The sequence below is a fragment of the Callorhinus ursinus genome, unplaced genomic scaffold (genome assembly GCF_003265705.2).
Source record: "Callorhinus ursinus isolate GAN/ISIS: 27379988/994484 unplaced genomic scaffold, GSC_fseal_2.0 scaffold19, whole genome shotgun sequence".
NCBI lineage: Eukaryota > Metazoa > Chordata > Mammalia > Carnivora > Otariidae > Callorhinus > Callorhinus ursinus.
Window position 1 is genome coordinate 13286870 of NW_027397081.1, and position 71598 is coordinate 13358467.

General features: G+C 50.6%; 1 long non-coding RNA gene across 2 annotated transcripts; it reads right to left on the reverse strand.

Moving 5' to 3' along the window:
• Positions 1–1278: 1278 nt before the first annotated feature.
• Positions 1279–52867, reverse strand: LOC141374537 (uncharacterized). 2 transcript variants are annotated; one of them, XR_012381516.1, is made up of 4 exons: positions 52760–52867; positions 42198–42329; positions 17241–17402; positions 1279–1627 (listed from the first exon to the last, which is right to left on the reverse strand). It is a non-coding gene; the product is annotated as an uncharacterized lncRNA (long non-coding RNA). The 2 variants fall into 2 exon arrangements; XR_012381517.1 differs by lacking the exons at positions 42198–42329; positions 52760–52867 and adding an exon at positions 25975–26120.
• Positions 52868–71598: the final 18731 nt, after the last annotated feature.

Sequence of the window (71598 nt, forward strand, 5' to 3'; positions counted from 1 at the left end):
TCCCTGGGCTCTGGGCCACTGGCCTCCGGCCACGGGCCAGGCACCCAGCCATGCCAGGGAGCCAAGCAGTGCTGGCACGGGGAGCTCCATAACATTCTCCTAGACCTTGGAAGGCTGACATGAAACCAGGACACTGTAGAAATTATGTCTCCATCTTAAAGTGGAGAAGGCATCCCAACGTTTCCCTGGTGCTGAGGACTTCCTTCCTTCCAAACCACACCCCACCCCGTCCCCACGTGGCAAGGAAATGGAAAGGGTACCTTTCCATTCTGTAGCCTCCTGCCCTGCCACCCCCATCACACACCATTTTGCTCCCCAGCTTAACTATGCCCTTTTACACCTCTCCGAGCTCTGCCTCTTGAGCTCCATCTCCAGCCTCACAAACTCCTCTTCAGCCTTCAAAACCTCAACGATCACCTCCTCTGGGAAGCCTTTCTGACTACCCCCCATCACCACCAAACCGGAGTTCACCTCCCCTTCTCCAGGCTCCCTTCTCACACACTGTAGGGCACGTCGTCTGCCCCTCGCGCTGCTCCTCCTCGGGGCTCTGAGCACCCTCCAGGGAGAGGTGGCTTCCGCCCTTACTGTGTCCTTGTGGCTGCGCGCAGTAGGGCACCACGCACCATGGATAGACCCACATTTGAGCCCTGTTCTAGGGTACCCAGCTCATTTCTGGTTCGTCCGGACTTCCCTACTTTCAGCACTGGAAGTCCTGCATCCCGGAGGACCCCACAGTTGCTGGCGGGGGCGCCGGCTGGGGGGCCTCACTCTGTGCCTCCTCCCTGGGAGCTGAGAGTTGCGGTCCGCCAACACTGTGACACCCGTTCTCAAGGCTGGGCTCTCCAAGTCCATGATGTCTGCAGGGAAGGGTCACACGCAGCTTGACCACGCGGCCTCCGGGCATGGTCCCGACATGCAGATCTAAGCATTCGGAGAGTTCCAGGATGGATTCATAGGATTTGGACTTTTTTTGAGCTGGATCACCTCAGAGATCACCTGGGATGGGGAACCAAGGCCTGGAGAACTGCAATGGCCTGCCCGAGATGGCCCCGGGGAGTTGAGAGTCACCGCGGGGGGACAGAAGTGACACCAGCCTGGGCATCCTAGACCCTTCTAGTCCTGGCTCCAGCGGCACACGGACTGCCCCACTGAGCCTACACCTTTGCCCTGAGATGTAGGACGTGCCAGGCAGCCAGTTCCCACCAGCCTCCCAGCCTGGCAGGGGAGGCAGGCTAGCACCTACTGAGTCCTGGGCTCTGCGGCACAAGCTTTGCATTCACCATTTGATTTAATCATCCCAACAAGCCTCTGCCAGTTTACAGATGAGAAAACTGAAGGCTGGAGAAGTCCAAGAATTTTCCTGAGCTCACCCAGGGGATGGCCGTGCTCAGTTTCAAACCAGCTTTCTCTGTGCCGGACCCCAACCCCCTTCGACTCACTGACTAGGCCCCTGATTCCTGTGGTCCAGCCTCCTCCAGATCTTGCTTTCTTCGGATCTCAGGGTAGCAGCGGTCAGGTGTGGCCCCACTGTTGGATCAGGTGCTCAGCGCCAGGGAGATGAGGACATCCACCGCAGGCGAGAGACGGGGCTCTGCAGAGTGCGAAGGCGCAATGCTCCTCTGAAGCCCTGATCTCAGGGGCAGAACAAAGGGAGGTAGCTGTTTAACATTTAAAGCTGTCTTTGTTCAAAATGACAAGGCACAAAATATCGCTAGGGAGAAAAACACGAGAACGAGGCAGAGGGGGAATGGAAAGGAGCCTTCGAGGAGGACCGGATGGCAGGCAAGGAGGGGGCACGAAGGTGAGGGTGTCCAGGAGGCGAGCCTCCTCCTGCCTGCTGACCTCCTCCATCCAACAGCCCTCCCACAGCTACCAGGGCTGCCCCGGGCTGTGTGGATTAGCCCCAGGCGGCTCCCAAGGATGCCCCACCCACTCAGGAGGAGCAGGGACCTGCCCTCTCTCCCTGGCCTCTTCTTGTCTTTCTACGGCCAACTCTGCAAGCAGCAAGGGACGAACATTTGCTTCATTCGGGCTGGGCCCTCAGGATGGCCTCTCTGCAGCTCCTCTCCTAGTCCCAGCAGAGGGTCAGAGGCCTCCTGGGCCAGGGGAAGATCGCCGACCGGACCCCGCGCCAACCCCTACCTGCAGCAGTCTGGCGGGCCCACGGCTTGACTTTACCTGCTTCAGCGACTACAGGGTGGGGGCCCCAAGGAGAGGGGAGCCTACTGAGGGTCGGGGGCCCGCGGGGCTCCTCTCTCATTGTGAGCCAGCTTCAAAGGTGACAGATGAGCTCCTTCACCCCAGGAACCACCAGCCCACCCCCCTCCCCTGTCTTGCCCATCCCCCACTCCTCCCAACCTAGCTTTCTGGCCCAGACCCCACATCTTCCTTGCAGCCTCAAATCGCTCCGTTTCTGAAATGTAAAGTGCAGTTTCTCTTCTAATTACAAAAATAACAGCTGACAAACACGTGCCAAAGGCCCCCTCTTTTCCTCCTGAGCTAACAGCCCCATTAGGACAGACCCTGTTATCTTCTGTGGCCTCTCCATATATTTTATGGCACAGCCTCAAAAATGCTCATTCTCCCCACCCCCCTTCTCAAGGCGACGGCTTGTGAAAGCTGAGGGGAGAAATAAAGCCTTTTACTAAAATGTCACTCTGGGGAAAGGGGGGGAAATTTCCTAATAGGCCATCGAAGGTTTGCCTTTTTTTTTTAAGTGTGATAAATTTGGCCTGTCTTAAAAAGACAGCTCAGTGTTGCTTATCAACCGTGATTTGACCAGATAGCCGTTTCAAAAAAAAAAAAAAAAAAAAGACACTGGTCTTTTTATAATAAATGAAAGCAATAAAGCCAAGAGCTATGCCAGAACTGTAATTAAGAATCAGGAACTGAAAGCAGTGGGTGTGTTCATGGAGGGCAGAGTCCAGTCTTTGGGCAGGAGGCGTGGGCCAGACCTGCGGGGAGCACACCCCACATGGGGTGACCGACTCCTCTTGCTCTGGGTCAGGACAGTGCCCCGATGTCCCCACCTTCCCCTTCTTTTCCTCTCACATTTTGGGAGAGTTCCTTCCCTGGACAGATGGGCCTGAATGTAGGGAGGAGGGGACCAGGGAGGGGCTCATCACCCACCCCCAAAGCCAAATCAAATGCCTATTTGAAATTCAGCCAGAAATCCCCCTCCTTGCTCTGTCTGTGCACAATAAACATCCCAGCCTCGGCTACTCCTAAAGAGCTGTCTGTTTAACACAATCTCCATCTCAAGCGGCTGTTTTGCATTTCCTTTTGGCTTTATTAAAACTGATTTTCTATTTGCACTATAAAAACTGATCTGATTAAATTTCCATTTTTCCCCAAAGAAAAGACTCTCTTCTCTCTCCCTCTCCCTCTCCCTCTGCTTTTTCTCTCCCCTCTGTCTCTACTTGCCTTCCTGTCTTTTCTGCCTCCCACTCTCCCTCTCCGCTCCTTTTTTTCTTTTCCCAAACAAGCAATTCTTGATTATTCTCCTTCATCCCTCTCTTATCCCCCCAACTGGGTCCCCATCGCAGTTGCCATGGGGATAGCCATGGATGGCGCTCCCTGGGAAGGGAGCAGGAGGGAGCTCCACCCTGGGACTCTGGAGAGAGGAGACTGGGGAGGCCTTCTTGGAGGCGGGGGTGGGGGGGGGGAGGTTATCTGTGAAACTTCAGCCACCTCCCACATACCCCTTATGAGGACCCTCATACTCAGGGTGGCCCACGAGGTTAGATGGTATCAGGGCTGCCCACCAGCTCTCTGTGCCATGATTCTAATAAAGCCAAGGTTGTGGGTTCGATCCTCCCATTGGCCACTTAGCTCCTTCACTGCGCTGGGGTGGGGGGGCAGTGTGAACTTACCACCCTGACTAAGCTGTGTGTGACTAAGGCCACTGGGGGATGGGCCAAGAAGAGGAGAGGAGAGAGTATGCAAACCCACCTGCCCTGTATGAATAAAAGACAGCACTTTTCCTTTTGCATTTTTACTTCTCTCTCCTGCTTGACAATAGAGAATCCATGTCTGTTGCCCCTCTGTGTAATGACAATGACAGCTATCACTCATTAAAGACTCACTTTGGTATGCACTGGGTCCTGGCAGGTCACACACAATCGTTGTCATTCCTACACCCACCCCCTGAGGGAGATGCCATCTCAGAGAGCTTCAGTAATTGGCTAATAGGTAGAGGCAAACCCAGGCTGTGTTTTCACCACTCCCCAACACCGCCTCATGAAAAGAAAGGAGCCCTGTGAAAGACAAACCCAAAGGGCCCAGGGGTTTGGCAGAGATCTCGGGAAGCAGCATCTCTGACAAGAGGATGGGCAAACAAAGTAGTTGCCCTCTGCCCTTGTAAGGGCCACCCCTGTGACAGTCCCCTGGCGCACTGGGATTCCCCTGCCTCCATGCGCTTAAAACTCCAGCCCAACCTGGATGTGCCACATCCCCCCCCCCCCCCCCCCCCCCCCCCCCCCCCCCCCCCCGGCGCGCCACCCCCCCCCCCCCCCCCCCCGCCTGCCATGGCACAGCTGAGGCAGGCTGGCATTTAAATAAAGACTTTTCTAAATATTCAGGGGAAAAAATTAAATAATGACAGCAAATATAAATGACCAGTACCACCTGATTTCCTACTGCACCTCAGCACCTGTGCATGCACTATCTTAGTCAATTGTTGGATGAATGAATGAGTGAGTGAGTGAGTGAGTGAGTGAAGAGCTTGCTTGCTCATTAGACAAAATCAAAAGAGGCACAGACTAAGTTTCCTGCACAGCTGGGGCCATCCACTCGGGGCTGGATTCCAAAGAGGCTATCACCGGGCCCACCGGGGCAGGTAGAAAGGCGAGCCTTGACCAGCACACAAGGAAAGCCCTCGCCTAGCAGATAAGGCCCCGTTTCCCCACTCTCCAAGGTGGCTTTCCTCATGACAGGTGCCCAGTGTAGTATCTTCCCCACACATTAACCATACCGTGCAGATAAGAGGAGTTCAGACCCATCTGTAACAATTAATGCATGGTTACTTCCCTCTCTGGATCGGAGCCAAGAGATGTGGACACCCCCCAAGGCCCCTCATGGCAGGCTCAGCTCCCATATCCACACCTTGGCTCACTGTGGCCTCCAGCATCTCGGGTTCTCTCTGGCAACCACCACTGGCAAAGCACTGGGAGGACTGGCAGAAGCCCCACCCTGCCACCCAGCAGAAGAGGTGAGGCGTGCTCGAAGAAGCAGGATACAGGTAGTCTGCACGAGCTGAGCCACAGAGAAGAGCCACAGCTGCCAGAGAGAAGTGCTGGGCACACTCAGCAGAAGAGACACTGTCCGTTGGGAGGGAGGGGTAAGGCTTCATGGAAGAGGAGGACTGTGAATCCCTGATCTTGAAGGATGGTTATGATCTTGGCATTTAGAGCCGCAGAGAAGGCTCCTGCCAGGGGAGGGACTGCCTGAGGGATGCTGCCGGAAGGCGCCAGCGTTGCAGGCCATCCTGCGGGCCCAGGGCAGAGTATGCTATGCATGGGGGGCTCTGGGAGAGAAAGCTAAAGGTGGGCTGGGGCCAGAACATGGAGGGCTTGGCTACCACAAGGCAAGGGGGGACCCCGAAAGCTCAGAGCCTTTCTCTTTCATCGCCACCTGTCCGAATTTCCTTGCCCTTCAGCCTGGAGCTGCAGGCCCACTGCCTCAGGGAATGCTTTGCTGATCTCCGAGGAGAGCCCTCTCTTCAGCTGAGGTCATCTGCCCTTACAGGGACTCCCACTCACTTGACATTGAAGCCTTCCTACGTACCAGCCTTGCAGAACTGCTCGGACGCCAGAGTGCAACGCACATGTGCTGTTCTCTCTGAACTGCCCTCTCTGCCCCACTGACCACCCAGCTTCCGCTTGCTGATGAACGCCTGCTCGTCCTGAGGCCAGCTCAGCCATTCCCTTCCCCAGAAGGCCTTCCCTACCCTTGGCCCCGCAGCTCTGTCCCCACAGCTTCTCACACTTTGTGCATCCATTGGCCCTCTTTGCACTGATCCCTGTTTATGCATCCTTCTCCTCCACCAGAGCATGTGCTCCTTGAGGGCAGGGACTATTTCTTTTCTCTCCTCATTCACTGCAACCAGCACCGTGTCTGGCACATTTGGGGTCTTCAATTATCTGTTAATTGAACGAACGCCTGAATGAACAGAGGACTGCCTTGTGAATATCCTGCATATTATTTTGGTTTGCTACTCAACTCCCTGTGGATACATTGTTCATGCAGTTTGCAAGTTCCCTAAGGGCTGGGACTCCATCCTCAAACTCTCAGCGTTTAGTACAGTGCCATGCTTAGACAAAGTGCTTCCCACATTTTTAGCCAAAAAAAAAAAATTCTGGATCCTGTGCTTTGAACCAAAATCTGTGCTTGAAGTCTCTGGAAGCTTCCCAAGACAAGCAAAGCATGGCTTCTGTGTCCATGAACAAGGCAGCCCACTCAGAGGCCTGGGGCAAAGAGAAACCACAGGAACCTAAGCCCCTTGAAGGCAGGGAGCTGTGTCTGCTCTGTTCACTCCTTTGTCCTGCCCATGGCAGATAATAGCTGCTCAATGCACACTTGCTGTAAGAAATACGACCATACACAGAAAGGAGACTTAAAAACTGTAAACACCATACAAAAGTTTCTTTAGATAACTGCCTGTATATAAGAAACTGAAGTGAGAAGAATGCAGTAAAAAAAAAAAGAAGAAGAAGAAGAAGAAGAAGGTAGGGGTCACAGGGGGAAGCAGTGGTTTGTGAGAGAAGACGCGGTATGTGGTTTTAGACATTTCATGGTGACAACAAGACATTTAAGGAGAGATGTCCTACAGGCTGCTGGATTTATGAGACCAGAGTTCTGGTAAGAGGTCAAGGCTGGAAATGAAAATCTGAGCATCTTGGAAAAAGAGAGTATAGCTGCAAAACGAGCTCATGCAGGAAGTAAATCTAGCAGCAGGAAAAGGCAGCATCAGGGGGGCCTCGGGGGACAGCCCCAAGGATGGGGAGGAAGTGACAGCATGGAGACAGAGAAGGCACAAGCAGGGAGATGCGAAGCAACCAGAGGACAGTGATGGGTAGAAGGACAGAAGGATGAGTACTATCTGACTCGCCTTTGGAGATTTGGGCCTCTTTTCTGATAGTTTTCATCTCTGCCTTTTCTCAGGGGCAATACAATCAAGTCCTGCCCCAAATTCTGGCTTGGTCCTGGCCTCCTATTCTGCAGGCTGCTTCTCCCACCACACACCCACTCACCTTCCCCTCTTTCCCTCTCTACAACCGGACCATCAGTGGGACCACATAGTATCACGGGCCCCAACCAAATCATAGGAAAAAAAAGGCTTCACGAAGCACCACACCCCTTGCTCTCACACCACAGATGAGGCCCAGACAAGGAATGCAACCTGCTTGAAGTCACACAGCTAGGAAGTGGAAAGCAGGACTAGATCAGGCTAGCGCTCCTGGATTTCTAGCACAGTGCATGCTACAGAGGAAGCAGAAACCCTGGGGGAGGACCTAACCTGCCCAAGATTCACAGCTGGGCCAGGCTGGGACCAGAGTCCGGAGACTGAATTTCTTGTCCACACTCTTCACACTCCACTGGCTGGACAAGAACAAGCTGCCTGCTGGCCTCCCAGATCTTCAGGCCAGCCTCGGTGCCCAAAGTGCTCCCTACAGCAAGCAGACACAACCTTGCAAGTTGAGACTGCAGGGCAAAGATCAGGGGCTTGAGCCCTCACTGCTCCCTGCCTTCGTATAACCCCTCTGCTCAGAAAAAATTCCTGAAGATGGGTTGCCTTTAAGGGCAAGGCACTTTTGCTCCCTGAGCAGCAATTGTTAACCTCCCTTCATCCACACCTAAAATCTGGGCCATTCCAAAGACGCAATTACACAGCCTTTACCATCCCGGCACCCAGAGCTGCTGGCTGCTAAGAAACCCCTGGCCCTCCTTGTCCTGAAGCTGCCAATTTCCTCATCAGTATTTTATTTGTCTGTTTTGCTCATTTTTAAGCTGGTGGCAATTGCTATTTAAATTGTTTTGTAAAGTGTCTTTGCATTTACAATGCCGGCTGTCAGCAGCCCCACAATAGGAAATGAAATTTGGCATCAAAGGCAAAGACGCTACTAAAATACATTTTAATAAATATGTAAATCAATTAATCAATCACCCAACCAGGGAAGGAGCTTCAGGAACACAGGCTGGCTGAAAGAGTGGAGTTCGGGAGAATGTGGGGTCCAAGGTGATAGAGGATGTTCGGTGGTCAAAGAACCCAGAAGTTATGGGCACATCGGGTCCTTGGGCCCTGGTCTGGCCTCCCACCCTCCCAACTCTGCCTAAACGGGCCCCCGCAGGGTCTTGCACAGTAGCCCCACCGGAGAAAGGGGACAGAGCCCCATCAAGGTAAAAAATCAGTTCCAGCGCTGAGAAACCAACCCTCTGGCTGAAACTCCCACCACCCCCAACATCTTCCCCATTGATGCTGTTTCCTAGAGAAGTCAAAGATTAGAAAGTTCCTGCAAGGTTTATGTCTGTAAATTGGACCAGCCTGGAGGATTAGCACCAAGAAACAAGAGGAAGAAATGACCAGCTGTTCTCTCTTTTCCTGAGACAGCACCAAAAGGAGAGGAGCGTAAGCTGTAACAGGAGGCATGAGTCGTTGGGGAGAGAGAGGGCTGCTGTCTGCTAGGAGAGGGTCCTGGCTAGGGGAAGGAAATAGGACTCAAGGGACAGTATTGAGGGGACAGAGAAGAGGCCTACCAGTGAAGAGCTTTTAAAACAGGAACCCAAATACACACTGTGGCTGATGAGCGAGGTGGGGGTGTCTGGCGGCAAGGGGCTGGCCACATAGTCATAGATCCTCAGCTTGTACAAAAGCGTGTTATTTGGGGTATCATTCTGGCCAATAAAATCTGAGCTGGCACACATCTCCAAGCCTCGGCTGCGCGGACCTTATAGAGTCTCTTCCAGCCCATGGTGTATGGTTTGCTAAAGAGGGACCTCAGAGTTATGGTGAGCTGCATCCTCACACAGCTTCAGTGTAACCTTGGGCAAGTCACTTGTCCCCTCTGGGCTTGTGCCTACTCATCTAGACAATGCAAGAGTTGAGCAAAATGAACTCTAAACTCAAAACCTCTCTGACCCGATTTCCCCATCATTGTGGAGGTAGAACCAGTACCTCCCATTACAGCTGCCAGACCTTTGTGGCCATCTGTAAAGACTGGCTTGACCCTGCCAGGGAAGAGACAGACGATTTGGAGTCTGAAGACCAGGGTGGACCTGTCTGAAGGGCCGAAACATGCCCCCCTCCCCCACTCAAGTAACCAGGATGTGGGAAGAGTGATGAATACCCCCAGAGGAAACCAAAGAACCACGTTCAGCTCCTCTCTCGCCCCTTCCTCAGCACTCGCTCCCCACCCCACCCCCACTGCCTCCCCTGGAAGAGGTAAGCCCTCTGATTGAAGACCTGTCTGGCTCCCAAATTACCTCGTTTTTTAAACTGATGCCACCTGGACCAGAGGGCAAACATTCCCATTAGGGCTGAACGTGTGCACACATACCCACCCCGTGTGCCTGGGCATGTATACAAATGGCACACACGTGGCTGGTGTTTCAGTGAGCACACATAAACGCGTGACTTCAGGCATATCTGCATATATGGCTGTGTGCCTATAAGTGTGCCGATCTCTGTTGCTCGGCGTGTTCACATCCAGGCAGGTATGTGTTTATTATGTGTGCATGTGTGTTTCAACAGGTCTGTGTGTGTGAATGGTGCCCCAGTAAGCATGCCTTCAAACACACCTGTGGCCAGGAGAGGCTGCATGCTAGGCAGGGACTGGTGGACATTTCCGTGGCCAGAGATCTTGCTTGTCTTGCTCTCTTCTCTGGGAGAGTCTGTTTCAAAGTGTTGCCCAAACTGCTGCCAGGCAGGCTGCCACCACCCCATGCCTGCTTCTTCCCAACCCCACTGAAGCCGAGGCTGGGATAAGGCAGTGTTGAGCACAGAGCTGTGGGGATCATTTGGCCATGAGCCAGAGTCTCTGCTCAATTGCCCTGACCTACTACATGTGACCAAGCACAAGAGTGGGGAGAGCAGTTGTCCAAGGAGTCCCTCTAGCCTTTCTAGAAAGATCCAGGAATCACTCTACAAGCTGCCAGACAGGGTGTCTCTGAGTCCTCAGTGCTACATCTGGCTCCCCCCCTCTACAACTGTTAGAATAAACTCTCTCAAAAGCAACCTTGACATCTTCTGTGTTACTCCTTTGGTGGCTTCCCACTCCCCATCTCCAGATGGCTTTGCATGACCCCAACGCCCTGACGGGATGTCTCCCTCTCCAAACTCTTCCCTCTTGCCTTCTGCTTCATCCTCCATACTCCAGTGGCCCCCACAACATGCCACAATGCTTCATGCCTCCATGACATTGCTCATGAGCCCCTCTGCCTGAGCGGGACCCCTCCAGTTTCAACTGGTTCGACGTCTACTCAGCCTTAAGGACCAAGCTTCCAGGAACCCCTCTCTCACCCATCCGGGCTCTTCTTCAGTGCTCCCATAAACCCAGCATGGCTAGGCCATGACACTGCATTGTACTTCCTTATTATCCACTTGCCCCTCTTTCTTCCCTGCTGGACTATAAAGCCCCCGCGGCCAGGCACCACATCCTCGTCATCGTGGAGGTGCAGATAGGAATGCCCACTGAATGACCCAATGGTTCTCTCTAGATTGCCTTGCAATGAGCTGTTTGAGGTTGGGGGCTCCTCATGGTTTCCAAAAGCTATAATGGTAGGCAGTTGGCATGACCAGCTCTGGTATGCATTCCCTCAAGTGGCCATGCTGAGATTGTTTTTTAAAGTTGCTCTCAAGTTCTCCCTATAAAACAGTAGAATAATATCAGTGCATGGCATACTTCTTCTGGAGCCCAACCCATGAGGCATCCAGCATGCCCAGCCCAAGCTTGTAGTGAGCATATTTTGTTACTCTGATGCTTTGACATCCAATTATTATTGCCTTGCTAACGCTGGAGGGAGTGCCCCTCCCAGCACTAGCTAATTCCTAGAAATAGCAAACACCTTAGAACCCACCTGTCATATGCAAACAAACCAATCCAGAGCCCATACCCCAACTGGCTCCTTAATGGCACCCTCACAGGGCTCTTCCACTCTAGGCCACTAGCACTCTGCCCTAATCACCACAAGGCCAGGTGCCAGACAACCGGGAACAGCCCCTATGCCCCAGAGCCCACTGAAATTATTCAAACTAGCCAATGCCAAGCCTGCTCATGCCACCTTGTCCATTCCTTCCCTCGAAAACCACTCTGAGGGCCAAAGTGGTCACATCTGATGACTGCCTGACTGTCCAGCTAACTGGTCACCCCACAGCCCCAAATATGCTGTCTCCCTGGCTCCCCATGGCTCCATCATTCCCACCCGGAAGGTGACACCATTTCTGGGGAGACTTCCGAAGTGCCAACTTTATTAAGATTGATTTGGCCTGCCCGCCATTCTGACAGGTCCAAAAGAAAACATGGCAGGGCCATGGGGGAGATTTGGTCATAATTACCATCTTTAATTACTGCTAAAACATCAATTGCTCTTGTTCAATTAGCAGTGCGGTTTCAGGCATGGCAAACTTTGCAACACAAAATAAGCTGAAAATTGATTTCTGAACACTTAATGCAGATCTGAAATTGCTAACCTGATAAGGTTGTCATAGAAGAGCCAACGTGGCCAAGGAGGAACTTTGCTGGGCTGTAATTGCCCTGGTAGGAAGATTAATAACTTGTATACTTACATCTTGTTCATCAAGTAGGAGGCACTCATTGGGGGAGCCAGAGTGGTGGGTGGGTGTGAGGCATGAAGGCAGAGGGAGGGTGTTAACAAGGACAATGGCAATTAGGCAGGAGAGAGCAGCAGCCTGCACCCAGTGGTCCGTGAACAAGAACATGGCCCTCTGGGATGGCACACAGGAGGGGCTGGCTGCCTGGGATGGCTGCCAGGGAGAGCCGACCTCGGCAAAGCAGGCAGGTACTGGGGCAGGCTGGTGGGGAGAGGGTGCCCAGGGTCCCAGCCACCTCCACCTGCTCTCCAAGCCCTGGAAAAGACCCTCAAGGTCAAACACCCTTAAAAACTCAATTGGCTGATGAAAGAGCTTTCTCCGTTCAGTCCTCCTGGCAAGGAAAAGAGTCCAACGTGATGGACAAGAGGAACCGCAGCTGGGCTGGGGATGTGAAACCCTTGCCCCGATTGCTCTCATCATCTCTCCTTTGGATGCCAGGGTCTTCCTATCATGGGACTGAGGGCATTTCTTGGGGCATATCACATAACATTGAACAGGGAACATTCTATGAACTACCAGGTGCCCCACAGACTGTGCAATTGCTATTATTGTTGTTATTATTATTATTATTATTCCCCTGGGACTGTGGCTGATGTAAGGGTACAGGTCAAAAACCTGAACAATCTTGAGAAAGCCCCCCCCCACCTGCCAAACCCTGTCACTGAAGCTGAGGAAAATGAAGAAAATATTCCCTCTTCTGCTTATGAAACTAACATCTACTGAGCACTGGTATGTGCCAGGAATTGGACAAAGCACTAAATAGATTGATGGGTCAATGGATCCATAGATGGGTGGATGAATGGATGGATGGGTTGATGGATGTAGGTAAAGAGAGCAGGCTGGCAGGCAGGTAACTGTTAAAGAGAGGTTATTGCATTTAATCCTCTCAATACCACTAGCGGGTAGGTGTTACTATCCCTATTTGATGGATGAGAAAAATAGGACTTAGCAAGATTGAGTAATTTACCCCGGAGCACATACCTACTAAGTGGTGGGGTTGAGATTCAAACCCATACCTCTCTGAGGTAAGAGACAATACTCTCAATCTCTCCTCTCTGCCCCGGAAGTGTCCTTTAAACCTGTTTGGTGCTTTCACTAAATTGTGGTAGGCCCCATGACAGACATGACTAGGAACCAGAAACATCCTTGCCCTCATCACTCTACCTATAGAAATGGAGACAGACATTCATCCAACCAGCTGTGCTGTGCATGCAGCCAGCAAACACCCCTGCTCCATGGCCTGAGCAGCAAACTGGACACTCTCAGGACACACACCTGCTAATGCCAGCCTTGGGCTGGAGCCAGACTGTAACCAGGCCCCTCTCTTTTATTTTCTTAGAGCATAGGCCCATGACCCCTGTAGATATAAAATTCAACTCAATTCAACAAATGTTTATTGAAGACCTCCTGCTCCGCGTAAGCCCAGAGATAGAGAGAAGAGTAAGACTTTCCAAACACACACTCCCTGAAAGAGGGAAAGGAAAAGAGGGACAATTGTATGGGTGGGAGCCGTGCAGAACAGAGGAATGAGGTGCTGAGGGCAGAGGAGAGAGAAGCAGCTGGAAAAGGCTGCTCAGGGGAGGTAATATCTGAGGTGGCTGCGCAGCTGGCTGGGAGTTAGCCAGGCAGACACAAGAGCTACAAGGCCCTCCAAGCAGAAACAGAGCGGTGTGAGGGCCATGGTCTGTTGGAGAAACTAGAATCTGTCTAATGTCTCTGGCCTTGATGCTTGAGGCTAGGTTTGGAGTATGAGGGAGAGATGAGGCTAGAGAGGAGGGACCAGATGATGAAAGGACTGCAGGCCACACGTGACTTTATCTTGTAGGTGCAAGGGGTCAGCACTGCACATCCCAGAAAGCTCCCTCTGGCCGGAGAAGAAAGAGGGTGTATGAGTTTGCCAGGGCTTCCGTAACAAAGAACCACAGCCTCGGTGGCTTAAACAAAAAGGCTTATGTCCTAGAGGCTAGAAGGCCAAGATCAAGGTGCAGGCAGGGTTGGTTTCTTCTGAGGCCTCTCCCTCCTTGGTTTGTCTCTCTGTGTCCTTCATGTGGTCTTCCCTCTGTGTTGTCTGTGTCCTAATCTCCTCTTCTCTTAAGGACACCAGTCATATTGGATTAGGGTCCACCCGTAAGACCTGATTTTAACTTCATCCATGTCTCTTTAAAGACCTTATCTCCAAATAAGGTCACATTCTGAAGCACTGGAAGTTAAGACCTCAACGTATGAATTTGGTCCATAACAGAGAGACTACAGGCAACCAGATCAGAGAAAAGAAACCCACGGGAGCCTGTTACTGCAATCAGGGCAAGAAGGGGTGAGGCCTGAATCACCACCACCCCCCACCCCCCGCCAAAGCAAGCGGCTGCTTGGAGGGCTGTGGTGTAGAGAGAAAATAAACAGGCTGTGTGGGTCTCTGGATGGAAGGATTCCCTTACAGTTGTAGATGCTCACAGGGTCAGAGGCTGGGTGACTTGCTCCAGAGAAGTCTCTCTAAAATGTTCATTTTCAGGGCACCTGGGTGGCACATCCAACTCTTGATTTCAGCTCAGGTCATAATCTCAGGGTCAAGAGGTCAAGCCCTGCACTGGGCTCCACGCTCAGCGCAGAGTCTGCTTAAGGTTCTTTCTCTCTCCCTCTCCTTCTGTCCCTCCCTCCATCTCAAAAAAATTAAAAAATAAAATATTCATCTTCAGGACTTTATGGTATGCAAATCTACAGTGAACACACACACCGTGCAAATCAGTGATACTGACAAAATATCACATACTGGTTAGAAAGGTGGTCTACCGTGGTGGACAGGACCCCAGACCAAAAGTCAGGAGGCCTGGGGTCTGGGACCCATTCTCTTTAAGAAAGTCACTTCTTTTGGGGCCTCAGTTTTCTCCTCTGTAAAAGGAGAGGGTTGAACTAGATTGCCTATAAGTTACCCTTCCTTCCCTAACACCCTATAAGCTTATTGTTGCATAAGGAGCAGAATGGGAACAAGAGCAGGCGGAGGAAAGGGAGGCCAGAAGGAGACTGAGGTGAAGCGGGAGAGAAGGAGCAAGTCCCCCATTCATCACACTAACCATACTCCAGGGACAGTCTTAATAGGCTCAGATCCAAAGGCCAAGCCAGATCAGGGCCACCTTGGCCTGGCATGAGTTTCTAATAGTCACTTAAGAGAAAAGATTAATTATAATAAGTAAACACTGGTACAACAAACCAATTTGCCTTACCTGAACTCCTCCAGTGCTGATGACCCTAAAAGTACTCCCTGACTCTACCCCCTGACCCCAGGTTCATACCCTCCTCCTGCTCCAGGTCTCCCTCCCCCTTCCTGGTTTCAGTCAGTGGTACCATCTTTGACTCTATCTTGCCCACATTACCAATTATCACCTGAGTTCTGTGGCTCTGTTTAAGCAGAGGATCTTGCCTCCATCCCTCTTCTTTCTTCCCTTCCAATACTACCCCAATCTTGGAATTTTCCAGCTTCATGACTGTTGCAGTTTGTTCTTTGCAGTTCCTGGGACTTGCACCCTCATGTTGACAGGCAATAGCCTCCCAACTGGGTTCTTCCTCCAGCCTTCCTTTGGTGCTTCTTGCACATCCTCAGTCCCAAGCCCCAGCCCTCTTAGGCCCTGCCCAGGTGCTGAGTCAATGGAATGCCACCCAGGTCCTGAGCCATGAAAGTTGCTGCTCTCTGGGGAGTTCCCAGGACAGGGAGGGAAAGGGAGGGAGAAGATTGGAGGACTAAGTGCAACTGCCACCTTCCCTGCATATTCAGTCTCATCTTGTACTATTCCTCAGCATGTTCCATTCCATCCAGACTTGGTTTGGGAACTTCAACTCAAACCCTACAAATTCAGTCCTAATCTCAAGTCATTGCCTGGGTTACACCTGCCCATACAAACCCTTGTGCCCATATGCCCCTAGTAAGGAGACAGTCCAAGATTGTATATACTCTGCTGTGTTATTGAAGAGCATCAACCACAGCTACCTGACCAGTGAAAGGAACTGATTCAAGTGTTTTATTAAGAGGGCAAAAAGTTCTATCCAAATAAGGACAACGGTTATTCACTGGACCAATCAAATTGTCCCAGAAGTTTGAATAGGAAACTATGGGGAGAGCATCAGTCAGTTGGTAGCAAAAGTAAAAACTGAAAAGACACATAGAAATAGGTATTGAGGTAATAGGGTTATTAGTGTGTCTTGAATAAGTAGAAACTATGAGTAAATAGAAGCTATAAGCTAACTAGGCCACCAAAATAAAGAATGTTCGGAACTTCTGGTTGCTGTTTCTCCCTCTAAAAGGAAAATACTTCTTTTGAAAATCACCTAAAAGCAACAAGGAGAATAAGAAACTAACTCTATCTTTGACAAAGCTAGCAAAGACCTATAAACTCAGACACAACACATAACTGGGATACAGAAAGATGCTGATAGAAAACAGTTGTGGCACAAAGTTCAGGTAAAGCTGACCAAACACACCTTCCAGGGTAAGTGTCACTCTCCAGGGGGAAAAAAAAAAAAAATCACACTCTCTTGTTAAGAATAATAAGGACAGGTATGTGGGCTGGGCATTGGGAACTTTCTTGAACCTATTTTGACATGAAGCAGAAAAAGCAAAGTTGGGACCAATGATTAATCATGCAGAGAAGTCATATTTGCAGAAAGCAGTCTCTTAGTAATGGAGGAGAGATGAGTGAGGCTCCACATTATAAGCATATCAGCAGTAGTCCTTGCCAGTTGACTAGACAAAAGTAAAGCTTGCAAGATCCTACACTCATGTCCCCGTAGGAAAGTGCTGGTAGCCTAGAACATGACCATGCTCTCCCTCCTCCACTCTAGAATCTCATGCAAATAACTGGTCCAGGAAAAAGTCACCTCATTAAAAGATGAATTAATAACCAAAAAGAAACTACCATAGAATTTATATAATAAAGATATTAGAACAAAAAAGGAGAGAACAGAGGAAAAAATAAGTAGTAGACAAAAAACCCTCACCAGAAAAATGAACAAACATATTACCATAGAAATCTTTAAAACTCAAGGAAGCAACCACTCCTACAAACCAAGAGCACAAAGAAGAGATACAAATGTTCAGGGAAAAAATATGGCAAGGCAAGCAAAGGATATAAGTCATAAGATGGCAGAGCTCAGAAAATAAGTAGGAAAAAAAATGTAAAACCAACCATAGGCCCTGCTGAAAGCATAGGAAGTGATATGGAGGACAAAAGTGAAGAAAGTGAGAAAAATCAGTAGAAATTAGTAAAAGGTTAAAAAACCAAGATCATAGAGAAATGGCTGGTCTGAAAAGTAGACAAAATATATGTAATTCATATCCCTATGAAGAGAACAGATATTTAAAGATATTTTATAAGAATTTTCCAAAAAATATAAGAGCAAATATAACAATCAGAAAGGAAAATACCGGGCGCCTGGGTGGTTCAGTCATTAAGCATCTGCCTTCGGCTCAGGTCATGGTCCCAGGGTCCTGGGATCGAGTCCCGCATCGGGCTTCCTGTTCCACGGGAAGCCTGCTTCTCCCTCTCCCATTGCTCCTGCTGTGCTCCCTCTCTCGCTGTGCCTCTCTCTGTCAAATAAATAAAATCTTTATTAAAAAAAATTCTTAAAAAAAAGGAGAATACCAACAAAAAATGATCAAATCTAATATATATTCTGGACTTCAAAGACAAATACTCCTTTGGAACATTCAGCCCTAATGATCAAGTTGCTTTTAAGGAGGAGGGAAAACAATCAGGGTAACCTCAGACATCTCCACAATTTTATCCAAACAAAGAAATAATGGTGTAACTGAAGATGCCATATCCAAGCAAGCTATCAATCAAGTGTAAAGGCGACATTTACGAACATGCGAGAACATGAGAACATCAATCTCATGAGCTTGAGGAATCTACAAGAAGATAATCCCAAGGCAATCAAAAGATGAGTGGAAAGAAGCACAGCATTAGAACTAAAGTGACACAAGATCCATGTAACTGAGACTAAGACAACACTAAAGCAACATGGTAATTACAGTTCTAGAACCAAAGAGGCAAAGGTTTTAAACCTTGATAACATAAAAAGCTTATAACCAACAAAACATGGCTTAGGGAAGGAAGAGAAGGTAGAAAACAGTGTACGTATGCTAATAACATTTTGTTTCTAACTGGCTGTCAAAGATATCATTTAAGGCTAATAAAGTAAGTAATAGTCATGCATAAATATTTAAAGGTATAAAAGGCAAACATTCAGAAAAACAGTAATAATATGATCGACTAAAGTGGTGGGGGGAGGTAGCATTTAGTAGAAATACAGCAATTTTGTCATTTGTAGAGAAAGCAGTCAATAGATACTAGGGAAAACACACACACACACATATACAAAAGGTAACCACTTGGGGGAAAATAAAAGCCTTTCAAATTATTAGAAGAAATACATAAAAAAAAAACCAAGCAAATAAAACACAATATGGAGTAAAGGATTGAAAAAATAAATGCAGCAGCAATAAAACCAGAAAATATAACATAAAACGTGATTTAAAAGGGGAAAAAAAAAAAACAGGAGCAAACATGTCATATTAATTCATGCGAATGGGATCACTTTACCTACTAAAATATTTTTACTCTCAGACTGGATCAAAAAATAAGGTCCAAATTTCTTATTTCTCTTAAAACAATTACCTAGAGAGGTTGGAAACAAAAGAATGGGTAAAGATAGAACATGTGAGCACAAAGAGGAAGGAAGGAGCACAATTTTAGGGGTTGATAAGCTTTAAGTTGGGGGCAGTGAGTAGGACACAGAGGGATATTAAACTAGAACGAAGAAAACGTTCTAATGATAGAGATCACCATTGCCAATGATCAAACAGTTGCAAATATTTATATTTCAAACACCATCACATCAACATTCCTTAAGTAAAACTACAGGATACACAAGAAGAACTAGAAGCATTTTAGTAGTCAGAGATGACACTTGGCCACCCAGTCCATGCCAGAGGAAGTAAACACAAAATAATTCAGGATACAGAGGAGCAAATCATCAAATTAAGAAAGTGATCCTGATACCCTGAAAATAATTCCTTTAAAACGCTGAAAACAGAAAATTTTAAAAATTGAACACCTTAGTCTACAAACACCACCGCAATATGCTCTCCAAAATAGAAACCATCCATACCATATGCTGAGATTATAATGAAATAAAATCAGAATTTTTAAATAAAATTCTTACCACTCTGAAGTTTGTATTCCTTCTCTTAAAGAGCATTTGGGACAAAGAGGAAGTCAAAGCTGAAATTGGAAAATACCTTTAAATAATCCTAATGAAAGTGTTATGTCAGAATTGTGCTAGAAGGATGTTCACAGGTAAAAATGAAGATAAGTTAATTAAGCATGCAACTCAAGAAGTTAGAAAACAGACAACAAAGTCGAGCTGCAGAAAGCAGAAAAAAGACATTTGTTATGTGAAAGCAGAATACAATGAATGAAATTAAAGAACTATAGAATTAATATATATATCTCCGAGAGGCAATTCTATTAAAAAAAAAAAGCTCATAAAAGAGATAAACCATTAGCTAACATTATCAAGCCAAAGGGAGAAAACAGAAATACCCAAAATAAATAATTATAATAGGAAAATAACCATAGAAACTGATAAAATTTAAAACATAACATGACACTATTTTGCTCATCATTATGCAAAATAATTTGAGAATGTGGAAATAAGGATAAGTATACAGGAAAATATAAATTGTTAAAACTAACCGCACTAAAGTGAGACACTCTAACGGATTAATTGCTATGCGAAACTACAGACAATTGTCGAAGCTGCCCCCACCCCCCCACCCAAAGAGCACCAAGCCCAGAGACTGTCACAGAAGAATTGTAACCAACTTTAAGAAATGGATCATTCTGATGCTCTGTAAACTCCTTTGGCACATACAACAAGTGCATACAATTTTTTTTGAAACTAGTATAACATGACATCAAAATCTGACAAAAAGCACAAAAGGAAACTATAGCCCACTGTCACTTAAGAATATCGTAACAACAAAGAAATTACATAAAATATCAAGAAACAAAATATATATACGAACAACCACCAGTTAGAAAATATAGTGGAAGGGACGCCTGGGTGGCTCAGTCGGTTGGGCGGCTGCCTTCGGCTCGGGTCATGATCCCGGGATCCTGGGATCGAGTCCCATGTCGGGCTCTCTGCTCACCAGGAAGCCTGCTTCTCCCTCTTCCTCTCCCCCTGCCTGTACTCACTCTCTCTCTCTCTCTGACAAATAAATAAATAAAATCTTTAAAAAAAAAAAAAAAGAAAATATAGTGGAAGGAAAAAGTTCATCTATAACAGCAACAGAAGATCAGATACACAAAATTAAACCAGGAAATGTAGAAGATCAAGAAGAAAAAAAACAACAAAACAGAAAACACCATAAGGCTCCAATGGAAGATGTGCAGATGAAGATTTAACATTGAAAATATGAAAACTCTCTTTACGTTAATACACAGATTCAGTATGATCCTGCCCCCCTCCCCCATAATCAACAGAGTTGGGTCTTTTTTTTTCAATTTTGTTTCTTTGTTTTTATTTGCTTGGGCTTTGCGGGGCAGAACTAAAAAGACAATTCTGAAATAAATAATGATTTTGAGAAATAAATTATCTAGAATTGCTAGCAAAAATATTTTTTGAGGAGTAATAGGTGCTAGAAGCAGAATTAGCCTTACCAGATATTAAAACAAATTATAAAGCAATGAGGCCATAATAAAACACCACAGTTAATTAAAACACCATAGTACGTGGCACGAACAGATGGACAGATTAATGAAACAGAAGAAACTCAAAGGCATCCTTTCAAAAGGGAGGAAGATAGAATTTTTTAAAAGATAAATGGCATTTAGCCAACTGGGTAGCCATTGAAGAGAAAATAAAAAAGAAAAATTGTATTCCTTTTTTTTTTAATTTTTAAGTAATCTCTACACTCAATGTGGGGCTCAAACTCACAACCCTGAGATCAAGAGTCGTGCGCTCCACAGACTGAGCCAGCCAGGTGCCCCTAAAGTTGGATTCTTACCTCACATCTTACACCAAAATCGACTCAAGAAGAATCACATATTTGCATTTTTACAAAATAAAACCATAAAATTCTAGGGGGAAAAAATGGGAGACTCTTACAAATATAATCTTAGAGTAGGGTAGATTTTTTAAAATATGACCCAAAATCCAGAGCCCATTTCACTAAGTTGATTCATTTGACCACACAGAAATCAAATTCACTGAGTTTGGGGCTGGTGAGGTGGGAAACAGCAAAACAAAGCCAAGAAACAAATGATAAATTGGAAAACAAATTGCGAAAATCATATTACGAACAGTTAATTTGCTGAAAGGAGAAAGAACGTCTTATAAATCAATGAGAAATTGGGCAAATGGTATAAACAGACATTCGTCTAAAAGGGGATGGCTCCCAAACACAAGAAAGGATGCTTGCCCTCATCTGTAACAGGAGAAATGTTAACATGGTGACACCATTTTTACCCAAAAGATGGTCAAAGGTTAAAAAGTTCAATACTCCTTTGTAAGAAAGGGTATAAAGACACCAAAAGTTGGCTTTTTGTGTTTTTGGTTTTTGCTGGTAGAAGTGTAATTTGATATCCCCTGGATGAGGTTGTTCCTAGCTGGGTCTTTGACCCTAGGCAAATCTCATAACCTGAGTCTCAACAGCACTCTCTTAGAATTACTTCTGGAATGAAAAGGAATGGCGTATGCAAACTGGCACAGTGCTCACTACAGTAATACTGACACACCTCACATCTAGGTCATGTGCCACCCTCTGCCCTGGCGGACTCAAAGTGAATATTCTATCCACAGCTAAGCTTATTCAGAGGCTCTGCTCTTTGGGGAAGGGTCCTCCTCCCAGAGCTAGAGGAGGGAACTGGTATATCCCAGACGCCCAACCATGCCTGAGAAGGGCAGAGACCCAGCCCCCAACCCTGGGAGCCCAGGATTTGCCTCCAGAGCAAGCCTCAGCCCAATCTGGCCAGCTGGTGGGGTAGGAAAGAACAGCTCAGACTCGGGCCTGAGAGCCACAAGCAATGGACATGCACACAGAACCAGGGGCAGCAGAGCCCTCGGACTGTATTTTGAGGTTGCAGACGCCCTTTAACTGGCCCAGATCCCCAACTGCTCAGTTCCAACCCCACCACCAGCCCCATGTACCAGGGGTTGACTGAATTCTCTGGCTTCCTCCCAAGTGGGGGAATGCAGGGAAGCTTGGCTAGAGGCCAGCCTCGCCCCCCATGGACCTCCGGACCCTTCAGCACACACTCAGTTCTTCTTGGAGGTAGGAAAGCTGGTGTCTACTTGAATTAAGAGTCTGCTGGTACCAGAAAAAGGAGGTGTGTACTTGGAATCCCTTTCAGCCTGGGCTGGAAACACAGCATCTCTGTGAGCAAGTTGCTTCCCGTCTCTGGGCCCCAGTTACCTTCCCATAAAATGAAGACGTAGGACGAGCAACGTCTGTGGCACCTTCCAGCTCTGACACGGTGTGGCTCTAGGATCTCTCCCAAGAGCCAGGCTGGAGACCAACAAGACTGCCCTATCCGGTAAGTTCCTCAGGGAGAGGGAAGGGTCGGGGGGCTGCATTCTGACGCTGCAGGCCTGGTTAGGGGGATGGGCCTCTTCCTCTGCAAGCATCTCCGTCTAGGAGGGGGGCTTCATCCATTCTTAACAGGGTATTACATGGAAATTTTGGCGCCATGACACAACAGATGCCAGTCTATCAGTGGACATAGCAAAGTAGACGTTCAAAAACCAGTTAGAAGGCACTACAATCCACAGAGAGGACACAAAAGATAGAGAAAGTGGGAATGGAGAGATGAATCTGAAAAGTAGTTTTATTTGGGGAGAACTGCTGTAAGTGGCCCCCATCCTACCCCCAGCCCGGAGCAATGAAGAGAGGCGTGCCCAATCAGGGGGACTTCCAAAGATCTCTCCAAGAGCTTGATAAGGGTCTGCTGCATCTTGAGGAACCCCAGGGTCTAACGTCTAGCTTTTGCCAGGATGTTCAAAGAGCAAGAGAACAAGGCCCATGAATTGCTTCCATGGCAGGGGAAGAACTGCTTCTGGGGTGGGAAGCCCTGCACCCCCAGAATTTGTCAGGGACAGAAGATGCTTCTGCATTTCCCTAGACCAGAAGTGGGAAGGAGAGACCCCTCTGCAAGCCACTTTGTATCCCACACAAGAGGGTACCTGGGAGGGCAAGGGGACTCCAGCAAGGAGTGAACACCCACAGGATGCAAAGGGGGAGTTCTGGGGCTGGGGTGGCAGCTGGAGGAGGGCCCACGGAAGCGAGCTGCCATCAGACAGGAGCCTCTGAGGAACCCACGAGAGAAGAGTGGGCTTCAAACATCTGCTAGATCCAGAGGGCACGGAGCCATTGTGTCTGCAGGGTTTCATCCGGAAAGCGGAACTGCTATGACACGAAACCGGGACTTATTACAGGAATTAGCTTTCCACGGTTGCGTTAGCTGGGGGAGGGGTCTATGGAAGGCGGCTGCCTCTGTCTGATGGTGGGCCTGACGTCACCAGAGGTCATGAAGTGAGGGAGAGCAAGGGCAGACTGGAGTCTGCACCTGCCTCTCCGTGCCTCCAACCTCGACTAAAGGCAGAAAGAGCAGGGGCCTCCGGCTACAGAGCGGCATGCACGCCTGGCCCAAGACTCAGAGCGGCTGAATTAGGAGATCCAGCGGGAGCAGCAGCTTGGCCCCAGCAAGGTGAGCTGGAAGACTGCTGGCCCTATGTCTGAGCTACAGCGGCCCCTGGTTCCCTGCACTGGCCTTTGTAGCCTAACGGCTGCTGCTTGCCTTCTGCCTTCCAAATCTCGCCCAGATTTCTCTTATGCTCCGTCCTAATCCAGAATCATGCAGAGAAGGGAATTCTGGGACATTTCATTCTAGCTGATCTATGTTGACAAAGCCCAAAAGCACCACAGCTACCTTCTGACAGCATCATTCAAGTGAGAACTTTCTCCCTTCCTCCCCCCTCCCTGAGGGGTCAGGAAGGGCAGCCGGCAACCAGCAACCAAACCAGGGCAAAGCAAACTGGTAAGGCAAAGAAGCTGAGTGCATCTTCAACTTCGGCTCCAGGGCAGGCAGCTGGACCCACCTCCCTCAATATTCAACTAGAAATCAGGTGCTGTCACAGCATCAACCAAAAATATAAAGTGTTTTGGAAATTAATCTACCTGAAAATTTGAAGGGCCTTTACAAAGGCAAGTTACAAACTATTAAAGGATAAAACAGGAGATCTGAATAAGTAGGAAAAATTATCCCCAAATTAATTCATAAACTCAATACAATTCTGAACCAAATTCTGGCAGGCTTACTAAAAATTAGTTTTTAGTTCATTATGAATGAATCTGAATATCTTTTCCATATATCACTTATTTGCTTACTTCATTTCCTCTTTAGGGAATTGTCTGTTTCTATGATCGCCTTCCTTCTTAGGGGTGTTCCTGGGTTTTCTCGATTGGATGAACACTTTACTAAAATGACAAATATTTTCCTGTCATGCTCATACAAAATGCCTCCAAGTTTGGTGATTGCCCTTAAATTCTGCTCACACTGTTTGGACATCAGGAGTTTTACATTTTTATGTAGTTAAGTCTGTCAGTGTGTATATGATTTCTTCCTTTAGCTTTAAGGTTAGAAACAGAAATCAGATATTTATTCTAGCTCTCTGTGATTTCACCTTTACAGTTAGCTTCTTATTTTTTAAATTGAGATATAATTGACATACAACATTATGTTAGTTCCAGGTGAACAATATAATGGCTTCATATGCCTACATATTACAAAAGGATCACCTGTTAACATCCATCACCATATGCAGTGACAAAATTTTTTTTCTTGTGATGAGAACTTTTAAGATATACTCTCTTAGCAACTTTCAAATGTGCACTACAGTAGTTTAACTATACTTGCCATGCTGTACATTACATCCCCATGACTGACTCATTTCACAACTGAAAGTTGATACCTTTTGACCCTCTTCACCGCTTTGTCCCTCACCCCCCACAGCTAACTTCTTTATCTATACAAAATGTATCTTCTGATGATATAAACTATGTATCTGAATGTCTGTCTTCTTTTTCCCACCCTTACCCACTGTCTAATTTTTTCCAGCATCTTTTGTTTGTAACAAAGTGGTTAATTTTGTATTATCTTGACACCTGGCATCAGAATTCCTCTTGGGGGACAATAGTCACTGTTTAGAAGGTCCTCTTGATAAATGTGGGATAAAAGGTGAGCCCTCTGAAAGCCCAAGTGAGTGGCACCAAAACTTTGGATAAGGGGGGGAAAACAGGGCTCCTGGGTGGCTCAGTTGGTTAAGTGACTGCCATCGGCTCAGGTCATGATCGCAGGGTCCTGGGATCGAGCCCCACATCAGGCTCCTTGCTCAACGAGGAGCCTGCTTCTCCCTCTCCTTCTGCCTGCCACTCCCCCTGCTTGTTCTCGCTCTCTCTCTCTCTCTCTCTGTCAAATAAATAAATAAAATCTTCAAAAAAAATTTTTTAAAGGGGGGAAGCCACTCTGAATGAGATTCAGAAGGAATCTGTGGTGATCCACATACAAGGGAAGTGAGAGAAAATGAAAAACAAGAAGAGAAGATGATGAAAGATGAGCCAGAAACATGGCACAAGGATGGAATGAGCCAGGTCAGTGAAGCATGTGGAAGATGAGGTAGGAATATTTGTACTTTAGAAGCTGTTGCTTGGGGAAACTGAATCTCCTTGCATTTCAGCAATTGAAACCTTCCCTCTTTTGTCACCGTCCTGCTTAAAATTCCTTGAATGGGTGAATTTTTCCGGCTGGAATTCCCTAGAAGATTGACAAATTCTAAAATGGAAGAACAAAGACCTACGTAGTTTTTTTTTTTTTTTAAAGAAAGAACAAAGAAGAGGGACATGCCTTATCAGCTACTGGAAACAGTCCACCCATGGTAATCGTTTTAGTCAGGATGGGCAAGATTTTGCTGCAGAAACAATAAGCTCCCAGTGCAATCATTTAAAACAGCCAAGGTCTGTTCCTCACTCACATTACATGTCCATCGAAGGTTGCCTGGAAGATTTGCTCAGTGTCATCCAGGCTGACAGCGCCTACCTGACTGGAGCATCGCAGGTTGTCACGGCAGGGGGAAGGGAACGTGGGGAATTACACACTGGCTCTGAAAGCTTCCTTCCAGAAGTGACATGTGTCAATTCTGCTCATATTCCATTGTCCAAATCAAGTCATAGAGCCACAGCAAACTCCAAGTGGACAGGGAAATGCAATCCTACCATTTTCCTGAAAGAGAGGAGAACTACATGATTTTCGAACAGTGCTAATGATGACAACAATCATTTTTTAAAAAGAAAACCGGAGGGATGATTAACACAAGGACTAACAAATAAATGAATAAAACAAGAGAGAACACACAACAAAACATGTGTGTGTGTGTGTATACATACATATATGTCATGTGTTTGTATGTCCATTCGATCAGACATATGAGACAGGTGAAATCATAAAGACTGGGGGGAAAGGCGATTTGTTTAGTGGGTGGTGTTGGGAAGAGTGGCTTACCATACAGGTGAAAAACAAGTTTAAATCTCTCCTTCTGCTATTTAAAAACTTGAACTCCCAAAGATTAGGGCCCTAAATGTGACCTGCAAAACTATTGGAGAGTACATGAAAAAATATCTTTGTGACCTTGGTGTGGGAAGATTTCTTTAATAAGACCCCAAAAGGGGGCGCCTGGGTGGCTCAGTTGGTTAAGCGACTGCCTTCGGCTCAGGTCATGATCCTGGAGTCCCGGGATCGAGTCCCACGTCAGGCTCCCTGCTCTGCGGGGAGTCTGCTTCTCCCTCTGACCCTCTTCCCTCTCGTGCTCTCTATCTCTCATTCTCTCTCTCAAATAAAGAAATAAAATCTTTAAAAAAAATAATAATAAGACCCCAAAAGGCTCAAACCATCAGGCAAAAAAAGAAATGATGCATTTGACTAAACTAAAATTGAGGCTTTCTGTTCACCAAGAGAACAGAATGCCAGAGTTACCAGGCAGGCTGGTGACCAGCCAGGAGAAGACATTGCAACAACTGAAATAGAGAGCGTGCCTATGTCCAGCAAATATCATAGATTTGAACTCCTTCAAATCAACAACAAAACAACAACAAAAACAGAAACAACTGAAAAAGGGAAAGAAATATGACCAGGCAATTCACATAAGGTGAAATCTGCAAAGTCCCTCGCTGTAACAGGTACACCATGAGATGCACAACTGCGAGGTAATCGTAAAAACGCCAAGAACCCGTGGAGACCCCCATAAGGCCCGTCAGCCTGGCGACAGTTAGAAAGCCAGATGACACCAAGTGCTTGGAAAAGATGTGGGAAAACCACCAGCCATTGGCACTGCCAGTGGTGGGGTCTGCGGAGAGAGCCAATCTCAGGAGCCACATGCCAGTTCTGAGCGGTTGTGAACGTAGTCAGCAAGCCCTCTCCCGGGTGTGTGCTGCACACAAACTCCCACAGAGACCCACAAGAGGACGTGCTTGAAACTGTCCATCACAGCAAGGAACTGAGGCAGCCTGGTGTCTGTCACTAGGACATGAGAGCAACCTTTGATGGGTGCATAGGTGAAATACTCTGCACCGTCAAGAAGCAGTGAAACAGACGGAGATACAACAGCACGAACAAATATGAAAAACAGAGCTGAGTGAAAGAAGTAAGGAACAACCAAACTCTATCCAGGTATGAGATACGGTAGAGACAGGGAAGTAGGCATGAGGGTGAGATGGAAAGACATAAGAAAGCAAAACAAAATAGGGGCCTTTCGCAGATGAACAGTACGTGTACTGCGGAACATGATTAACTCAGTCCTATGCTTCTCTCACCCAATAAACGGAAGGAAAGAGAAAGCAACCAATCAGAATCACTGCACGGCCGGGCAGTGGCACTTGCACTCCCATTCCGTGGGTTAGAACGCCTTCTCACGCTTTCACCTGCAGATTCCTGGGCTCAGCTCCCAGAGATTAGGATGCAGTAGGACTGACGAGGGGCCCCGAGGATTTGCATTCTTTGCCAGCTCCCAGGTGATGTTGCTGCTGTCCAAGGAACCATACGTTGAGGAGCAAGGAGCTAGACCACAGTCAGGAAACCATACCTCCTGCCAGGGAAAGGCTAGTCTAACTCTGCCCCAGGAAGGAGAGGAAAGAGGTCTAGTACACAGCTGGCCAGTGTCCGCCCCAGGGTCACATCCTCATTTCCAGCACCTGCACATCTCGATCACTGGCTCCTTCCACAGGCCCACATTGGGCTTCCCTGCTACACTGTAAACTCCATGAAGGCAGGGCTCATGCCTCGATGTGCTCCCTTCCCCCATCCCCCGCCCCCCATGCCTAGTTCAATGTCTGGCCCAGAGCAGAGACTCAAGAAATGCTTGCTGATACTAGGCCGGACATTTAAAGTTTTTGAGCACAGAAATGGCTGGTAGGAGTCAGGATAGGGATCTCACCAGCAACTGGGAAAGAGTGGCTCAGAGTGGGAGTAAAGTAAGCTTCAGGGGAGGCAGGTATAGACTAGCGAGGCTGGAATGGAAAGGAAGTGTCCTGTGGGTCTCAGCCCACTGCCAAGGGCCTGATCAACTGAGTTTCTTTCATCTGCTCCTCTCCCTTGCCTCCCTCCTCCCTTCCCCCACACCCTCTCCTCCAGCGACAGTCAGAGAGGACAGCAGGGGCAAGAGCGACTTGGACCCCATGGACTAGCCCAAAACTGCTGGGAGCTCGGAGTGGGGGCAGGAATCCAGTCCCGCAAGTCCAGAGTGGATTAGCCAGATTTGGATGAACGGCAGGTCGGCTGGATGCAAGGCCACATGCTGCCTGGAACCCAAAGGGTCAGGGCAAGACCATCTCTGGGGATGGAGGAGTGTCTCCACTTGTCCCAGTGGCTCTTTCTGCCCTTGTGCCCCCCCACATCTTTCTGAGCCTTGCGCTCCGTGCTTCGGCTTGGAGAACAGCACTGAAGCCGGAGCCTGTTCTGTGGCCAAGTCAACACATCCGCTTAGATCTCAGTCCCCATGTGTACAGTGAGATACATGAACCCTTCTAAGATACAATTAAGTGCTGAGATTCTAGGAGGTTATTTATACCTTCATATGATTTATTTTGTTCCCCTTCTCTAGTGTTTTCTCCCCTAAGGGGACCGGGGTAAATAAGTGATTTTAATGGTGATATGTCACACTGTCATATGCATCTGCAGGGAAGATTACAAGACAGTCTTCCTAGGTGACCTGGTCAGCTGGCCGTGGGAGGGCAGCTCTCCCATCTATCCAATTCAATGTGATTTCCCCCCACCTGTGTGAAACCCAAACTCTCCCAGACACTTGAGAGCTAGGCACAGAGGAGATGCCACATCTAGAACATTGCTCAAATTTTCCAGTTGTTACCTGGGATCCAGGCAACAGGGGAAAGACATCCTTTATGATGCCTGAGGCGCTGGGGAAGGAGCGTCTGGACCTGGAGTGGGGGTGGGTCTGTGGCCCACCGGCCAGTCCATCCCTGAGGCTGCAGGCTCGCACAGCCCCAGGCTGAGATTTCTGTGAGCGCACAGCCAGGGAGCCCCGCTCCCAGCCCCAGGCTGACCTCTCCTGGCCAGACCCTGCAGAGCAGTTTGCAAAGAGAAGGTGAGGAGTCATCCGTGTGCTCGGCGTTCTCTTGCCACCTTCCCCCCAGAGAGAGGAAAGAGAGGGGACAAAGAGGGAATCGGGAGGAGTAAGTTGGCCCTCCCACCCTCAAGCTTCTCCCTCTCCCCCAGACTCCAGCTGTCGGCCTAAAATCACAAAGCCTTTTCGCGTAAAACCTCGAGGAAAAAAAAAAGAGAGGAAAACGAAGAGAAGAAGCCAGCAGTGAATTTCAAAAGGAGGGCTAATTTGTGCAGCGCCGGACAGCTGCATTTGCATAATGAAATGTGCAGAGGATGTTTGGCTCATGTATTTTTTAGAAGGTTTAACTTTAATTTTATTTAGCCTAAGAAGGGCATGTCACTCAAACTCCGCTGGTCATTTATAAAAATATTTCAATTGTGTTTCCAAGGAGCTGTCTTTCTGGCCTAAGTGGCTGGTGCCGGAGGTTGTGAATGCTAATGCAGAGTTCGGAAGATCAATGGGGAGGGAGAGCAGGAGAGAAAAAACTGGGAGGGGCCGAGACACCGAGAAAGAGACGCTGAAGACGCAGAGAAGCGAGGACAGGCAGGAAGACAAAGGGAGAAAGAGACAGAGTGTGGAGTGGACTCAGAAGAAGCAGGTCAGGTAAACATCCACAGCGGGTGTGGGGATGGGTGTTCCCAGGGGACCACACCTCACTCATGCAGGTTGGCCCAGCTCTCCCAGCCCTCGGTGTTCAGGTTTGCTTTGAGTATTGCTACTCTAATCTCCAAAAAAAAAAAAAAAAAAAAAAAAAAAAATACCACTTCCAAGAAGGGCACTCTAGGATCAAGCTGTCTGCCTTCTACCCCTGGGTCCTGCACTGGAGGCATTTTGTCCCATCTGTAATTCTGAACTGTAATGAAGGAGCTCGATTGTGGGCTGTTTGCATCAGCGATGGGCAAGGGAGGGCTGAGCTGAGCGAAGCTGTGTACACTTCTTTCCTCTTGCCATTATGGCAACAATTACCCTTCAACTCCCCTCGCTCGTTTCCACATAAACACCCCAACCTCCTAAATAAAGCGCTTTCAGACTTTCCCAGCACAGGCTAGGACCACAACGGCAGGCAGCGCACAGAGGAGATGAGGAGCGGGGAGGAAGAGGCTGTATCTGCGGAATATCTTCCTCCCTCCCCCGCAGGCCTCAGAGACCTTCAGAGAGACCCTAGACTCTCAGACCCAAGCCAATCTCTGATTCACTGATGTGGAAACGAAGAGCCAGGGAACGGAGGAAATCCATCAGGAGGCAGCCAGCCCTCGTGTTAGAGTTCTCGAGGCCACACCTCACCGCTTCCCACCTTCCCCTGCCAACCTGCTGCCCAGAGCCTGGGCTCCCTCTGCCTCCTCTCTGGTCTCGAGGACCAGAAAGGAGATCCCCAGTAACCTGCTCAGGAAACATCCACCTCCCAGCTCCTTGCAGGCTCTCTATGCCAGGTCGTCTAATCTGAGCGTTCGGCTCTCCACTGGATCTGGGCACACAGCCGTGGGAGCAGACATTCTGGTCTGAGGACACCTCCAGTGGTCCCCGTCTGGGAGTTCACAGTGGCTAATCCAGAATGTGGGGCTGGGGGGCACACTAGAACCCTCCCCACAGGAAGTACCCCAGTCCCTATTGCAGACAAATGACAATTATACACACAGCCAAGGTGGTCTAGGGCTGGAGCCAACTCCCAAAGCTCATGGACTTGGCAGAGGGTGTAGGGTTGGGAGGATGGTCCATATGGTGACATGGGACAGTGACCTGAGGGACAGGGGATTTGGAGCTGGTCCATCTGGGTTCAAATTTGCTTGAATTAATCACTTGAGCAAGTCACCTAACCTCTCTGATCCTCCCTTTCTTCATCTGTAAAAAGGAGGGAAGTAGATGTTACTTGGTAGGATTGCCATGAGGCTTTGACATCATGCATTATAAGATGCGTGGCCTGTGGCAGTAAGAGGGTTTGAGGGACTTTCTGCCAGGCACCTGAAGGACAGGCCCCATGTGCAAAGCCAGCACACCAGTCCTGGGTACCTCGGGAGGCAAAAACAGAGCTGGGAGAGCAGAGCCAACTCCTGCCCTCGAAGAGCGCCTCATACAATGGCCCATGATTGTGTCAGTCCTTGTCGTTAACAAAAGAGCGGGACAAAGAGTAGAGAATCAGAGACTGCTGGAAGCAGAAGAGGTAGAAACAATCTAATGCAATACTCTTCTAATGCTTTCAATTCAAAGATAAGAAGTCTCAAGTCCAGAGAGGGGCACGAACAGCCAGCCCAGGTCACATAGCTGCTCCACGCAGAGCCAAGCCCTGAACCCACCTCTCCACATCCTGGTTTCCTCTCCTCTCCCATGGTAAGACTAACAGCTTCTAGTGTGTGAGACTCCCCACCCTTCCCACCCCCTACCCCCCCACCCACACACGCATACACCTGCACTCCCGCACGCGCACACACACACACATTCCAGAAAGGGCTTGAGCGGGCTTCCAGCTCACTGGCTGGTTCCCACTGTGCAGACGGAGGGGGCAGCTGAGACCAAACTGGGGTGGGAGAAGAGCCAGGGGAGGGGGCTGGCACTGGCCACCGCAGCCCCCCGGGAGGCGCCTGCATATGGCCAGGCAGGCCTGGCAGCCCGTGCACACTAATCCTGCTGTCAGCCAGGCCAGGCGCCGGATTAGGAAATGTCACGTTTCAAAGGAAATTATTTCCATTTTCTCCCCAGGAAAGGAAAAGGCAGAAAGACAAGCAAACTCCCAGGGTTGTGTGTTGGGAGACAGGCCAGCATATGGACCTGAGACAGGCACCCCCTCCTCCTCCTCCAGCCCCTCTGCGGTCGCCCAGAAGTGACAGCCATCGCCTCGCTGAGTTCATTCCAGTCAAGGACAAATGGATTTCACAGTTTATCAAGGGAGGGAGGGGCGTGTCACGGACTCATCAACCGTGACCCACCTTTGGTCCCTGCTTTCCCACCCTGAGCTCAGCCAGAGCCCCCTCCCTGAGCTGGCCCCCGGGCCCTGCCTCCGGGGATCGGCAAGTCTGAGAGAGATGTCGCCCTCCATCCTCTGTGCTGTGCGGTACCTGCCAGACCCTCTGCCCCCACCTGGCCCTGAGATCCTGCCTCTTACCTGGGGCTCTCCACTCTGCAGGCAAGACAAAACCTCAAGACCCAGGGAACAAAATAATCGTGCTCCCTCTCTAGATTTCTCTCTCTGCTATTACTTTTCTGCTTCTCTACCTTCTCCAGCCTCATCTGAGACAATAATAAACACTTCTCATTCTCACCGCCACTGAAAATTATGGGGCTTCTTAATTACAAAAGTAATGTCACAATATTAGCAATTAATTAATTCTAATCTGGCCCGGAAGAGAGGTCGGGCGCACAATTGCCCCGTACGCCTCTGGAGCCGAGGACCACCCCGGCGGATATTATGATTGAAATATATTTGTATGGAGTTATTAGATACTATCTGCAATCAATCCATTACCATAAACTTAAGCCTCCACATTCTTTCATATTAAATGAATTTTCATATCACATTTCCCAATAAGCGCTGCCTCAAGTCAACCCTTATTTATCTAATAACGCCATGCAAATATTTTATTATATTTCAATGAAATGTGTCTAAAACTATTACCTTGTGCTGCCTTTGGGGTGGGGAGGGAACAGTGCTGAGTGGGAGGTGGGGAGACTTCCCTCAGTATCTGCTCTGTGAGGAAGTGGCCCCCGCCCCGCCCCCCAACACCCACATGTCTCCATCCCCACTCTAGGCCCCCAGCCCCTTCAGGGAGGTAGGTCTGCAAGGAAAGGGTTTCCTAGCCCCAGACAAACTGAGGACTTGCAGGGCAAATGCAAGCCCCTCAAGGAGAGAAGGGCCCCCTCCCCAGTTCCAACAGCCCTCTGCGCTGCCCATCAGCCATGGCCTGAGACCAGTGCTGGACGGCTGACTGTGCAGGCACATAGAGCCCCTCGCTCAGGGGGCCCTGGGCTTTGTTTACGGGTCTGCTGTCACTGTGATGAAATTCTCAATCATTTTTGAACAAGGGGCTCCACATGTTCAGTTTGTACCAAGGGATCCCACAAATGCTGTAGCTGGTCCTGCCCAGGATACACTCTAATTCCACCAGTGCTGGTTTTGTACTTTTCAGCCATGCTGTACACTCCGGGGTGTTGGCCTACAGTCATGCAGCCAAATCTCTGGGGTCAAAAGAGGCCCTTTCCGGTCCTGCCTTTCCTGCCTGTCCAGACTCCCTTCCAGCCACACGCCCACTCCCAGAGATCTTGCCATCATGCAAATGAGGATCCAGAGGCGTGTACCAAAAGCTACACATCCAACAAGCAGACATCTTGGACCCCAGAGTCAGGATGGCTCCCAGGTCCTGGCTCCCAGATCCTGGACCCCAGAGTCGGGATGGTTCCTAGATCCTGGCTCCCAGATCCTGGATCCCAGAGTCGGGATGGCTCCCAGGTCCTGGCTTCCAGATGCTGGACCTCAAAGTCAGGATGGCTCCCAGATCCCGGACCCCAGAGTCGGGATGGCTCCCACTGCTTTGCTGGTGCCACTGTCACAAGACCGTCTGGGCCTGGGGACAGGTGGACCTGGTGTCTGCTCAGTGTCTCCCAGGATCCCACCCCTGCTCCACAGCAGTCTGTCACTACCCCCATTTCAGCTGGCAGAGTTTGGGGTGAGCATGAACCCCTGTCTCCCTGACCCTACTGTTCACAGTCTTTCTAACTAACCTAGAAGGACTGGCCTTTTGGTGACCAAAGCTCCCAAAATGGCCATTTGTTTTTTGTTTTGTTCTGTTTTGGTTTTTCTTTAGATTATTAATTTATTTATTTTAGAGAGAGTGTGTGAGCAGGGAGAGGGGCAGAGGGAGAGGGAGAGAATCTCAGGCAGACTCTGCGCTGAGCCGGGAGCCCAATGCAGGACTTGGTCCCATGACCCAGAGACCAAGACCTGAGCCAAAACCAAAAGTCGAATGCTCTACCAACTGAGCCACTCAGACGCCCCTGTCATTTGGTTTTTTAGCTTTATGGTCCCTTCAGGCAAGAAACACATTTCCCAGGGACTGGAGGGCATCAAGCTCGCACACATATCGCCTTCCCTGCTCTGGTCTTCAGTTTTACCAACTGCAAAATGGGAAAATAATTATCTTCAGTGAGAATCTCTCAGAGCCTCTGTGGAAATCAGGTGAAACAGTAGAATTTCTAAAGCCCCATGTGATTTTCTAGTTCTGGAGCAAGTGAGTCTGAGGTAGAATGGGTCCTCAGTGATCTGTGAGCTTCCCCGGACTTGTGGTCCCCTGTGTAAACTCCTTGCACATCACCTCCATGCCCCCCAATAATACTTTCTCCTCCACCCATTATCAAAACTCCCACCCACTCAGTCAGAAAGGCAACGGGGGCCCTTGCAAGCAGAATGGACTGACAGCAGGGAGGAGGGAACAGTCCCCGTGTAAGGGGTCACGTAAGCCACCCCAGCCTGGTGAACACTGAGGGACTGAGACCTCAGAGCTGGGTTTGGTGCCCCCAAGCCAGCCAGGCGGGCGGGAAGTCCAGCCCAGCTGGCAGCCAGAGTTCACTGACATCAGGCTTCCTTCCTCCCAGTCCCACTTCCGTTTGGGTTGCTCACGTGACTCCTCACTCCCAACGTACACATCTGAACCTCCGCCACGGCCCCGGGAGGCCGTCTCACAGGTGAGGAGACTGAGCTCACACCTGCAGTCACTGGCAGAGATGCCAATCTGGGTCCCTCTGGCCACTTTCCATGACTTGGGGCAACACAGTGCCCTGCCTCTCACTCAAGCATCTGCATTTTTTTTAAAGATTTTATTTATTTATTTGAGAGAGAGAGAGAGAGCACATGAGAGGGGGGAGGGTCAGAGGGAGAAGCAGACTCCCTGCTGAGCAGGGAGCCTGACGCGGGACTCGATCCCGGGACTCCAGGATCATGACCTGAGCCGAAGGCAGTCGCTTAACCAACTGAGCCACCCAGGCGCCCCAATCATCTGCATTTTAAAAGAGCCTGGTCACAAAGTGAAACCTTGACTCCAGAATCCTGACATCCCAACAAATATTGACTCCACACCGACAATATGCCAGGCACGGCTCCGGGAGCGAAGCATATCAGATGAAGGCTGGGCCTCCAGGAGCTTCCATGCTGACCTTGACCGCAGTCAAAGACCCAGACTGCACTGGGTCTGCTCTGAGCTTGGAATGGCCACCACTCAGCATCTCAGCACTCAAGTCAGGAACCAGAGAGAGAGAGGAGCCCACGGCCGGCGGCCTGCCCACCTCCTAGATTAGGCACTGTGCCCTCTCAGTGCTTCCCGTGGCCTCCAAGGGGCTGACCTAAGATTTGAGGAAAGTCAAAGTCACTGCTCACAGGAAAAGGGGATTCCAGGTAATAGGATAGAGAGGTGTCATGATGGAGAATCTTCTGAAAATAATTCCATAAGTCGTGTCCTATAGGAAACCACTCGCTGGTAAGGTGAGCTTGCACCAAAGCCGTGTGTGTGTGTGTGTGTGTGTGTGTGTGTGTGTGTGTCAAAGAGAAAGAGAGACCCGTCATTCAATCCTCAGTGCCCTGAAGGCAAAAACACCAGCCTCCCGTGTTTCAGCCCGCCCCCCCATCCAGCTGCATTCGGGGGGCTTAAGGGCTCTCAGTCCACGGGGGGGTACTGACGCTGGACAACCTGTCTGACGGGCTGACAGTGCACAGACCTCCCCTAGCCCCGCCCCCCGGAGGACACAGGCTCCTCCTCCTCCTCTCGATCTGTTCCCTCCACCTCCTCCCCCCCAATCATTCATGGTGACAGATTGACAGAAGTGCCCCCACCAGATAAAACTGCCTCTGGGCACAAGTACAAAACATAAAACATTTAGGGAAAATCATCCAAGAACAGTTGGCACCACAAGTAAACTGCTTTAAACACTCAACTATAAGCAACCAGTTTAAAACTCTGGCACAGCTGAGTCCTGGCATCAGCTCGGCCAGCCTCGCGGGGTCTCCATCCTTAGCGTCCTTGGGGCTGTCCAAATCATAGCTGCCTTCTCCTGGCCCCCCACCTCCTGAAACTGGCCAGGGGCCCCTCACGCCCCACAGGAACATGCAGAAAGTCCCAACACTAGAGGAGGCAAAAGGACAACTTCCCTTTTAGGGGAATACCCTCTCACCAACCCCCACCACATACACCCCACTGACAGTAAACAGGTCTGACCAGCCTTAACTAGCATGTATGACCCACATAGTCAGCCACTTCACACCTTGTACCCCACTGGCCCTCATAGTAGCCCATGTGGTGGGCTTCTAACTCTGTTCTTGAGATGCACAAAAGGCCCAGAAGCAACTGCCCAGGGTTGGCAGGTGGCAGAGCTGGGACAAGTCTCTTTTAATGGGCTTCCCACCATATCGACCTGCCTCTCGGTCCACACTTGAGTACCTCTTTAAGCTCAGGGGTGGTTTCCTTGGGGCCTGGGCACGGGATCAAGGAGGAGGACAGGTATGGCTCCAGGAAGAAGCAGTGCTGGGGAGGGAGTCTGGGAGCCTGCTGGGCCCAGAGGAGTGGGGCCTCTCCCTGAGACCTCGCTGTCCTGCTCCCCAGTCACCTTAGGCCAAGCCCTCCTCCCAGGGGACCCAGGTTGGTGTCTGCTCCCCAGCAGGAGGCTTGGATCTGGGCAGGAGCTGAGTCCAGGCTGCCCCCTCCCTGCTGTGGTGCTCCCAGGAGCTTTTAGAGAAAAGGAACCTCTAAGGTGTTACCTGAGCTATGAAAGGTTCACAGGCAAAGATGGGGAGACGGGGCATTCCAGGCAGAGGGGACAACATGGCATGCCTGAGACTGCAAATATTTCATGGTGGATGCAGCATAGACCAAGATGGGGCAAAGCAAGAGAGACGAGCCTGCAGAAACAAGCAGAGGCCATGCCACACAAAGGCAGGGGAGTTTTGGTACCTGGAAGCCTGAGAGCAAAGGGAATCTACTATGGGTTTGGAGCAGTGGAGTGCTAAGAATTCTCAGGTCTTCACAGAGGCAACGGATTGGAGTGGGCAGAACTGGAAACAGGCAGACAGGTTTGGGAGCTAAGGTAGTAACTCAAGTTGGGAGGCAGCAGGAACAGAGGAAAGGCAAGTGTTGATGAGAGACCACAAAGGTAGATTTGGCAGCATTGTGTGTTTTAGGAGATGGAAGGTGAGGACCCTGAAAGCTGCCCACAGGGCTCCTGGTGTGGGAAGCAGGGCCGAGGGTGCTCAGAGCCTAGAGCACTGCCTAGCACACAGCAGGCATGCAGAAAGAGTGTGCTGAATGAAGGGATTCACCAAGGGAAGGAATACAGGGGGGGAGCGCGTTTGTTGGGAGGGGGGATGGTGAGTGAAGTCTGGAGATCAGCAGCAGAGGAGGACACACAGGGGCCAGGGTGGAGGGAGGTTCCAGAGTCACCAGCGGATAGACCACAACTGAAGCCATGGGATCAGCCTCAAGCACCCAGACAGTACTTGGGAAGTCAAAGTGAAGGAGGCAGAGAACGGGGAACACTGAGAAATATCAAAATTTAAGGAAACAGAGAGGAAATGGAGTTTACAACTAAGACCACGAAGAAGCAGGCAGAGCGTAGAAAGAGAATGGAGGAAAACAGCACCATGGGGAAGAGAGCGTTTCCAGAAGGTGTGGTCAACTAGATCAGACGATGGGGACAAGTCAAGCTCAGAGCACGAGCTAAACATGCCCATCGCATTTAGTGTCACGAGCAGGTCACAGGAGACCTCAGCAGAGTGATGGGTGAAATTGATTCCAACGCAGTGAATGGAATAAAAATAGAAAATGATGATGATGTTTCAAAAAGTCTGGCTCTCCAGGAGAAAGGAGAGAGGGGGCAATGACCAGGGAGGCGTGGGAAGTCAGAGAAGGGTGCGTGTTTGTTTGTGTACGAGAGATGCTTATGTTCCAATGGTGCACGGATGGATCCAGACAGGGAGGGGTGCTTGTAGTTATAGCCGAGACACTTGCTCACTGACGGTGAGATTAAGTCCTGGCAGGAGACAGAAAAGTTGGTCCCCCATCCACAGGGGCAGGAAAGACCCAGGAAAAGCTCAGACACAGATGTGCGGAGCCGGTGTAGGGGAGGAAGACTGTTGAAGGCACTGTGGTGGAAGGGCTGCTGCCGGCTCAGTGGTGCCAGAGGTGGGATGGGGGGGAGTGCAGTGTTGAGGAAGTTCAAGGGCAGTAAAGGAGGCTGGAGACAGCTTTTTGGAGAAATGGAAAGACGGCTACCTAGGGAACTGGAGGAGGGCTGTGGAGAGGCCAGGTAAAGTCTCAGGGTGCTCCGCGCGGTGTTTGTGTGCGCATGCCTGTGTGTGAGTGTGTGTGTGCGTGTGCATGCGTGTGTGGCCAGAGGCACTCATCACCCCAGACTGAGAAATGGAGAAAGGAGACCATTGGATTGATCCAGGGTTTGGAGTTTGTCCAGGTCATGAGACACAAGCCATAGAGCAAGGGATCTGAGGATATTGCAAAAGGGTGACTGAGTTGCTTAATTCTATGTGTAAAGTTGACTGGGTCATGGGGTGCCCAAACATTTGGTTAAACATTATTGTGGGTGTGCCTGTGAGGGTGTTTTTGGAAAAGACTGACATCTGAATGGGTAGTGTGAGTATAGCCGATTGCGCCCCCCAGTGAGGGTGGGCCTCATCCAATCAGTTGAAGGCCTGAACGGAGCATAAAGACTGACCCTCCCAAGAGTAGAAGAGAACTCCTCCTACCTGACGGTCTTCAAGGTGGGGCAATGGTTCATTCCTGCTTTCAGACTGGAACTGAAATATCAACTCTCCCTGGGTCTGGATCCTGTTGGCTTTCAGGTTAGAACTACAGCAGTGTCTCTCCTAGGTTTCCAGCTTACTGACTGCAGATTTTGGGAGTTCTCAGCCTCCGTAACTGCATTAGCCAGTGTTTTATAAATCTCTTACATAAACATAGATACAGATACGAACCGTAATATAGTGGCTAAATGGTGGACCAGAGAATTTAAGCTGGATGGGAAAGGAAACGAGGACCGGGAAGTGACAGAAGTCAAGGGACTCTCAAAGACTGAAGAAAAAAACAAAAACACTTACTGGGAAAGGAGAAACGGCACGAGAGAGAACTCAGTTGATGGAAAGTTGTGGTCAAAGCACAGATGCAGGATTTCAGAGTAGGAGGCAATTCTGAACAATAAGATCCAGATGTCACTATGGAGGTGGCTGCCGAAAGTAAAGCCAAGATAAAGGGCAGTATATATGTGAAGAGATGTGAGGAAGAAGAGGCCAGGATTCTGGATGATTCTCCCGAGTGGGCACCAAAGTTTCCAGCACCTGGGAAGGCCTTGGCGTGAGGACGAACACTGAGACAGGCCATGCGTCCCATGTAGGAGGGAGGGCCACTGCTCCTGTGATAAGCTGCTGGGATCTGGGGACTATTGCTACCGTGGTAACCAAGGATGGCGTGAATGAGAGCTTTGGCGGGCTATGGCTGGCCACAAGGTCTCCATGAGATTTCATCCACAATATTTCCCTGGCAGATTGGATTGGCACAGGAGAGAGATAAGGAAAGATGCTGAGGAAGAAAGTGGAAGTGGGAAGGGAGGAAGACAGACTTTTCTAGAAGGATTCATCCACAGCCTAGACTGATCAGGGCTCTACCTTCACCTACTTAGTAGACAGGAGTCTGGACCAAAGTGTCCTCCAGGCTCCAGAGATTTACTGAGAGGTTGAATGACCCGTCCTCAGCCTGGAGGTCTGTGGGTCCTGGGTCTGTCACAAATGTGCTGTGGGCAGGGTCATTTAACCTCTCTACATCTCTGATGTCCCCTTCCCCCTGAAATGGTTCATTTACTCCTTCACTCATTCTATGAACAATGCATCGACCACCTGATACACTCCAGCACTTCTCCAGGGACTGGAATTGGAGACTGATGCAGCTCTCCAGAGGGAGACTGCAGACTGCAAGCAATGTGCCCTTGGAAGTCCTTCCTGGAGCAATCAGCAGCCAGGGGGCCAAGGGCGCCAGACCCACCCAAGGGAAGAGCCCTCTTCTCTGGTCCCTCCCTAGCAGGGTGAGGGTATGAAGGGGTGGGACTTCCCCACCCTGGCTGCTGGGCTGTGTGGATGTGTGGCTTCCCCACAGATAGTTTCGGGCAGTTTGGGAAGGCTTTGAACCTGCACAGCCCTGATCTCCCTGCCTTCCCCAAAGCCCAGAGGAGAAACTGTGCCCAGAAGGAAGCAGGCAGTTGGCGGAGAAGGGGAGTAGAATGATTGAGGTTTGCAGATAATGAGGTTTTACCCTCGGGGGCCCTGGCCTGTCTAGCACTGTTGCTGTGGCCTTCTGGGGTACCCGGCCTGCCCCATGCCCTGTCTCTGCACCCCCTCCGTCCCTCCCTGGCCCCCTGGCCAACCTCTTTTCCTGCTCTCCCTGGGCAACTCCAGCTCAGGTCACCCTCGTTCGCAGCCACGTCCCTTTCCCGTTCCTCTCTCCCTGGCTTCCCCTGCCCCCCTCGGTCTCTCTCCATCTGCGCCTCCTTCTCTCCCTCCGCAGTCTCTGACTTGCGCTCTGAGGCGCTGCCTCTGCCTCTGTCCTCGCTTTCCTCCTTCTTTCAAATCAAATCAACAAGTATTTCCTGAGTCTGACCCTCTCGCGCTCTCCCCTCCCCTGACCCTGCCTCTCCTTGGCCTCTACTCCCACCCACGTCTCCTGCCCTGTGGTCTGGAAAGTTCCACTGGGCCAGGAGCCCCCCGTGGGGAGGCTGTCAGCGGCAGGGCCCGCGGGATGAGTGAGCTGTGCCCCTCGCGCACACACTGAACCCAGCCGGCGTCCCCGCTCTTGCCCAGCTCCTCCTCCCTGCAGGCAGCCCGGGGAGCGTACATTATTTAGAGAAATTATTTAGCATTCTGCTTCTGTCATTCCTTGCCATGGTGCCAGGCCCTGATATGTGATAAAAATGTCAACGTTAAATCGACTCTGACAACTGCTGTTTACTTGCAGTGTCACTAGAGCCTCGAGCCGGGGGCAGAGTCGACAGCTCCTGCAGGACCTGAGGCACCAGCAGCAGCAGCTGCAGCTTGGAAGACTCTCCAGCTCCCCAGACGGGCGGGCCCGGCTGGGAGAAAGACCAGGACTTGGGCTGTGAGAGGTGCAGCCCCTGGGACGCGCGGCTGCCCGCACACCACGTCGCAATCCCCCCCCGCCCCAGTCCTTCCCACTCTGCCCAAGCTTCCCACCCTGGCAAGGGTTCATTTCGCCAGGGTAGAAACATTCCAATAAAAACCCAATAGAGTCTTTACAGCATGCAAAGCACTACGCAAGCCGTCGGTCACAGGGTATCTTCTTCAAGTTCCGTATCAGTCCTGGCGGAAGGAAGTTATGCCCCTGTATTCCAGATTTTAACGCTGAGGCTGGGAGATGTCACGTAGCTCTCCTGAGGGCACGCAGCTAACAAGCATGGAGCCTGGGTTAGGACCCGGGTCTGTCTGACACGAGCCCAGGGCATCGCAACGTAACGCACTGGCCCAGGGCAGCCAGTGTGCAGCGATCGGAATCCAGCGTGGGGCCCTGAGCAAAAGACGACTACCCTCCCAAGGCCGATGAGGATGGACCCCTCTCCCTAGTGTGTGACCGCCAACTTGGTATGAACTAATTCAACCTACCTCGATGGAGGCGGGAGCATGGACCACTTGACCTGTGTTGAAGATGCTGGACGAGAGGTGGTTAGACCTTTGCACTTTCTTTGGTTTTCCTCTTTGCAGCATTCCCAGGGCTAAGCAAGGATCCACAGGCAACTGGAGAAGAGAGAAAGCATAGAACTTCAGGAAGCGAGGGGGCAGAACACCAAGGACAGCAGGAGGAAGGAAGGACAGAATAAGAGCAGGAACCCAAGACAGAGAGAGCCCTGCCTTCACAGGACACCCACATGACCAACATCGCTCTCGAGGGTCTCTCTTCTTGGGAACAGAAGTCACGTCCCCTCCTTCTTTTGAATTAGCAAAAGGTGGAGCACGTAATGGACCGCGCAGATGTTTGCTGGTTGGGTTTTCTCTATTAAGGGCACAGAGTGGAGGGCGGTAACAGCCTCTGTAGGCATCTCAAGGATGATGGTCCTGGAGTAAGGTCTCACCTGGCCCTTGTGAAAAGGACTTAGGGGCTCCAGACATCACAGGGTCAGCAGGGTGACGGGTTCGCCAGCCAAGCTAGCAGGTGTGGGCTGCTTTCGTGGAGACACAAGGTCCAAAATGAAGGAGGTGATAGTCTCATCTGTCTCTGCAGAGAAAGCCCTCCCTGGGACCTGGGTTCAGTGGTGAGTGCTTTAGACAGATTGAGACAGAGCAGGGTGACCAGGATGTGGATGGGCTTCAAATGATGGCAGAGGAGAGGTATTGAAGGAATTGGGTGTGTTTAGCCTATAGAAGACTCACAAGGACAAAGGATCCAATATTTAAGAGCTGTTAGAGAATGGACTTTACCATTCAGCCCATAAAGTGTAGAATCCATTCTATTGTCAGGGAAAGGAAAGGATGAGGTCGCCCAAAGCTATAGGCAACCAGCGATGGGACTCTGACCACCTGCGTGGCAGCCCCATGGCAGAGGAGCACTCACAAAACGTGCAGATGGAAGGACACTGGAGGAGCTCTGTTGTAGTAGTAGTGAAGTTCCTATCCCTGGGTGCATGCAAGGAAAGACCGGCTGAGGGCTGGGGGAGAAAGGGTGCTGCAGAAAGGGTTTGAATATTAGAAAGCAAGTCCAAGCCTTTCAGCTTGGAGCCTCCTGGTTTCTAGGCCTCCAGGAGGACCAGAGGGGAGAGGCAGAGCTGCTCCACGCACATGCACGGGCCCGGAGCAGGGTCCGTCCGAGTCTTCCTTCACTTCCTGGAGAGCAGGGGATTTCTACATTAGCCAGCCCCTCACAATGATGACCTGTGTCAGTCACTCGCCGTGCTGTGGGAGACCCAGGTGACCCTGGGGTACGACTACCCCATTAGCCTTCCACCCCTGTGTGGGATAAGGCCTCCAGATGGACTAATGAAAATCACCCAAATTGAGTTCAATTGAGCAGAAGAAAGGAGGCTGGATCCCATTAATTATCCCCAGGCCGACCTCATGCATCATCCCAAACATAGAGCAGCGCCACTTCCGACAGACAATAGCAATTAGTGATGTGGAACTTTGATGTTGTCAAAATAAAGATCCATACTCTGCTCACAGAGCGTGAGACGACAAGATGGCCCCAGGTTGGCCCGGCGAGACTGTCTCAGTACGTCCGGTGGGAGGGCGCGAGACTGTCTCAGTACGTCCGGTGGGAGGGCGCGGGACTGTCTCAGTACGTCCGGTGGGAGGGCGCGGGACTGTCTCAGTACGTCCGGTGGGAGGGCACGGACTGCAAAGCCAGACAGACCCGGCCTTCTCAACTCCCTGGCTGTGGGACCTTGAACCAGTGGCTTGGCTTCTCTGAGCCTCTACCTCCTCAGCCACGAAACAGGTTGAATAGAGCCCACTTGATAGACTTATTAAGAGGATTTCATGAGATAGTGTGTGACACTGTCATGGAGACTCTGTGTGACCTTGGGAAAGTCACCACTTTCATGAAGCCCCAGTGTCTCACTCTGTAAAATGAAGAGGTTTGTCCATAGACGGCTAAGGTTCTTCAAGCTCTAAAGTCCTGCCCTCGATGATTTAGGAACTTACAGCCAAGTCTGGGGTGGGCCAAGAAAAGCCACCAGTCCCTGCAACCTGATGCCTGTCTCCCACGCTCAACTCTACACTCACTCCCTTAGGACAAGGGTCTCCAGCTTGTCTCCCCTCCCAATCCCAACCCCTAATCAAACCCAGACACCAACTCTGCAGATGTCCATCAATGTCATAAGACCTAGAAGTCACTAACTTTAGATTTATGAAGCACTTTGCTGTCCCCAGCCAGGTGCCCTCCACCTCTGCCCTGCACAAAAGACAGCCCACTCCTTGGAAGATAAAAAGCCACTAATTGTTTCCCTCTTCACTCCAGTATTGATTAGGAGAGTATGGAGGCTATTGGTGTTTTATCGACAGGCAACTGTCTCTCTTGCCTGGGGTAGATGTCCTTTAATAAGACAGAGAGAAAGAGAAAAACTGCTGGGTCATAGAGTCAGAGGCCAGGAAGGCGGGGCGGGGGTGTGTGGCGCGGGCAGCTGGACGATTTGGGTTATAGTTCTGCATTTCTGGGACAGGGTCTCAAGGGCCACAGCTGCCCATCTCCAGCCTAGCCCAGCCAGCATATGAGGGGAGGCCAGTGGATCCACATATCTCCCCAAGCTGGACACTCTCAGCTGACCCCACACCCTGTGCCAATTCCCTCCCCTAATCCTAGCACCCCCTTCTCCCCGCTGTGGGTGACCCAGCTCCTATAGCTGGTGGTCCCCAGTGGGACCCTGACCTGGCCCACTCACTCCTCGGTCCAGACGAGTCAGGGAGCCTGTCCTCAGCTCTAAGCTGCTGCGAGGACTCAGGGGCACAGGGGACAGCAGACTATATGAGGTGCCCTGGGGAGCACAAGTGACAAACAGGATCACCAGGCAGACATAGGAGCCAATGCCCACCTACATTACAGAGTCAAGGATCTCTCCTCTGCTTCCCTTCTCCAACCCGACTGTGTCCCTCGATCCACCCGTTCTTTCTCTTATTCAGTAAATCTTAAGTGAGCCCAGTCTACACTGCAGGCACAGGGCTAGATACCGAATTATAAAAATAAATTAGACACAGTTCCTGTCCCAACGGGCTCACAATTGGTGGGAGTCAGATGTGCACACAGAACTAGGGACACACAGTCCTAAAGGTGTTGTGAGAAGGGTCATCACAGGGCACAGTGGGCACTGTCCATCTCTTTCTGAGAACTGGACACCAGATGGGGTGTCTCTCATTCAATCCATCAATACATCTGGAGATAAATTTTCCCTGCTAGGAGCTGTTTGGATTTGGACCTCTGTGGAAGGTGGAGAATGACCTGTATGATATATCTGAGCCCTCACACAGCTATGACCCTAGGAGTCCCAGCCCAGTGCACCAAGCCTCCCAAAGCGCCTGACCTTGCCCTTAACTTTCTTTCCTCTGAGTGGTAAGTATGGTCACCTGTAGCTTCATCATTTCTCCCAGGGGGCCCCTGGCTTGGAGGAGGAGGCAGGGAGCAGGGCCCCAAAGAATAGCCCATGGCTCCCTCCCAGATTGCCTCCCTCCAGCTACCAGATGGGGCAGGTGTCAGCTCAGGAGTCCAAAATCACCAATTCCCCTCGCAAGGATGGGATTCATTCTAGAGCCTCCCTCCTGGAATGTATTCCATCAAGGAAGGGGCCTGTTTGAGGGATCAGTGCAGCTCAGAGAGGAATTTATAGGATTAATTGTTAATACATGCCAGCATCAGTAATTTGATTATTAAAAGAAAAAATAATAAAATAACAAGCTGATTCCATACCATTGGATGAGGCTCCCTCCTTCCAAACACAAATGTTTCTACACACACACACACACACACACACACACACACACACACACACCAGCTGTCCCAGAAAAGCCTATAGTGGGAGCAGTGAGCACCAGGACCCCTGATCTCAAAGGACAAAGGTGGGGTTGGTGGGGTAAGGGGAGGGAGGATGTTTCTTTAGGCTTCAAAGACAACTGTTTACAACAGATGGACAAAACTAAATTAAGCAATTCTAGAGCCTCAATATAGAGTTTGGGGAGGACAGAGTCTCCCAGTGCTACTGACAATAAATATTAAATAAGTTAAAAGTCACCCAAAATGGTAAAAAATTGAATTGAATGTTGTCGTGTAGATCCCTTTGGATATAATCAGATCACAAATTGTACTAAAAACACTTGAAAACCTACCGTGTGCCATTAAGAGACCTCACTTCTGGCAGAAAAGGTTAACGAAAGGTCATTCTCACATTCCACAAACATTTATTAGGAAGCTACCTTGGGCCGAGCACTGTGTCAGACACTGGGATACAGACATGAGCAGGAGACCACCGCTGCCCTCAGCTTGCTCATAGGCTAGAGAGAGAGGCAGACTTGGAAGAAGAAGATACTGGATTTGGTGGACAAGTACAATGGGCTGGCCCAGGAGAAGGCAGAGCGCCAGGGAAGGACAGAGGAGGGAACCTGCCTCTGCTGGGAGGAGTCAGAGAAGGATTAATAGACAAGGCGGCCACCGAGACGGGTCATAAAGGGAGGGACTTAGCCGACGGAGAAGGGATAAAGGCATTCTAGGCAAAGGGAACAGCATACGCAAAGGTACAGAGGTACGAGCAAGCATGTCCTGTTCAAAGAGCAGCAAATAACTCCCGGGACTGAAGCACAGAGTGTGAGGGACCCTGACAGGAGTGAAGGCTAGAAAAGTGAGTTGGGGCCTCATCATGAAGGACTTTGAATGCGAGGCTAGAAGGCTTATCCGATTGCAAGTGCAGAGCCATTAAGGCTCTGAACAAGAACGCGGTGAGTTAGCTGTGTTTTAGAAAGCTGTATGGGGAGAGCAAAACCTGCCGCTCCAGAGACTCTGGGGCCCTGGAGGCAGTGAGGTCCGAGCAGTCCTCAGAGCGTGGCATCCCTCCACCAGGGAAAGGTAGAACGGAGGCCCTCCTTCAAAGAGGAGTGCTCACGAGACAAGCCCCATGAGGACATTGGGTCACAATTTGAGGGGTCCCTGATGGATACCACCCCCTCCATTTTCATCAGTGATATGCCTCAGGTAGGGCTGGTGGGCAAGCAGACCCTCAGTGGGGGGTAGAGGGGCTTCAAGGTCTTGGAATATCTCGGCTGGTGCAGAGGCTGCCCTCCCCCCTGGGTAGAGGAGACCTCTGGGGAAGCAGCCGGGGTCTGGGACAAGCCTGCAAATCTCCACATCGGTTTTGTCTTGAGGCAAGGTCGGGTCATCAAAGGCCTCAAGAATCTCATGAGACACAGTACAGGTAGAGTGTTCTTCATCCCTTGCAAATAAAATTCAAGTTACACATTGATAAACCCCGGCCTCAAGAATCAAGGCATATTTCCAGGGAGGGTGGAGTAAAGAGGCCCAGTAAATTCTCTTCCCAAAATCTGGGACCAAATAGTCAAACACAGAACAACCATTCAGGGACTCTGAAAATCAATCAAAGGCAAAACAACCCACTGAGAAGCCTTTGCTCATGAAAAACAACTCTGAGTAAGAAAAATGGGAGTCTGGCCTGGCATTGCTTACATCCCCACCCCCAGCTGTGGGTCTTCCCAGGCCATGCTGACCATTAAAAACAAGAACTTTCATTGCCGGAGACGCCTGACTGGGAACAGAATGCCAGCTAACCCACGTCCGGCAGTTGGCAGTTGAGGAAGCAACAGGCAAGGCCCACAGCTCTGCTGGACCGAGTGGCAGTCCCAACGGGGGCAAGCAACAGAGCAGCAAATCAGTCAGAAACCGAACAGGGAGGGCCCAGAACTGAGAGAGACACAGTGTTCCCAGAGTGCCGCTCATGGAAGGCTCTCAGGAAGCACTGTTGGGCCACTATGACTGGCCTCCTTTGTGTCTTCTTTTATGTGAGTCAGAAGACCTGGATGTTTAGCCTTTCTGAGGCTCAGTTTCCTCCTTCTTTAAATTAGGAGAAATCATGTCCACCTCACCGGAGTGGTGATGCAGTGAGGATAAGGGTATAACAAGGATCAGTATTAATAACCCTAATTATTATTTTTAAAGATGTGTTTATTTATTTTAGAAAGAAAGCACGAGCAGGAGAGGCAGAGGGAGAGAGAATCTCAAGCAGACTGAGTGCAGAGCCTGATGCGGGGCTGAGATCACAACCTGCTCTGAAATCAGGAGTCGGACGCTCACCGGACTGTGTCACCCAGGCACCCCAATAACTCTAATTATTAATAACTAATACCAAGAATAATGTTGTTTAGCATTGATAATATTATCATTGACAATAAGAGTAAATATTATGTGTATTATAAGTAACACAGCAAAGGTGGCAGGAGCAGGGAGAGCTGGGCGGGGCAGTACAGGGGAGGGAGCAGGGAAGCACAGGGCTCGCCGAGGGCTGCAGGGCTGCAGGACTGCAAGGGCTGGACAAAGGAAGGCTGGGGAGGGAGAGCACTGCAAGCAGGGGAGGCTTGAGGAGTGAGACCAGGGCCCCCCTGTGGGACACATGGGGGGAGGGGAAGGGGCTGGTGGAAGGTGGGACTGGAGGCAGGATGAGAATCCAAGGCTGGGTCCTATGAGGTTTGATGCCCCGGCTGCTGGGCAAACAGCAGTGAGTCCTCAGGCCCAGCCTGTCGCCTGAATGCTCCAAATTAAATAACAGCAACTCCCCTTTTATTTCCTCTCTGACAGCAACTTATTGCGAAGGGCTGTTGCTTCTGACATTCTAATATTCAGAGTCATATCCTGCGGGATAAACCCATCGCTGTTGTCTGTGCCAGTGATTTGTGCCAGGAGGGGAGGGAGCGGGCAGGGGCAGGGAGAGGCGGGGCCTGGGGCTGCCGGCAGCAAAGGCCGAGAAGGATGAGCGCTCCGGTTCTGCTGGACCAGCCCAGGTGCCCCCTCCAACAGGCGTCTGACCCTGGAGGAGGTGAGGCTGTCTGATCATCCCTCCCCTATCCACCTGTACGTTTAAGAAATGCTTGGAGCACCCACCACGGGCAGTCTGTGCCAGGCACTGTGAGGGTCCCAGACCCCAACCCTTCAGGAAGGGTATGGCCCAGTGGTTGGAGTCCGGTACTTCGGAGAGACACCAGACTGGGTTCGCATTCTCACCCTGCAGCTTACCAGCACGGGAGCTATAGGAAATGTATCCTGCGAGTCAGAATAACCAAGTGGTCTACCTGCTAATGTCAGCCAGAAGATTAAATGAGAGACTGCTACATAAGCCCTGACCACCCCCCAGTGCCTGGTGCAGAGTAAATAATGCTCATGGCGGTCGTGAAAGTGACGCACGGTGGAGGACAAGACACTGCTAAAAGAGAGGGGCCAACAGAGTGCTGCGGCAGTGTTGGGGAGCACTTGCTCCTAGGTCATGACGTCCTGGTCAGTTAGGAGCTCCCCACGGTCCCCACAGCCCTCCCTTGGCGTCAGACACATGTGGGGCCCTCCAGGCAGCTCGCCCTATAATAGGATGCTTCATGGAGTTTTCTGTCCATGCTAGCCGAGCCCCAGACAGCCGAGCACGTGCAGGATGGAAGCAAACAAGTAAGTAGAGCATGCTAATGGGGGTGGGTCACTTTCAGGGGACAGGGTGAAGCCAGGGTGGTCCTAAGGTGGAGTGTAAGGGAGAAGACTCCATGGGATGGGAGACCAAGCAAGGACCGGAGGAAAGGCCCACCTGGCAGGTCTGGAGAGTGCGGGGCGTGGAGGGCACCACTGCTGGCAGCCTGGGGCTGATCTTGGGTGGGGGGCAACAGAGAGATGCTGGCTCCATTAAAGGATGGGCAACACAGAAACTTAAGGGGATGGGTGGGGGAGGGGCAGGGGGATGGGACCAAGCAAAGAGTCCAGGGAAGAGGCAGCAGAGGGGCCTGGAGACAGACCCCGAGCTCCAAGTGAGGGCTTGTGGGATGTGTGAATGGAACACAGATTTGGGTCAGGCCTTCCCAATTAGCCTTGAAAGGGGAAAACGGAGTCTCCGCAGGCCTGAAAGGAAGAACAAAAACAAGGAAGAGAGAAGCTCTGAAAATACCCCGAAGAGCTGCCGAGGACTGCTCTGGCCTTTAAAATGCAGGGAGTATGGTAATCTAATAAACATGGCAACAAAGCGTTTGTCACCAAGCTAATTTTATTAGAACAGATCTCAAATGGCTAATTTCCTTTTACTAATGAGCAAATTAGTTGAATCTCTGATCTGCTTTTAAGGCACTTATACTAATAAAATATGAACGACAGCGAAATTCATTGTGAGGTGTAGTGACACCGCACTTGGGTTGAAGGGAATCTCCAGGCAGGGAGGCTTTGCTCTCATGGGGCCTGGCCAGCTCAGAGCCCAGCCCGGCATCCAGGGAACCGGGGCATCAGGCCGTCTGCGCACGCCTCCCCCACCTCCTGGCCTGGGTGGGTCATATGTTTAGAGAAGGTTCTAAGACACTCCCAGCCCTCTGGTGCTCCAGGCTGGCTCCCACCAAAGCTGAAAAGCTTTCTACCTAACCATCTCTCCCAGGGCCAGAGTTGGGTGGGGCTCCTGACTCCAGCTCTTCAAGTCAGCTTTGCAGAAGCCAAGGGAATGGGAGGCCCAAGGCCCAGCTTCTTCTCAAGGCAGAGAGGCTTTGTCTGGGCTCTGATGGGGGCCGGTATTTGCGGCCAGCAGCCAGGGCAGGCCCGGGAGGGCACAGCACAGAGGAGGACCTGGGAGAGAGGAAGGCCTCAGAACCCAGGGATGCTGCCTCCCACCTAAAGGACGGGCTGAGAGGGTGGGCAGAGGGCAACTGCTCTGAGCCGACAGAAGGGTCCCCCACATGCTTTGGTGGCATGCTTGCTCTTGGCAGAGAGAAGGCCTGGGAAAAATGCTCCTGCAGGAAGACCAGGGACAAGGGCTACCGGGTGGGTCCTGCGCACTTGACAAATACAGGACATCCACCTGTTTCAACCAGGCTTTGCAAAGAAAGGGGGGGAAATTCCCAGGAACGAGATCCAGGGCCAGGCAGGTCCCCTGGCCCAACCCATGCCCTAGTAGTTACTTTATGCCAAAAGGGTTTAAGAGAGCTGGAGGGGCTGGGGCAATGGGCAGCACCTGACTAGCTGCCCCAACAGAGAGCCTGACTGAAAGGCCCCCAAAATGCCAACAAAAGGATGAAAACTTCTTCCAATTCCAAGCCCAGCTCAGTCACACACATTCAGATCCCAACTCACCAGTTAATTAGTGCGGGTATAATTTGAGCCCAGTTACTCAGTCTCTCTGTCCTCCAGTTATTTCTCTTTAAAGGACATACTCATGCTTATGTATCTGAACTAGCACGTGGGCTCAGCGAGGAAAAGAGCCAGACATGTGGCAAGCATCCAGCAAAGGTACATCCCTTTATGTCTGCAGGCCGAGTTTTCAGAAACTGGGGCCCCTTTGGGCCATGCAGAAAGTGTAAGGATGGTATTGAGTTGGCAGAGAAAATGAGGGGCAGGGGACGCCTAGGTCACATGCTTGGACACCCACCTAACTGAGCTGCTGAATGAAACAGGCTGCCTCGAGAGAAGAGGGGGGGTCTCCTCACCAAGCAATCAAGCATCTGGCGGCCCCGAGGACCCTTGAACCCCGCTGGGAACACCCATACAAGTTGCCCTTCTCTAGCACCTGGCAGGAGTCACGTGTACCACAGCCACTTTCCTGCTTAATCTGGCCCTCCTCTAAATGCCCCCCCCCAAAAGTCTCCCGTCCTGCAATCTTCATCTAAGGAGGGTGCCCTGCATACAGTCTTAATCCAGCTCCACAAACCACCTTTGCAAAGTCCTCAAGTAGCTTTTCTGAGTGGGAGGTTCGAGGCTGGGAAACAACAGGGCCAGCACCAGGAGGTTAGATGTGTGACAGGCCCAGGGTTTGCAACACAACCCACAGACACGCTCTCGTGGCCACTTTCCTCTACGAGTCCATAGCTCTGACCTGCAGCGGAAGCCACGGCCACGGCCCTCGTCGGGGGCCCCTGGCATCTCTCCCCACGCCCAGCCACCCCCCACCTGTCCGTGCCCCTCCTTCTGCCCGCACCGTCTCCAGGGCCACCGCTCTGATGTGCTCCGGCTCATTCATTATTCAGACATTTCCTCAGTTCAGAGGCCCAGGGGCCAGAGGGTTGGCAGTCTGCGTGCTCTTGCATCTCCCGGGTTGTACAGAGAATGCAGATGCGCCAGGCTGGGGTTCAGGACGTGGACAAAAGCTCAGTCTGGGGGCATCCTCGTGCTTTAAGCTCTAGGCCCGCATCCTCTCACAGGGAGCCCTGGGGGACAGGGCTTTCACCCCCACCCTGGGGAGCCACAACCGAAAGCAGCTGGGATTTGATCCAGGGGCAGGCTCTTTACAGACGGCAAGTGGTGAGACTTGACTCTTCTGGAACAGCACTAGAGTCACCTGACCGTGAGCTTGGGGCTGAAGGCAGCTCAAAAGCCTGAGCAAGCCCCTGGGCAGAGAGACAAAGAGCCCTCCTGAGGTGGGGCCAAGACACATGCCAAATCTAAAGCCAGCGGTGGCGCCCTGACCCCTGCTTTGGCTGTGCGGGAGGTGGGCTGGGAGGGCAGAGGTCTCTCTCACCTGTATCACGGGTCCTGTGATGTGCATTCCCAAAGCTGACATTGCTCTGCTCCTCCCCTCTTGGGCTTCAGGCTGCACAGTACCCCTTTCTCACCTTTCCCTCCCAGGGTGAACCGACCAGCAACTTAGCCTTCAGTTACTTGAATAAAAGCAAGGGATGGAGGAAGAGAAAGAGAGATACAGGGTCAAATTGCCTGGTCCTAAATATGTCTTGTCCCTTTGCCCATCCTGGACCCATCTCCCCCACAGCTTTGCCCCACTCCCCTCTCCCCCAGGATCAGAACTGGAATCATCTATACACATCTGCACTTCCCTGAGTCTAGTGTTGGACTCCTAGGCTGGCCAAACCGCATTCCAAACCAAACCACTGGAATCATCTATACACATCTGCACTTCCCTGAGTCTAGTGTTGGACTCCTAGGCTGGCCAAACCACAGGGAGCCAGCCTTGCCCCTCACTGGCAGGGGAGTGTTAACAGGAGGGCTCCCCATTGCCTCAGACAGAGAACGAATGTGGAGGGGGGCGCCCAGCAGGGATGGTTTCCTCTCTCCTGCCCCTGTGCCTGGCTCTACAGGATCAGGCCTGGAGCGCGCGGTGAAGGCAGTCTTGGTCATTTCCCTCCACAAAGCCCCGTTTCAGAAACAACCAAAGGAGACCTCAAAGGAGAAGTCTTTCCATGAGGCCACTGAAGGCAGAGAAGGAAGGAAAGCAAGAAGCCAGGGAGAACTGCCCCTTGCGGGCTCCAAAGTGTAAGTTTCTTTATAGAAATCTGAGGATCCCTGGTGAGCACCCAGAAAATTAGGCTGGTAAGGGAACAGACAAGCTCTCAAAACTGTGGCTTTTTCTTTGACTCCTACAGCCGGGTTGCTTTTTAAAACCCAGCCCCCAGGCCTGCATTCCTTCCCTGCTCCCCCGGCCATAGTTCCTGGGGCGGGGACCAGCCTGAGCATGGAGGATGGGATGAGAATTCTAGACTCTGGCCAGAAGCCAGCCCATCCAAGGCTTTGTGCAGGGCCTAGAGACTGGAGTCTTCCACGGAGCAGGCCCTGGACACCCTTACCTGGGCCTTCCCAACGACCCCAGCCTCCAAGTTCCAGGGATCCCAAATTTAATAATGTACTTTATCCAGAAGGAATATGATTAGCTCAGCCCAGTCTGGCCCCAGGCCCCACCTTCGGGGTCTAACTACCCTCACTCGCGTTGTCCCTGCCAGGAACCCTCTCTTTCTACCTCCACCTCGCTTCTCCTTCTCAATCCTCCTTGTCTTCAAGAATGCGCCCAAGTGCCACTTGGCCCAACAGGCCTTTTCCTTCTGCTCCAGCTCCTGTTGATCCATCCCTTTCCATCAGCCCAGAACACGTACTTGGCACCCGATCGTATACAACTTGGCAATCCATTAAATATTCCTCTTAATATCTTTCTCTTGTTTTTCATATATTTCTTTCATATATACCTTGTCTCCTCAGCTAGGCTTACAGATGGGAGTCACATCTTTATCTTCTCTGAGCTTTCCCGGTGCACACCCTGCACTCCTTCACATGGCCGCACCTCTAGTTCAGGCACCCCCCACCCTCACCCCTACAGTCACCTGATTACTGCTCAGAGACATCCTGTGCAAAACTGCTAAGTTAATCTTTCTAAAGCACCACTCTGATCACGACATCTGCAGCTCAAAACCCCTCAAAGTTTCCCTGCTGATGATTCAGTGAAGCCCAAACTCCTCTGCTTGGCATTCAAGATCCTCCATGACTTGGTGGAAGCTCTGCCCGGGCTGCCTCTGTTAACCCTCTTCTACATATCCTCCACGTTTCAATTAAACCTGATAGTTTAGCAGTCCCCAAATCCACTAGGATTTCTTGCCTCGATGCCCTGCCCATGCCACCGTGGCCGCCTGGAACAGCCTTCCCTCCCACCGCCATTTGTTGAATTCCTACCCATTGTTCAGGGTTCTGCTCAAATGCCAACTGCCGCTACGCAGGTCCACGCCAAGAGGAGGCTGCTCCTACCTCTGAACCCAGGCAGCACTTGGACACCTTAGGGTGTTCAGTCCGGGTCTGCTTCTCAACACAGAGCATCCCTGAGCACTCGTTTATCCTCCTGCATGGGTGTAACAGCTGAGACAAGGACCATCCTGTATCCCCGCAACCCAGCAAAAGGAGGTCGCCAAGGCTGTCCTGCTTTCTCACATTTCCAAAACTTTTCTTAAAGAGAACCCAGGACTCTAGGTAAGGATTTAGCTATTCTGAAAAGCACACCACCACCAGATGCAGGATGACCCTGGCTATGGTCAGTGGGAGGGGGTGACTTTCGGTTGCTGGCTCCAAAACTCAACCCAAGCAAGGACCTCAAAGCAGGCCAGCAATTGGCCATAGGAGAAAGGTCACCCATCTAGACTTTAAGCCCTCTAGGGATTCTGTTCATGGGACTCCAGGTTTGGGGGAGATGTGGGATTCACAGGCCTTTAGACTCTAGAACCAAGGGACTCTAGGAGAAGGGGATGCAGAGGCTACACCAGTGCCCATTTGACTGCTCAAGGCCATATGTTCTAAATGAGAATCTCCCAAGCCTGGGAGGCCAGTGGACAGCAGGACCCACGAGACCCTTACTAACCCCTCCACCCTCCTCCTCCTGCCAAGTGTTAGTTACCCCTCCATACCATTAATGCCCCACCCTACACACATACACACACACACACACACACACACACACACACATCAATAACGTGATGTGGACAATCCACCCAACCTGAAATGATCTAGATGACCATAAAGAAAATATGGAACAGTCAAGAACACCAAATCAGGATTCCAAAGGCCTGGGCAAGGGAGAGCCACTCTGCCAAAGCTCAGTTTCTTCATCTGGAGTGTACAGAACATCAATAGTATTGATGAGAGTATTGATCGTAGGCTCCCTGCAAAGCACTATGCATTCATCATCTCACCTGCCAACAATGGACAGGCCCTGGGACCTCTGAACTGTAGCCCCTGTTATGCACTAACAGCACCGTCTCAACCCAGGCTCCTTTAGCCTACAAGGAGAGGCGCTGACTTCGTCACTGTGGTCTCTTCCCGCCCTCACACCCTGTGTGTCCCTGACTGCCTGAAGTCCCAACCTGCCTCAAGGGTGGTTTGAGAACCACAGGAAGGACCGTGGAGGGGCAGAATGGCCTGGAGAACATAAGGAATGACCATGGGAGCTGTAACAGGAGGAAAGAGACATCGCAGAGCCCTGGTTGGCTGGGCCAGCCTTCTCCTAAGGGCCTGGGGCCACCTGTACTTTCTCTGATCATAGCAGGCTTGTGGCTGTTTCTGTGTGCGTTGGGAATGGTGGGCTTTTTGTAGTTTTGAGTTTAAGATACTCAGACCCCTCCCTCTGCTCTTTTCCTTATTAAAATTTCCCTCACTCAGCTTATGTAATATCCAAACATCAATTGCTTATTTTACTGTCTGTCTAGAAATGAAAGTGGGACTTAGTGGGGGAGCCTGCAAGCCAGGAGGCAGCCCCAGGCTGAGCCAGAGGCATTGGGAGGGAGAAGGCCCAGGCAGCTGGCTTCTAAGCTCAGCTGTAAAGGAGCTGAGTGCTTGAGGTCTCCAAGGGCCTCGGGGCTGGAAAAGACCCCAGAGCTGAACTCTCAGTTGACAAGGCCACTCCCTCCCCTCCTCTGCTCTCCCTCACCCCCAGACAGGGGCTGGAACACCAAGCCCTCTTGAGGCCACAGCTCAACCAATGGAATGGGCCGTGAGCATCCAGTTCCAGCAGTAGCTGGGCTTTAACACAAGGCAATTCAAACTCATGTGCAGGCTGCTCACACATCCCTGAACCAGCATCCCATGGTGCCTGGCTTCCAAAAAGGCTCTGTGGCTAGGCATGGTCAGGTCTAGAGATCCAAGAGGGGAGACTTCTTAGAAAATTCCCCAAAGAAGCAAATAAAAAAGCCCTGGACATAGTAAAAAGATCAGTAGTTGGAAGAGATTGGTAGGGAGGGAGGAATGAATAGGTGGAGAACGGGATTTTTAGGGCAGTGAAAATGCTGTGTGATATGGTAATGACAGACACGTGACATTATACATTTGTCAAAGCCCACAGAATGTATAAAGCCAGGAGTGAACCCTGACGTGAACTATGAACTTTCATTAATAATAATGTATCAGTATTGGTTTATCGACTGTAACCAATGTGCCATACTCCTGCAAGATGTTAATAATAAACTGTGAGGGGGAGGGCAGAGGGGATATATGGGAACTCTCTGTATTTTCAACTCAATCTTTCTGTAAGCCTCAAACTGCTCTAAAAAATTAAATCTATTAATCAAAAAATAATAATAGCCAAACTGGAAACAACCCAAAGCCCGTGAATGTGGTGCACGCATACCATGGAACACCACTCAACAATCAAAGGAATGAATGACTGATAGAGACACACACACACAAGCGTGCACCCGTGCACTCACACACACACAAGCGTGCACCCATGTGCGCACGCACGCACACATACACAGCCCTCGGTTCTAGTGATGGAGCCACTGACTTGCTCTATGACCTCGGGCCCCCGAGCGGGGCCCCCCCCCGTGGACCATCCCCCCCCAAGCCCCTCTCGCTGCCTCACTCTTGTCTAAAACAGCAAGGATGAAATGAAGCTGAATTTGAGCCCTCTGTTTTCCCCAAGAAGGAATAAGTTCTCCACGGCTCCTGGCTCCTTGGCAGCCCTGATGGTTTTCCCCCTCCCTGCCAAGCACGAAGGGCTTCTGCTCTGGTGGGACTGAGCCAGGGCCTGGCTCTGCAGGACCATGAGCTCATGCACCAGCAGTAGCAGCCCCCTTCCCAGTCCCTCAAGGCTCCAGCCTCTCTGGAGTCCCAACTCCTCACCTTCCCCTCCTGCCCCTGCTCTCCTTCTGCTCTCCTGATTTATCCATACATCACCAGCAATGCGATACCCTTTAAAAAAAAAAAAAAACCATTTTGCTCTGAACTAACAGAGTCAGGCCTCATTGTTCCCAATATCACCAAGCAATTTCTGAGCTAGGGGAGTGTTGAATTGAAGCAGGACGATGGGCAATTGGTCAGGGTCAGCTGACACGGTGGGAGTAGGGGTTGAGAGTTCTAGGGAGGTGGGAGAAAGGGCTCAGCTGAGAATCAGTAAAGAAGGACCTCTCCAGAGGTACAAGCAGAGATGACATCCTAATAGTTCTATCTCTTCTCTTCTGACCTAACTCCTCAGGCTCAACTGTGGATCCACCTGGAATATAACTTCTTTACCAACTGACAAGATCTGACAAGCTTCAACAGCAGAAATTCCAGCCAAAGAGAGTTTGAGTATCTCCAGAACCCAGAGAACATTGACCAGCCTCTGCCTGCCTACGGAACTACTAAGTGTCCTTCAAGGAAGGGTCCCCAGGTCCCTCCTCCAGGAAGACCCCTAAGCCAACTCTGAGAGAATGATTTGCCCCCTGACCTGCACCATAACATTTGACTCTGGCCCAAAGCTAGCCCCTCCCACATTCATTTAGCTCCTAGATACATGATACAAACACAGCATTGACATATAAACTCTGCAAGTTAACGACCTACTGCTATTATAAATTACATTCATGAGCAGGGACCATACTTAACTTATTTCTCTTTCTATTTTTCAGTCTTGCCTACTGTTCCAGACACCTAGTAGTAGGGACTTCATCCATGTTGAGTGAACAGAAAACTGGTGGCTGTCCAGTTCTAGAAACAGTATTGTTAATTGACTGACACCATTTATCTAAAGGGATATAAAAAAAACTCTGAAGAGAAAGAAATGCATTTCCACAGGCCCAGGACACCGCTGTCCAGGAGAACTGTCTGTAAAGATGTGGATGTTCCACATCTGAGCCATGCAATACCTAGCCACTGAATACATGGGGCTACTGAGCACTTGAAATGTAGCTAGAATGATCGAGAAACTGAACTTTATGTTTTAATTAATTTTAATTAAAAGCTGATGACTACCCAAATGGACAGTGCAGTTCTAGAAAGAGGTGTCTCTGGAGATGGGGCTCATAGTGACATGAACATGGAAGTTCCCATTGAGAACTTGGGGCCACAGCACAGAGCAGTAATAAAAAGCATGCACTCTGGAGCCACACGGTCTTGGGTTCGAATCCCCATCTCACACTACTAGCTAGCTATTTAACTCTCTGTACTTCTGCTCCTCATCTGAATAACAAGAATAATACCATGTAAGGTTGCTATGGGGGTCAAATGAGTTAATACATTTAAACAGTTTCTCCCATACAGTGAGTTTTCAGTAAATATTGTTGCTATTACTGGCACATAGTAGGCATTAAAAAGGGTTGTCGAATCTGAATGTGCATCTACAAAAGAATATTTGGTAATATTTACTGAACACTCACCAAATGTCAAGCACTGGCTAAGAACTTCACAATAACACTGAGAGCAAAGTATGATTATCAACATATTAAAGGTGAGAAACTGAAGCTAACAGAGGTTAATGAGTACCCAGCTTCCCACTGACACTATGCCTGATTCCAGAATCCCTACTCAGTCTGTTTCCAGGTCTACACATGAGCATTAGAATAGTATCTATAGCCAAGTTTGCCAAGTAGATAAATAAGGTAATGTATATGGCGGTGCTTTGTATAACACAATGGTTTCTAACTGGGGACAATTTGCCCCCTCTCCCCCCAGGGAATTTTTGGCAGTGTCTGGACACATTTGGGTTGTCTCAACTGGGAGAGAGGATTTGCTACTGGTATCTAGTGGGTAGAGATCAGGGGTGCTGCTAAATACCGCACAGTGCACAGGACAACCCCACCACACACAATAAAGAATTATCTGGCCCCAAATGTCAAGAGTGCTGAGGCTGAGGAATGCTGGGCTAGACCCTCAGAGAGTGTGTTCGAAATGTGCTAGCAATGAGAGAGAAGGGAACTGAATTCACAAATTTCAAAAGGTACACCTTTTGTGCAGAGCCTAGGACAGTGATGCCATAGCAGGGCAGGAGGCTCGGGGAAATTATTCAGTCCATCAGATCACAGAGAGTCCCCCCTTGCCACATGAAAGAACAGTGCCTGGCACTGCAGGGCAGATGCTTGAAAAACAACAAAGTCCCCGCTCTCTAGACGCTCGTGATGAAACTGCACCAGTGTGAGGTAAGGAAAGGGGTTGGAGGAGCCAGGGAGCTGAATCGCCCAAGTCGACGAGGAGGTGGGGGTGGGGGGCAGCGGTGAAATCACTCTATCCCACTCCATCATTTCACAGGTGAGAAGTACAGAGGGCAGTGGAAGGGCCCAGAGCCACAGATAATGTGGACAAAAGGCATGGAGTTCCTGAAGAGGCCAATCACTCCCTGTACCCCAACTTTCTTACAAACCAAGCATGAAGGACACATTCTGCTGCTTCGCTGGACTGCAGGCTGCCCAATCTCCAACTAAGTTAGCATATCAACCAAACACCATCAACAATGTCACCACGGTTTCCCGGGCGCTTACTATGTGCCATGCACAGCACGGAAAGCAAAATTTCATTTAGTCTCATGACAACCCTGTTTTACAGATAAGGTAACCGAGTCCCGCCCAGACTACGGATTCTAGAGCTACAGCTCTTCATCATCATGGTGACTCTCCTGGTGTCAGACGGGAGCCCGAACAATGGATGAAATGGGCCCAAGTCATGCTCTGCCCCTCCACACAACACAACTGGACTTGCTCACCCTTGCTCTGCCCTACGCACTGCAGAAATCGGAGGGCCACCCAGGCTTGAGACAGGAGGGGTGTCTCCTTGAGTTCCACAGATGAAAGCCACAGTCCCAACTTCTTCCTCCTGTGCGCAGGCCCCCCATGCTTGTCACCCATAACCCGATTAGGGTGAGGGAGACAACACGGGTAATGAAATAACAGCACATGGCAGAAGTATTAGACTCAACAGGACCCTACGGGGTTTGGGGGCTCACACCTCGCGTGCTTAGTGATCAGGAGACAGGGAGACAGAGCAGAGAGGGCTCCATCGGCTCCACGTTTCTTACGCTGGAACTTGAGAGAAGGGGAGGAGTTCTCCTGACAGACTTGGAGGAAGAAGTGAGGAAAAGGCATTCCCAGCAGAGCGACTTGTGTGAACAAAGACAGAAGTGAGCAAGGCAGCTGAAGTGGGGAAAAGAGGACTCCAGCTTGGTCAAAGCAGGGGGGACAAGATGGGTCCTCCTTGGGAGGGAGACAAACGAAGAGGGGCTAGGCAGTGGGCATCCAAGAGCATCCTCTAGATGGGGGCGGATTAGTGTTAGCAATGCTTCAAAAGGGATTTGCAAGGGAATTATTTATGGTGGTAACAAGCAAGCACTCATTTAGCTTATATCCCACATTATACAAACACGGTATTGAGCTCTGCAAGTGAAGGCCCTAATGCCACTCTAAATTAAATTCATCAGTGTCTTAATTAAGATCTATATTTAGTTCTTAATTAAAGGGGAGAGAAAAATCCACGATGTTGCATGGCAGAGATTTGAAATGGAGATAAATCATCTTTCTGCCAGTATACTGGGCATATGCCCACACACTCTCAAGACTCAGCCCCCTGCCAGGACAGGCAATCCTTTAATCCCGCCCTTCCTTCTTTCCTTCTGTCTTTCTTTCCTCCCTCTTTCGTTCATTTCTTCCTTAATTTATTCTACACCTATTTATTGAGCCCCTGTGTGCCAGGCACCGAACTTTGATTCTGGGGCATAGCAGGAAATAAAATAGAGATAGTCGCTGCCCTCAAGGGGTTTACACTCCACACAAGAACACCAATGGATACATACATGTCTCAGCTTTGAGATGCTCTGGGTCTCCAGTGTTCTCCAAGGTGCCTCCAGCAGGAAGAATCCTGGCGTCCAGACACGCTGGATGATGCCATGGCTGATGCCTTCATCCTATCAGCCAGAGAGAGCCTTGAAGAGTAGCCATTTGGGTCCTTCAGGTTCCCTGCGCCCACCATGCTGAGCAAGCTCCCACGGGCGCCCGCTGCAGGGCAGACCCTCAGGACCCCCTTCCACTCTCCCATTCCCTCCAGCAAAGGATGAAGACAATTTGTTGAGAGGATGAGGAAGGGGTCTGTGAGTTTCCCTTCAACCTTAAGATTCCAGGCTTCTCTGACACCTACTAGGGCACTGTCCCCTGGGGGTGGCTTCGCTGAACAGGGTTTATGAAGGAAGATCACAGAACACAGAACATCACAGTCACAAAGACTTTGCTGCCCGACAGTCTGAGTTCCTGGGGTGGGGGGTCAAGTGACTTGGTCAAGTAAACAGAATTGGCAAAGGGCAAGAGCTAAAATACACATCTCTCTGGGGCCAAGGATTGTATCCAAGAGTATATAAACATGGATATAACAAGAGTTCCCGCCTTCAGCACTGCTGGTGGGGGGGGAGACCCTATGGATTACCAGTGAAATCTAACCCTGCTCCGGAACCTCAACGTCCAGAAAATGTTTTTTCTCCAGGGCCCCCAGGATCCCTCCCAGTGCTCAGTGCAAAGTCGGGGGGTGGGTAGAGCTATCCAAATGGTGGCGACAGCACAATGCCACGGACCCACAACAGAGGCTGCTCTAGCTCAGGAAATGACTGGAAGCATAAGGCAAGATGCGTTTGGGCTGAGGGTTCAAGATGTCAGAGTCTGTTAGGGAAAGAAATGGACAGAAGGGCATCCCGGTAGGGGAAATAGATTGTACAACGGTACAGAATCAAGAAAACGGGGCGAGTTCTGGAGGAAGGCCTTGAACGCTGGCATCTCACTCCTGCGCTCAGCCCTGGGGCAGCCTCCAAAGAACGTTCAGTGCTGCCCGGGTCCCCATGGGCCAGCGAGCCCCGAAGCGCCCCGCACCTCCCGGCAGGAAATTGACGGATAAGCACTCCACTTTACAGCACAGCCCCGGGGAAGGCAGGGGTCGCGGTTTATGTTAGAACTGGCGACTCGATGCCGGAGCAGCGGCGCTGAAACCCGGAGACTGGCGGGCGCAGCGGGTCCGGGAAGCGGCGGGGGCGAGCGCCGAGCGGCCCGGGAAAGTTAACTCGGCACAATCGGCGCATCAAAGCGGTGCAGCTGCGACTCGCCAAGCCCGCACAGCTTTCTTCTCGCCGCTCTCTTCTCCCCGATTAATCAGCGGCTACAGTGCGGCGCTTTGATCCCCGAAATCAAACCCTTCGTCTGATGGGTGACTTGATGTTATGCTAATCCAAGCTGATTGAGCTGAGATAATTACACTTCATCCAGGTTTCCTGGGAGTTCCGAATAAATATTGATGCACATCTGTCCCCCGCTCAGGTGTAGCGGGGAGCTTTGCGCTGGCAACAGTTTCGGCCGGCCAGGGAAGCGCGCGCGCACTGCCGCCAGCCGCCCGCCTTTGCCAGCCTCCGCCCGGCTTCGCCACTGCGCCCGCAAGCGGCGAGCCCCGCGGGATGCCCAGATCCTCCAGGCGCCCGGGGAGGTGGCAAAGAGCTGGAGCTTTGAGGTTTGAGTCTCAGTGCCCCGCTATCGGGCCGTGTGGTGTTGGACAAGTCACTTAACGTCTCTGAGCCCCAAAGCCTACAAATTTTTCTAGATTGCCGCAGAGATTAGACGAGATGCGTGAGAAGAGGCTGCACCAGGCTGAGTTGCACTCAGCCTTGTGGCGCCCCCCACCCACCCTCAGACCTGGGGCTAGGGGAGAGGGGAGGTGCTGGGAGGAGGCGCCCCAACCAGAGCATCCTCTCCGCCAACACTCTCGCGCTGAGCGGCGCTCCAGACTATATAGAAATGAATAATAAAGCAAGCAAGCGTTTCGGTGGTGTCGCTCCTCCCCGCGGGCTAATTAGGTCGTGTTTGTAAAGCACTTCGAAGACAAAACGCGCCCCAAGTGTTAATTATCATTAGCCCCGTCCCAACACGCTTCCCGAACAGCGCGGGAAGCCCAGAGCATCCCCTTGCCAGCCTGCGCAGCAGCAGCCTAGCGGGGCTCAGAGACCCCGAGCAACGGGGCTGCCAGTCCGTCCTCCCACCCCTCCTGGCTCTCTGTCCCTTTTCCCAGGCCCTCTGCAGTTTGGGATGCGAGGACAGAGACCAGGAAGGAGGAAGAGCGGGGTAACACACACAACTAGCTGCAGATGTATCCATCCCAGGAAGGCATCACTGAGGAGGAGTCCTAGGTTTTGGACATGTAGGATTCCCTGGAAGAATGGGACAAGGTGGTCTCCTAGTACTGATGCTGCACAGACCCAAGCAATCTGTCCTCCTCAGTCTTGCAGGATTCGTCCCCGGCTGCTTACGGAACGACACCCCCCCCCCCTTGACCAGAGACTCTGGTACCCAATCCCGACCTCCTCTAAGGCCAAGCCAGGGCTGAAGGACAGGGAGGCAAGCAGAACTCAAGAGGGTTCTGGATGTACCAAGCAGAAATTCTGGCAGAACCCAGTCTTGCGCTCTTGAGTTAGACTGCCCTGGAAGCCCCACACCCAGACTGAATATGATGTAGTCCTTTCTCCCACCTTTATAGGATGATGACTATAGGAGGAGACTGGAGAAGGGTCGCCATATATCACACCGCCAGGTGGAAGCAGAGCCAAACTCCAGCTTCCAGACTTCTCTAGCGCTCAGCTTCTACTAGATTGGTCCCCTTAGCATAACCACAGCAATACTTAGAAAAATAATAATGAATGATGTGCAGATTTCATTACCATTTACAAAGTGCTGAAACATACATTATCTCAGTAGGTCCTAAGGAGCCAGAGAGGCTCAGAGGTACCAAGGGATTTGGTCTAGGTCATACCTTAACTGGTCAGTGGCCATGCTAAGGCAGGAGCCCTTGGGTGCCCTCTCCAGATCCTGTGCAGTACCTTCCAGCTCACCTTCTTAGTGTGTCTAGACTCATTTCTTCAAATGCATGCAATCCTTGCCTGCGCTGTGTCTCATGCTGCTTTCCTAAAATTCAGCATTTTTCTGTCAACAAGCATTTTTGCCAAGAGAGGTTTCCTATTAACTTCAGAATTTGGTGGATGGGGCTGAGCCCCTAGACCTCTTCCATAGAAGCATGAAAAGACAAGCCTCTTGTATGGGTGGGGGTTAGAGTGGCAGAATGAGGGTAATCCCCATCCTCTGGGAAAGAAGACTCTAAACCCCACAAAGCAGAGGTTGGACTACACCTATCCCTTTCTCCACCATCATTCCTACCATGGTGGTTGACAACACTGGCTGCATTCTGAGAGGGGTGAAACAGAAGCAAGCAGCCTGAGGCCTGGCAGGAGGAAGGAGGGGCAAGGAGAGTTCATGCTCTTTCCTTAAGCAGGGCCCTCCAACATTCATGTGCAGGGGGAGGGAATCTCCTGGGGAGGCCCTTACAGGGCAGACTCCCTGCTCCAACGCGAGGGTCTGATGTAGAAGTTAGGTTAGAGCCCCTGGAATCCTCTTGAAACGCTCACCCCACAGCCTCCCCACCCCCGAGTCATTCCTACAGCCACTCTCAGAACCCCTGGCCAGCAGGAGCTGAGCATCACACAAAGACCCCCAGAGGTCAGTCACATGGGAGTGCAAGAGCAGGGTGGGTGGAGACTCACTCGAGCAGAAAACAGTGGGACTCAGGAAAGCAGGGCCATCTGGGGAAGGCCTGGTTGGGGGGAGGGAAAACATTGGCCTCCTCTATAGGAGTGTCTTGGGTTTTAGAAGCAGGGTGCATAGGGGCTAGGGAGAGGCGAGGGACAGACTGAGGGACAGGCTTCCTCTGAGGACTTCTGCAGGGAGGAGAAGCATTTGGTTTGCCATACCCCCAAGACCGGCCACTTGTCCCTAGGTCAGTGGGTGGGGCGGTATGCTGCCTGTCAGGAGCCTCAGAGAGGAGGAGGCTGCCTATCCATCAGTCCCAGGAGGCTCAGGGCCCAGGGCCTATCAGGGGAACCAAGCAAATGTTTTAATTTCTTTGAAATCAGAAGAAAACAAATGAGCTTCCAGATAAAATAAACCATTTTAACACATAATACCAATTTATTCGTCTTTATACCCATGCAGTGGCAAAATAGTTATTTACTTAACTAATTTTTCATGGAGGAAGAGACCCATGGAAGTGAAAGTGCCTAGGGGTCACAAGTCAGCATGCAGCTGGGGGCAGGGAGGGCTGTGGGTAGGGTGAAGAGCAACTTCCCTGGAGCCTCAGATGCAGACGTGATGTGACTTCCCAGATTCCTAACTGTGGGCGGGGGCCCTCACTGGCAATGCCCAGGGCTTGGTGGAAAAAGGCGCCTTTGGGCCCTAAAGCTGTCCTGTGATTATGACAGACACTCAGGCAGTGCTCCCTAAAGAGATCTCAGCCCTGCTGGGGATTCGCTGGCTGGGCTCAAAATGGGAAAGAGGATGCAAGAGGACTAGATTCAGCAGGCGGAGGACCCGGCCTCCTGTGCCTTTGGATAGAAATAAATGAGGGTAAATGAGGTCCAGGTGAGCGCGTTTATCTTATAGTCAGTATCTGGGCATGCTTTGATCCTGAGCTAGGCATTCTTCGGTGTTGTCCAGAAGTGAAGAGGAAGATGAGAAGAAAGGGAAGTGCCCCGCTGACCAGGGCTTGCTCCTCTCCTCTTGCCCTAACTACCTCCCATCCTAATGCCCTGCAAGGTCCCAAACTTTGTGTGCGGTGAGCCAGTGGCCCCACCTGGTGTCAGAGGCCACGTTCACTAATCCAGAAATGAAAGCGCCCAGAGAAAACAGGCTAATCAAATTATACATTCCTGAGAACCATTTATAAGCCAGGTACATTCTTTAATCTTAATTAGAAATCTGAGCAGCTCCCACCAGTCTCTGTAATCAACATTTAAACAGCGCTGACCCCCATGGTGCTAACCTTGAGAGTCATGCAGGGATGGGTGAGAAGAGAGCTGGGGGCTGCCTTCTCACCGGGGAAGGGGTGTTCATGGGGCTGCAGGCAAGGTTGAATCACTGGGCTACCCCCTCAACACCCCATGTCCTGCCCTCCCCAAGGACACATGCACACACAGAGCCTCAATCTATCCAATCCACCCTCCAACCACCCACACCGTGAGCCAGGACCAGGTTCAGAACTGTGTAACCCACACCTGTCTATTATAACACCCTTCTAGCTAGCCCATTCTCTGTGCTACAAGCTTGGGATCTTTCTACAAGGCATATCTGACCATGTTGATTCCTATAGAATGCCTTTGAGTTTCCTTAGAGCCTTGAAGATACAATTCAACACACCTCACCCCCACTCACAGCGCCTTAAGCTTTGCAGCCCAGCCCCTACCACCTCTCCTGCAAGAAACTGAAGGGGTTCAGAGTATATCTCCTCAAAACATACCACTCTGGTATAAGGATTATTTTGGACTGAGGGCAATTTCTAAAAAGCAAACACAGGATAAACTTTTTGGCCTCCTCTCTACCAGGAAGGGCAGGGTGATTTTTAATCACTGGCAACAACGCTGGACTCTCATCAACCAGGAGATGGCACCAGAGTAATCTACATAACAAATCTTACTAAAACCACCCTTATATTCCTTTAGTTTCCCCCATATATTTAACTTCCTGCAGTCTGCCACCATTAAGAGCCTAAACCCCCATTCTTTTGTCTTGTCACTTCTCTACAAATGTATTGTTCTTTGTTCAGATGCTATATAGGCCTAAGTTCTAACCACCCCTTTGAGTTACTCATCACTGAGTCTTCCCATGTATATGCAGGACACATATGTTGAAAAAATTTATTTGCCTCCTGTTCATCTGTCTCCTTTTGTCAGTCTAATTTTCAGGGCCTCAGGCAATGAACCCAAGGTGGATAGAGGAAAAGAGATTTTTTCTTCCCCCCTTCCCTACAATACTGAACTACTATCATCCCCTGCATACATACATCCCCTGCATCCAGGCACTTTAATCTTCTGAGCTTTTGCACATACTGTGCACCCCGCCAGGAATGTTTTCCTCTGGCTTTAACAACCGAGTCAGCTCCTATTTATCCTTCAAAACCTTACAAAAAAAACATATGTCCATACAAAGGCTTGTACAGGAAGGTTCACAGCAACATGATTCATAATAGCCCAAAACTGGAAATAGTCCAAATGGGTCAGAGAGATCTGTGACTGGACCAATGGCCTCTAAAATCCAGACCCCTAAAATACAATTACCTTAAGGAAAGAGGGTGTCCAGGTGAGTGACCTAGGCCCAAGTCAAGGACACAAAAGTGTACAGAGGAGGGCTTGTTTGAGCAAACCATGTGTGTGGTGCAAGAGTTCCTCCAGACTCAGAGATGCTTGGGCAGTGTTTATTCTTGTGGTAACAATGGCTGAGCATATGAGTTCTGAAGGTCTGAAGAACAAGTTTGGGGCCCCACTGCAGTCCGGCAGGGGCCTTAGGATTGGAAAAGTCGACTTTGAGGCAGGACACCCTAAGGAGTATGGCCAAAGGAGCCTAGGGTTCAACCATTCACTTATTCAATCCAACTGTGAACTGGTATTCCAAGGCACTGTGCTAAGGCCAGGGACACAGCTATGACTATGACAGCCTGCTTATGAGAATCACCCAGCCTGGAATATGATATGATCTCACGGAGGTGCCAAAAGTACTATTGGAACTGTCTCAGCACACTTTGGGCTGCAAGTCACAGAAATGCTTATTCCAGATCACTTAAATAATAAGGAAAGGGTATTATTTTATGTAGCAGAAAGCCGAGGGCTAAGGCAGGATCCAGAGCTGGCTTATGCAAGGGCTCAAGGACATGACCAGGAGCCCTGCTTTTTTCTGCCTCTCCTCTGTGCTCTCCCCGGTTTTGGCTTCATCTTTAGTACGGTGACAGGATTAGTTGAGGCAGTTCAAGGCATCCCTTCCAGACCTGATAGTGGGCAGCACACACAAATGGTAGACTTTTCTCTTCCAGTGGCTTTCTTCTAGAAGCAAGAAGACTTTTTCCAGAAGCTTCTTCATCTACTTCTGTTTGTGTGTCTTATTGGTCCAAATGTGGGTCATTCCCAATTCCTGAACCAGTCACTGGCAGGAGGACAAGGTTTATTTAAGACCAATTAGACTCACCCCTGAGGCCTAAGAGTCATGGGATATCAGCTTCCCCTAAGGCCACTGGCTGTGTAGGAGAGTGGTGAGTGCCCAGACAAAATCAGGCTCTGTCATGAGTTTTCATGGGTGAACTACCAACAATGTCTACAGTATGATGTCCAAGGAAAGAGCAGACAGCTGGGAGGTGGTGACCTTTCTAGAAGAGGTGACCTATGAGTGGGGTCTTTCACAATGGGCAGGAGTTATAAGTGAGAGAAGAGGCAGAAGGTTATTCCAGACACTGGGCTTGGCATTTGCAAAAGCATAGCAAGATATTCAAAGGACAAGGAGATGCCTGGCTGGACTGGAGTGCTGGGGGCCATGTGGGACATGACAGATCCCAATCCAAATCTGGCTAAAAAGATGGGCAGGGTAACATTGTGAAGGCTCTCACATGCTGTGTAAGGAGCTTGAGCTTTACCATGGGAACCAGAGGATAACTTAGAAGGCAATGTGAGAACGCCCCAGTCTAGCTGGGAATGAGCATCCCTCTCAAACTAATCCCTTGTCCCCACCTTCCAATGACCACATCTAAGAGCTGTTCTTGGTCCTCATCTGCGTTGACTTCTAAGTGGCATTTCTCACTTTGGGCAACCCCCTACTGCTGAAGTTCAATTCTGGGTGGCCACCCCTTACTCCGTGCAAAGCACCCCCAGTCCTCAATTTCAGTGGCACTGCTCGGCTGCTTTCTGGGGCTCCCCTCCCTCTGGGCATTTCCCACCTCCTCTGGCCTCCCCTGGAGCCCCACTTGGGAGTGTCCTCATTGGCTGTGTCTCCAGCCGTGCTCTCTCACCACACCCTTTCTCCTGGTTTCCTTGTTCTTATGTGCACACCCCGGCTAACCCCTCCTCTTTACCTCCCGGCTTCTTGGAATGCTGGAATGCTGTCCACATCTCCCCTGCAACCAAATTTGAAAACCTGGTGTTCCTTGTGACACCTTACTCTCCCTTGTTCCTCCCACTGAATCCATAGCCACGTTTCCAGATCCCTACAATTCCGATATTTGCCATGCCTTGACATAACTTTGGTGCCCCACCCACCGCGTGTGTCCGATAAAGTTCAAAGTCCTCAGCTTGGCACCCCAGGCCATCCACGATCTGCCTCCAGCTTCCCCTTCCAGCTTGTTTGCTAGTACTCTTCTCTGGGCCACTTTGCCCATGCCACTTTCTCCCCCAACGATGCCCTGTCCCCCAGTCCAACTTGTCCACCCTCTGCTGCCTGGCTCAAACAGCGGTGCCCTCCACAGGAACAGAAAAAAACCACCCAGCTTACTGCAGAGAAGGCTGGGTTGGCAAGCACAGCTTGGATCTATGTCCACAGCCGGGCTCTTCATACTTTTGCTTAGAACTGAACCTGGCACTTGGAACAGCAGGTCTTCTCCCTGCAGGATAGATGTCACCCCAGTGAGGAGGAGAGGAATGCAGGCACCTTGCAGACAGGGCAGCCCTGGTGGGACAAAGAGAGGAAGGGTGCCCAGGCCACTCTGGTGTGGGCCCCTCTTCCCATCTCATCAACTCATTTGGAGAGAGGAAGCGACTGAAAGCACGCAGGGAAGAGCAGAAGCAATTCTAGGGACTGCTGTGGGAGAGCTGCAATTCCATAGAGGGGGACACAGCAAAATGCTGAGGGAGGGAGAAACCATTCCTCCCAGGCCGCCATATGCTCATTCCAGGGCAGCGAGCCAGGCCTGCAAGCCTCAGCAGTCTACAAGCCTCTGGGTCCACGAACAGCTCCCCTGTGGGGGGCAGCGCCATTGCCTACATGCAAGTTTGGCCGCCCTGGGCCGCCTCTGTGAAGATCCCAGCTGTGACTCAGATCTTTCCCTTCATTCTAGCACTCTTCTCCAGTTTCCAGAAGAAGGTGGTTGGACCAGTGATTCCAGAGCTGGCTGATGCCAATATCCAGTCCCGTATCAGCAGCCGAGACCCGGGGGTCTGGCCTCCCATGGTGGTACCTGCCATTTCAGCCAGCTGTGCTATCCTGGGGTTAGGGGCCAGGAGCTGACAGAGGAGCTCGGGCTCATTCTTTTCAGCTCTCAGTGAGCAACGGTAAGTAGCGCAAAGCAGTGTGGTAGAAAGGAGATCACTATTGCCAGCACCTCCTCGCCCCCCCCCCCACTAGAATCTGGTCAAAGACATCCACGAATCTGGAGATTCCAGCCAGCAGAAGGACTGCCCCTCGGCAGCCCCATGTTCATGCAGATCCCAGAGATGACAGAGGGAAAGGGAGGCAGCTTGGGGCCTGAACAAAAGGCTGAGGGGGCAGGCCCAGTAGGCTGGCATCTCACTCCTCAGAACTCTTCCTAAGGGGACTCTGAATTGCTCTGTTGACCAGGAGCTCAGGTCCCTCTGGGGGAGGGTACTCAAGCCAGCATCCCTACCAGGGGCCTCTGTGTCCTGGGAGAGAGGACACAATGCAAGCCTGGCTTCCTTAGGACTAGCTCAGGCATCCTCCTCAATCCTTTTTGCCCACTTCCTTGGTCCCATCTCCGTTTGGCCCTGAGACCCTGCTAGTACGTTTTTCTCTCAGGTGTCTGTTGATGGGCATTGCCCCCTGCCCCTCCAGGGCCATAGCAAGAGATTGGTATGATGATGTTGGGGGGGAACAGAGTGTATGAGATATATGTGTCTATCGAGGGGCCAAAGTTAAATACAGATGCTTGGGTTGCATTTCTTGGTATGCTGACAGGCTCTCAGCACTGTGCTGCTTCTCTCTATAGCACTTTCTATTCTATGACCCCAATTGCTTCTCCCCTTTTGGGAGGAGGCAGGTATTATCAGTTCCATTCTACAGATCAGGAAATGAA